Genomic DNA, 72,089 nt, shown 5'->3' with positions numbered 1-72,089 from the left:
AGTCCCAAGTGTGTCCCAATATGGCATGCCAGAGTGCTGCAGCGAAGTGGTCCGGGGATCAGACTTGCAAGGTCAATTCCAACAAATGTCAGGCTTCTAGGATCTACACCCCCTTCGGCGAGGCATTTCAATTATTAATGTGGACATGGGGCGGCCTTTTGTTAAGCACAGCGATAACAACAAAGCCGACAGCATCAACAACAACTAAAGGACCAGTGATGCTGCTTGCTTTCATTTTGTGACACGTTTGATTGTGCAACAACATCTCTCATGCGGGACCAGTATGGCAGTCTGAACTGTACATTCATCGTTTAGTTACTACTAGTTGGACAGATTTCCTTTGGCCATGGTGAGTTCAATCTACCCAGGGCTATGTGACATTACAATTGAGACACTTCAGGGGAGTCAAATCTCCTCAAGTGTCTGCAATGTTGCTCTCCGGTGATGGGGAGTTGAACCATGTTGTAGAGGCTGAGTTGACCCTTGCTAAATTGCCTGTAATCGGCCTGCTATGCTCTCTTGTGGTGCTCACACTGAGATGACTTCAAACCCTCAAACACTTTCATTTCAGATTGAAACACAAGTTAGCCTTTGACGCTTGACAGACAGCCTATAGGCTGGAGGGCAGGTTCGCCGTGGATAAAAGGCTTTCACAGTTTTTTTTCTCTCTCCACTGGTTTTCATTCACTGTCTTTTTGGTTTAGCAAGCAGGTCTAGGTTGAGTGTAAGTTAGGTTCTTTATCTTCATCTCCTGTGGGATTGGGTTGGCGGATCGCATCCAACTCAAAGGTGTATACAGCGCCACCTACTGTACTAAAGTGTGAGGCCAGTCACAGCTAACCTACAGTAAATCCTCTTCATTATTCCTGTTCCTGAAAGGGAAAAATTGCACCACCAACTAACCCTATACCTATATACCACTATTTCATTTTTAAAAAAGGACCACCCCATTAACTCTTCTGCAGTTAAATCTTGTACACCCAGGTGCTTCTCTGCAGCTGCCACATCTACACTCATTCAAATCCACTACTGCATTCCACTACTTGGACCCTATCTGCTCCTGCACCATGCCAACGGCCTGGGAGGATGAGACACCACCCCTCAACACACCCTGTAACTCTTCTGACGTCAAATCTCTTATACCCAAATACTTGTCTGCAGCTGCCACCACAACATCTATTTACGCTCCATCATTGCCATGAATGCTAAGAAGCCAAACTTACTGAAGCATAACTCACTCATTGCCCTATCGCTCTGTGCTGACACAAATCTGTTTAACAGTGTAGCATTTAATCGATACAAAGAAAACATGGTGGCGAGGGAAAGAACAGGATGATTCTTCACAACCATCACAGCAGTAAAGAACCCTTCCTATTGCCCTCACTCCTGACAACGAACCCCTCAATAACTTTTTTGTCTATACTGGTCCAGCATGACCTAGCTAGCCGGTCAAACTGATCTGCAAAATCACGCTCATCCTTATCATATTCCCAGCATGCTCTGTCATGGATGTAGCATTGATGGAAACTCCCACCTCCCTCCAGCCGATGCTTACACTCAAATCTGGGAGAAGGATAGAAAGCAACCTAGGTAATAGAGAATAGAACACGTGACTTCCTATGAAGTGACTGGATGCTGGCCATGTCGGTTTCTCTCCCTCACTGTGTTTCTTCAAAGCAGAGTGGGAGGGGCTTCAGAAGGGTTTGGAGGCAGTGGGGTTCTATTGTTAAGTGTTTCCTGAGCAGATCCCCCTAGGGGGTGGGGGAAAGGGAGGATCATGTAGTTCACTGTTCAGTGTTTGGCAGCAAGCTGCAAGCCGCACAGTAGCCTAGTTACTCGGAAACAAAAAGACCTCCCCAAGTGAGAATTTCAATGTGAAAAATGTGGAAATGAGATAAAGGAATTTGCTTTTGAAATGGAATTGACCCCAACCCTGGAGAAAATCATGCTCTAGCTAAGCATGGGAGAAGACGAAAATCATATTTTTGGGCAATCAGTATCGCCTTAACGAATGTAACACTTAACACCGATATGAAAAGTCACAATGACATAACATTCCAACAAACGCCAAGTGACTTCCTCTGACTGAATGGCCATGAGTAGGGATTGCATCAGTGTTATTGTTGTCTCTCCCTCCCAATTCCCCATAATGTCATTGCTATGGTACAGTACACTCTACCGTTGGGAAGTTACAGAACACCACTTCCTACCATTGTCAAGGCAAAGAGCAGATGTTGAAATGTGCCATCGCTTTCTTTCGTTCCTCGTTCTTCTCCTCTCTCTACATCTTTCTCTCTCTCTGTCTCTCTCTCTCTCTCTCTCTGTCTCTCTCTCTCTCTCTCTCTCTCTCTCTCTCTACATCTTTCTCTCTCTCTCTCTCTCTGTCTCTCTCTCTCTCTCTCTCTCTCTACATCTTTCTCATTTTCTCAATTCAAGTCAATCTACTCTCCCCCAGCTCCCTCTCTCTCTCATTCTCCTAGTTTTCTCCTTTGTCTAGCGTTTTTAGTGCCACGGTAGTGAAGCGATGGCAGGGCCTTATTACAGTAAGTCCATCCGAAACGTGGACTCAGCAAAAGAACAATAATGCGTCCTCGACTCTTACCATAATAGGACCACGACTGAGCCACAGCAGCAGAAAGCCATCAGGCTTCTGTTTCACTGTGCGCATCAAGTTCACACCAGCAGACCAACATTCTGCAAGATCAGCCAAGTAACTGAATCCTGTGGAGAGAAACTAACTCCTGCATATGGATAGATTGGGCACTAAATTCTCTCATCTCCGATCTCAGATGTTTCTGCGCACCTTTACTAGAGAATAGCCCACATTTCTATTACTGTAACAGGGAGCAAGAAACGCATTTGAGAAGTCATTGGAGAGGTCCACAGACCATAAGACCATCGACTCACTGGGCTTTTAAAATTGAGCAGTGTGTGTACCTTTTAAAGATGATGGCCTTTTTCTAACACCTATTAATCATATGTAAGACATATCCTGTGACCTCAGTGATCTGTGTGAACTATTCAGATATTTCCTTTCTGCAGTTGGGTTCTGCTCTTCTGTTCTGGAAAATGACTCCACTGTTTCTCAGTGTGGGTGTGTTGACTTAAAAGAGGGGTGCACTGCGTGCCCTGAGCCCTGGGCTCGGGGTGTTGGGTCTGGGGGTCCAGGTCACCCCCTCTTGCCTACTCAAGAGACAGGAAATGGCTCAAATATGAGTGTGGCTCTCTTAAAACCCCAGGGAGGGATTTAAGGCTCTTGTCAGGCTATGGAACTCTGGTTCAGCAAGCAAAAATGTGCAGTGAAAAATTGCGCTTCGCTTTTATTGAGTCATACGTACAAGCCAAACAATCGTGTCGGAGAAGAACACCTATGACCTTGTTATTATCTAATTCAAAAATAGATTGTAAACGATCATATATATTTTCGGAGATAGTTTGTTTTGGGGAAGAGATCTCAAACTGAAAATATTGTAAATATTTGAAGGGAAGTCATTCATTAGGATTATTTTAAGGGGAAATGTTGTGTCTGTCACGGTGTTCCTCCTCTTCTTCCGAAGAGGAGAGGCGAAAAGGAGAGTCGGACCACAATGCGGCGTCGTAAGTGTCCATGGTAAATCTTTAATAAAGAAAGTACTGACACTGTATACAAAACAATAAACAAATGACGACCGTGAAGTTACAACATAGACAATCACCCACAAACAAACAGTGCAACCCAGGCTACCTAAGTATGATTCTCAATCAGAGACAACACCTGCCTCTGATTGAGAACCATACTAGGCCGAAACATAGAAATGCCCCAAAACATAGAAAAACAAACATAGACTGCCCACCCAACCCACGCCCTGACCATACTAAATAAATACAAAACAAAGGAAATAAAGGTCAGAACGTGACAGTGTCACAAACTATCCATGTATCCTTTTACGCTGCTGTCCTCCTATTAAGTTAAGGTAATAGGAGGACAGGTCCATTGTATAGGAGGACAGGTTCATTGTATAGGAGGACAGGTTCATTGTATAGGAGGACAGGTTCATTGTATAGGAGGACAGGTTCATTGTATACGAGGACAGGTTCATTGTACAGGAGGACAGGTTCAATGTATAGGAGGACAGGTTCATTGTATAGGAGGACAGGTTCATTGTATAGGAGGACAGGTTCATTGTATAGAAGGACAGGTTCATTGTATAGGAGGGCAGGTTCATTGTATAGGAGGGCAGGTTCATTGTATAGGAGGACAGGTTCAATGTATAGGAGGACAGGTCCATTGTATAGGAGGACAGGTTCATTGTATAGGAGGGCAGGTTCATTGTATAGAAGGACAGGTTCATTGTATAGGAGGGCAGGTTCATTGTATAGGATGGCAGGTTCATTGTATAGGACACGTTCATTGTATAGGAGGACAGGTCTATTGTATAGTAGGACAGGTTCATTGTATAGGAGGGCAGGTTCTTTGTATAGGATGGCAGGTTCATTGTATAGGACAGGTTTATTGTATAGGAGGACAGGTTCATTGTATAGGAGGACAGGTTCATTGTATAGGAGGGCAGGTTCATTGTATAGGAGGGCAGGTTCATTGTATAGGACAGGTTATTGTATAGAAGGACAGGTTCATTGTATAGGAGGACAGGTTCATTGTATAGGAGGGCAGGTTCATTGTATAGGACCGGTTCATTGTATAGGAGGGCAGGTTCATTGTATAGGACCGGTTCATTGTATAGGAGGGCAGGTTCATTGTATAGGAGGACAGGTTCATTGTATAGGAGGACAGGTTAATTGTATAGGAGGGCAGGTTCATTGTATAGGACAGGTTCATTGTATAGGAGTACAGGTTATGGTATAGGATGACAGGTTCATTGTATAGGAGGGCAGGTTCATTGTATAGGACAGGTTCATTGTATAGAAGGACGGGTTCATTGTATAGGAGGGCAGGTTCATTGTATAGGAGGACAGGTTCATTGTATAGGAGGGCAGGTTCATTGTATAGGAGGACAGGTTCATTGTATAGGAGGACAGGTTCATTGTATAGGAGGACAGGTTCATTGTATACGAGGACAGGTTCATTGTATAGGAGGACAGGTTCATTGTATACGAGGACAGGTTCATTGTATAGGAGGACAGGTTCATTGTATAGGAGGACAGGTTCATTGTATAGGAGGACAGGTTCATTGTATAGGAGGACAGGTTCATTGTATAGGAGGGCAGGTTCATTGTATAGGACAGGTTAATTGTATAGAAGGACAGGTTCATTGTATAGGAGGACAGGCTCATTGTATACGAGGACAGGTTCATTGTATAGGAGGACAGGTTCATTGTATAGGAGGGCAGGTTCATTGTATAGGAGGACAGGTTCATTGTATAGGAGGACAGGTTCATTGTATAGGAGGGCAGGTTCATTGTATAGGACAGGTTCATTGTATAGGAGTACAGGTGCATTGTATAGGAGGACAGGTTCATTGTATAGGAGGGCAGGTTCATTGTATAGGACAGGTTCATTGTATAGGAGGACAGGTTCATTGTATAGGAGGACAGGTTCATTGTATATGAGGACAGGTTCATTGTATAGGAGGACAGGTTCATTGTATAGGAGGGCAGGTTCATTGTATAGAATGACTGGTTCATTGTATAGGAGGGCAGGTTCATTGTATAGGAGGACAGGTTCATTGTATATGAGGACAGGTTCATTGTATAGGAGGACAGGTTCATTGTATAGGAGGACAGGTTCATTGTATAGGAGGACAGGTTCATTGTATAGGAGGACAGGTTCATTGTATAGAAGGGCAGGTTCATTGTATAGAAGAGCAGGTTCATTGTATACGAGGACAGGTTCATTGTATAGGAGGACAGGTTCATTGTATAGGAGGACAGGTTCATTGTATAGGAGGACAGGTTCATTGTATAGGAGGACAGGTTCATTGTATAGGAGGACAGGTTCATTGTATAGGAGGGCAGGTTCATTGTATAGAAGGGCAGGTTCATTGTATACGAGGACAGGTTCATTGTATAGGAGGACAGGTTCATTGTATAGAAGGGAAGGTTCATTGTATAGTAGGACAGGTTCATTGTATAGGAGGGAAGGTTCATTGTATAGGACAGGTTCATTGTATAGGAGGACAGGTCCATTGTATAGGAGGACAGGTCCATTGTATAGGAGGACAGGTTCATTGTATAGGAGGACAGGTCCATTGTATAGGAGGACAGGTCCATTGTATAGGAGGACAGGTCCATTGTATAGGAGGACAGGTTCATTGTATACGAGGACAGGTTCATTGTATAGGAGGACAGGTTCATTGTATACGAGGACAGGTTCATTGTATACGAGGACAGGTTCATTGTATAGGAGGACAGGGCCATTGTATAGGAGGACAGGTTAATTGTATAGGACAGGTTCATTGTATAGGAGGACAGGTTTATTGTATAGGAGGACAGGTCCATTGTACAGGAGGACAGGTTCATTGTATAGGAGGACAGGTCCATTGTATAGGAGGACATGTCCATTGTATAGGAGGACAGGTTCATTGTATAGGACAGGTTCATTGTATAGGAGGACAGGTCCATTGTATAGGAGGACAGGTCCATTGTATAGGAGGACAGGTCCATTGTATAGGAGGGCAGGTTCATTGTATAGGACAGGTTAATTGTATAGGACAGGTCCATTGTATAGGAGGACAGGTCCATTGTATAGGAGGACAGGTTCATTGTATAGGAGGACAGGTCCATTGTATAGGAGGACAGGTCCATTGTATAGGAGGACAGGTTCATTGTATAGGAGGGCAGGTTCATTGTATAGAAGGGCAGGTTCATTGTATACGAGGACAGGTTCATTGTATAGGAGGACAGGTTCATTGTATAGAAGGGAAGGTTCATTGTATAGTAGGACAGGTTCATTGTATAGGAGGGAAGGTTCATTGTATAGGACAGGTTCATTGTATAGGAGGACAGGTCCATTGTATAGGAGGACAGGTCCATTGTATAGGAGGACAGGTTCATTGTATAGGAGGACAGGTCCATTGTATAGGAGGACAGGTCCATTGTATAGGAGGACAGGTCCATTGTATAGGAGGACAGGTTCATTGTATACGAGGACAGGTTCATTGTATAGGAGGACAGGTTCATTGTATACGAGGACAGGTTCATTGTATACGAGGACAGGTTCATTGTATAGGAGGACAGGGCCATTGTATAGGAGGACAGGTTAATTGTATAGGACAGGTTCATTGTATAGGAGGACAGGTTCATTGTATAGGAGGACAGGTCCATTGTACAGGAGGACAGGTTCATTGTATAGGAGGACAGGTCCATTGTATAGGAGGACATGTCCATTGTATAGGAGGACAGGTTCCTTGTATAGGACAGGTTCATTGTATAGGAGGACAGGTCCATTGTATAGGAGGACAGGTCCATTGTATAGGAGGACAGGTCCATTGTATAGGAGGGCAGGTTCATTGTATAGGACAGGTTAATTGTATAGGACAGGTCCATTGTATAGGAGGACAGGTCCATTGTATAGGAGGACAGGTTCATTGTATAGGAGGACAGGTCCATTGTATAGGAGGACAGGTCCATTGTATAGGAGGACAGGTTCATTGTATAGGAGGACAGGTTCATTGTATAGGACAGGTCCATTGTATAGGAGGACAGGTCCATTGTATAGGAGGACAGGTCCATTGTATAGGAGGGCAGGTTCATTGTATAGGACAGGTTAATTGTATAGGACAGGTCCATTGTATAGGAGGACAGGTCCATTGTATAGGAGGACAGGTTCATTGTATAGGAGGACAGGTCCATTGTATAGGAGGACAGGTCCATTGTATAGGAGGACAGGTTCATTGTATAGGAGGACAGGTCCATTGTATAGGAGGACAGGTCCATTGTATAGGAGGACAGGTTCATTGTATAGGAGGACAGGTCCATTGTATAGGAGGACAGGTCCATTGTATAGGAGGACAGGTTCATTGTATATGTGTTTGATACAGTTCCATTAATGCCATTCCAGCCATTACAATGAGCCTGTCCTCCTACAGCTGCTCCCATCAGCCTCCTCTGATTAATACCAGCTGCAAATATAGAAAACTGTCAACAATTTCAGTTTACAACAGTTGGCTTTTTTTGTGTGTGAAGATAAAGCTAGGAGTCAGATTCGGTGTCTGTCTCAAATGTCACCCTATTCCCTATATAGTGCACTTCTTTTGAAAATAACCCTATGGGCCTTGGTCAAAATATAGGGAATAGGCTGCCCTTTGGGACATAGACAGCTACTCTTACATATGACAGATTCTCTCCAGAGAGCATTGCTTGTGTATCTTGTCATCTTGGATAGTGTGCAAATATGTTACTTACATGGTCAGAGAGACGAGCTGCATTTCCTTGGCTGAGACTGTCTACAGGAGGAGTTTTGTCTAAACTGGACATAGTTCAATACCTTTTGGGGATCATTTCTTTGAGAGCTTCTGAGGCTTCTCTCAGCCATTGGGCCTCCCCGCTGTACAACACAGCTGAGCTCTGCTTCAGCTTTGAATCTGACTGTAGACGTGGGTGAAACAGTCTAGGAACTAAACTAAGGCGTGATGATAGGATTGTAGAAGTCGTTCCTAATGAGATTTTTTAATTAACAGAGAGATACATCTCTGCTCCCGAGTGGCACAGCATCTCAGTGCAAGAGGTGTCACTACAGCCCCTGGTTCAAATCCAGGCTGCATCACATCTGGTTGTGATTGGGAGTCCCATAGGGCGGTTCACAATTGGCCCAGTGTTGTCTGGGTTTGGCTGGGGTAGGCGGTCATTGTAAATAAGAATTTGTTCTTAACTGACTTGCCTAGTTAAAATAAACATCTGAATGTTTTAGCCAACTCTTTCTCACACAGCAAATTCCTCACGTTTAAATGAACACTGAAAATGTGGACCCGTATATAAACTGAAGTGTTGAATTAAGACTCTGCTTAGTGTAAAGCTTTATTTGCATATTTCCCAGAGTGTGTTACCTTTCAAGTGAAATGTAGAGTTACCACCCATGACTGAATTTGTTAGTGACATGGCTGTTGCATTCATCCATTTTCAGTTCTTCTTTTACACTAAACAATACTGGGTTGTTTGGATGACCCAAGGTCCCGGCGGCCCCGGCCTGACAGCGCTGTGGCGCCCAGGGCGATGCACCTAGGGGAGGGATCTCCTCTGGCCCCTGAAGGACAGGACGGTTATTGATTCGGAAGAGCAGGAGGAGGCGCGTTTGATAAGGATTCACCTCATTCCTGTACAAAGGACTGAAGACAGCTTTTTAACAAAGTCACTTGTTTTATGTTTTCATGTCTTCATTATTTTGTTTGGACTTTTGTTAAGTCATTCATACACATTTTCAATAGCATTTACAGATCGGATGTTTTACAAGAAAAAGTACTTTAATTCATGGTTGTTTCTATTGTTTTTAACAACATGTACTTTTTAACAAATGTAAATGTAATATCAAATGCCGCTTTTATGTGTATAAAATGTTGTACAAAAATATATATAAGCTGTTTTTAAAGGAAATGCAATAAAATAAATACTGCCACCACAGGTGCCGCTACAACACAGTGAGGCTGGCACTAATCCCCGATGACGAGGCTGCTGAAGACGGAGCCGCTAATCTCCGGGGAGCAGCAACAACAACCGTCAGACCTGAAACCATGACCCGCCTGGAGTTCAGCAGGGCATCTGACCTGAACTGCCTGGTGAAACCCCCAAGGCCACAGGAATCATTTGAAGCTAGCTACCCCCCCCAGTTACAGAAAGTGCAAATATACAGTCCTGTTAAACAAACTCCGAGCATACCCTCCAGAGTCCAAGATAGTTACAGTACAGTTTCACAACGAATGCATTCAGGACTACAACATACAAGTTTGGTTGAGCAGCTTCGCCACCTCAAGTCAGTGGCTAGGAGGGTCCTGGACGAAGACATCGTCTGGACTGGGGCAAGAAAATGGCTGGTACTGTTAAGACCAGATGCAACCGGAGTGGGCGGAATGAACACTTCCCCTAGCACCATCACGCTGGGAAACAGAGGCTCCATGCCCAGACTGTGCAGGAACTGCGGTCAACTGCACCTTCCGGCCGCAGCCTGCACAGCCACCATCTGCTAGATCTGTAAAGACAACCACCCTACCTCAGACTGTACCTCCACATGCCCCTGCAACCTGTGAGGGAAAGGAGGCCATTTCACCAGAACCTTCCCCAGGTCCTATGCTGGCAGAGCAAGTGCCGAAATCAACATCATCAACCCAAATCCCAAACCCACCATTCCCCAACTCCCTCCATCAGACAACAACAACGAAGACCCATCCCTTTCCACAGGCAACACCCAACCAACCACCCAAGATGTCTCAAAAACGGCCCTCATCCCTGTCACCACACTAGACGCCCCAGACACAGCCCCCACCCCTGCTGGCCCCTCCACCGTTACAGTCCCAACAAATCCCTTACTTGCCTCCTCCACCCCCCCCAAACCCCTGGTCAAAGAGGAGCTGGTTGAGAGAGAGGTCATACAACCGGAAGACCCCCTGACCACACAACTCCAGTTCTTAGATGACAACGATGACCCAAATTGGAAAAAAATTACGAAACAGAATAGACCAACAAGAGACCAGACCAGAAGACTACCCCAGAACCCAAACTGAGATGCCCTCTGATTTCTCCTCCCTATCCCTTACTGTCCTGAATCCTCACTCCCACCACCAATGGCCCCTGACCCTCCTACCATACCCCCTACTGCCCCTGACTCTTCCACCCTGCTCCTTTGCAAACCAGATCCACACTCCTTATCCCTCCCGGCCCTTTGAGCCTGCACAGCATCAGACCAGGCTGCCTCAGTCCAGACCTCTCGAACCCTCCAAACCACCTTCACCCCTCCCAGCATCCCCCATACCATCACCAAGACAGTACAGGGTTTCACCAGGCAGTCAGTGGGAAGGCATGCCAAGACCAAGGAACAGCCAAGAACCACCTAACACAAACAACCCACTAGATGCCCTCATCCAAATATGTAATGACATGGCCAACACCAACCTCCCCCCAATAATCCATCATCATGACCATGACAATACACTCCAAACAGAAGAATTTTCCCTTGACGGCTCTTCATGGTTGCCTCCCCTCAAGGGAATCCATCTATAGATGGCTCATTGTACGTATAGAGAGCTGCCCCTACAGAGGCACTCCCACTGAACACACATACCAACTATTTGTGAGTGCTCCTTGGCCAGGTGAGTCTGGTGCCTGTTTGCTCCCACTGTCTTTGAGCTTCCAGCGTCCAGCCTTGTTGCCGTATCGCTGCTGCCCCAACAACAACCAGCCCGGGCCAATGGACACACCCACCCCCATCCCCCTTCTCTCTCTCCATCCCTCTGCACTTCTGCCTCTCACAGAACCACACTAGGACCAGGAACCATTCATCACCACACCAAAAGAGGTGCGGAGGAAGGACTAAAGCTCTAGACCGATGCCTGGAGCGAGCATACCACAGGGGAGTACCACCACTGACCTCCTACATTTTGGAATGTAACATTGCAGTGTACAAATTTAACAGGATTGACATTTCCTCTCACGGGTGGCCAAAGGTAACTATATAAAAGCCAAGCCTCTAATAAGCCACGCCTCTTGAAAATAATCTATGGATTCCATTTTTTTTAAACAGCTGCTTGGTCAACCCAGCATGAAAGTGAATAAAACCTCAATTGATGGTTACATTTACCCATGTTTGGGTAACCCAAACAACCAACATTTCAGGATTATTAGACTACCTAAAGCATCTAAACTTGAACAACCATTTCAGTAAAGGGAGCAATAAGTTCAAGTAACATATTGGATTCGTTTAGAAAATGTATGTCATTTATATTTGAGAATCATAAGATTAATTAATCAATCAATGTACATGCAAAAACATAGATATTACAACAAACGATTGTTAACATTAACCAGCAATAGAGCATGATGGAAACACTGGGGTTATTTTAGACCAATGAGTGTTAATTCAACACTTACAGAGTGAATTGATATGTTTAGAGTGTAGGCTTTATGACCTTCAAACTCAACTCTGGACCTCGAAGCCAGTTCCACTGCATTTTTTCATTGTTCTCCTGGGACACCAGGTGTTAATTCATTAGGTAGAACAGAATACCAGCAGGTTCCATCCCTCGTAGGGTTAGAGTTGAATACCACTGCCTTAAGAAATGCATATTGTATTGTGTTCAACAATTACATTTTAATGATAATTTCTTTATTTTGGAAAAGTTTTATTGTTCCATTTCCTTTAAAAACAGCTCATATATATTTTTGTACATCATTTTATACACATAAAAACGGCATAAAAGCATAAAACACATCACATGAATATTACAATTAAATTTGTTAAAAAAGTACATGTTAAAAACAATAGAAACAAACCATGAATAAAAGTACTTTTCTTTGTAAAAACATAAATTCTGTAAAAGCCATTTAAAATGTGTACAAATTATTTAACAAAAGTCAAAAAAAAATTTGACATGAAGACATGTGAAAAAAGTCACTTTGTTGAGAAGCTGTCTTTGGTCCTTTGCACATGAGCGGTGTGAGTTCTTATCAAACTCGCCTCCTCTTGCTCTTCCGAATCAATTCCAGTGCCGTCCTTCGGGGCCCAGAGGAGATCCCTCCCATAGGTGTATCGCCCTAGGCGCCGCAGTGCTGTCAGGCCGTGGCCGCCGGGGCCTTGGGTGTTGTGGGGGACCCTTCGCTTGTACCACCCCAGGGCTTCCGTGGCTACCATGGCCACTGCCTGGGGGGGGGGGGTGGCCTCTACCATTTCGCTACCGGCAGGTTACGGGAGGACCACAGTGCTTCCTTCAGACACGTGAGGCCTTTGGTGGGATAGGCCTTCGGCCAACGCCATACAGCACAAGCTGGGGCGGGGAGATCAGGGGGCCTGCTTCCTTCCACAGGTCCCTGGCGGCTCTGCACTCCCAGAGAAAGTGCGTCACTGACTCCTCTAAGCCACAGCCTGGTCGGGGGCACGCGGATATCCTCGTCATGCCCCGGGAGTGCATAACGGCCCTGACCGGGAGGATCTCGTGCGCGACCATCCAGGACAGGTCCCGGTGCCGATTCAGGAGAGCAGGATGGGCCACGTTACGCCAAACCGTTATGGGCTCACACTGGTTCCCACTCCTGCACAAGAGAGAGAAGAGAGCAGTGTTTAGTTAAAACCGTGACTGCTTCTTTTTCCAGTTTAAAATGTCTTAAACATTTCCAGAGCTGGGCACAGTGTTGTTATAAGGAGCAGGAAAGAGACTGGGGCTCGCAGGTCGACTGGGATCAGCCTCAGGGTTCTGAGGTAAGATCCCAGCCAGAACCGAGGACCTGGGTCTTGTTGTTGACCGGGGAGGTGAGTGAGATGTAACGTTGTATGGGTCAGGCAAGCCTCCCCCCTTGGACCTGGGCCTCTTGACCACCTCCCTCCATTAAATCCAGCGCCTTAGACCACTCGGACACACTACCCTGCTCTTTTTAATGATGATGATATATTAGCTCGGGATTTCACTTGGTGAAGTCCCTAGGACTGAAAATAGAGTGCAATAACCATCTCTGTCACTGACAAATACAGTCATGGGTGGTAACTCTACAACTCACTCGAAAGGCAAGGCACTCTGGGAAATAGGGCTTTACACCAAGCAGTGTGTTAATTCAACACTGTTCCAACATCTATATGGGTCATCATAGTCATCATCCTCATGTCATCCTCATGTCCCTAAAACACAGTTTTCATTTCCATAAATTCTTTCTGAATCTGAATGCTGGGAATCGAGAGTGTATTTTAATACTGGGCCGAAGATTCTCCACTGTTTTCTCACAGGAGTGCTGAGGCTATCTCATTTCACTGTGAGCACGAGAGGGCAGCTTTTCTGCTCACAATGGAAATCAAGGGCCAATTATAAATGTTTTTACCTGTATTTAACTAGGCAAGTCAGTTAAGAACAAATTCTTATTTACATCGGCGGCCCTACACTGGCCAAACCCGGACGACGCTGGGCCAATTGTGCACCGCCCTATGGGACTCCCAATCACAGCCGGTTGTGATACAGCCTGAAATCGGACCAGGGTGTCTGTAGTGATGCCTCAAGATGCAGTGCCTTAGACCACTGTGCCACTCGAGGCCATGTGTCATATATGTTGCTACTTGTTGATTCCCTGAAGTTCCCAAACTGATGTGATTAAGACTAAGACTAGCACATCTCTATTTGCAGGGGAAATAAATGGGATTTATAAGGGAGAAATTTCCAGGGTTGTTTTTTTGTAATGAAAATCAAATACATGTCCTTTTTAGATTGGTATGTCAAAAGTTTAATTTCACATGTTCGTTTTTCTGGCTAGTAGAAGAAAAACCGGTGAAAAGATAAATGCTGTGACTACAACTACTAACAGCTTCTACAACAACAGTGCTACCAGTATCAGTACAGTACAGCAAGTCATTGAAAAGGTATCATCTTTTTACTTGCTTTTAGTCTGCCATCTTGTGGTATGAATGGTGTATTACACACAGATGACTCACAGCGGGCAGACTGCGTGTGTATTTCGTCCTGTTATTTCCCAAAGAAGAAAAACCTGAAGGCTCGTGTTCCCCAACAGGGAGCAATAAAGATCAATGCTGTTCCAGATTTGCAGGTAACACACACACATTGGTTGATGTCATTGGTTGATTGAGCCTGTTGTCTGATCAAAAAAGTTATGGAGTCATGTTTTGGAGCAATTATTGTGGCCTTTGTGTTTTGCCGAATGCGCAATCACGCTTCCTAGCAGCAAGTAGCTATAGTTGTCCTTGTTCAATAGAGCCATTGCAGGACATTTAGGTTGACACATTTAACCTGGATTTGTAAAGAATATAGCCTGACGGAGGACAGAAATGTTTTGGATGTTTTTTTCTTACATAGGGACATACAACCCTATTCATTTGAGCCGGGATACACTTAAGAGGAGTTGAAACAACAAGAATAAGAATTGCAAGACCAGCAAGCAGCGATGGGGAGTGTCATGACGTTGGCCTGGGGGGTAGGTTTATGACAGTCATAAATACCTCTTCCCCCCTTTTTCCTCTCTCTACCCTATGGAGGTTACATTTGCAAAACCCTTGGTTAACATAGAGATTCTGGGAACATCAGTAGGTGGGGGGAAATGAACTATATTCTGGTAATCCGAACAATTGAACATATGCGGTGGTACTTAATGAATATGATGTCAGTTCGGTTGTCATCTGAGACATTCTCATCAATGATAAGATGACATAAACTCTACAGTGGAAAGTCTACACATCGGATTCACATGGAATTGTTGTTCAATTTAAATGTTTGAATATGAAATTATTCGTGATGGGATGAAATGTGATTTTAGCTTCTAAAATGTGAGATGTGGGTTTTCATAAGATAGGGCTGCTCAATCAGTGGCCCGCCCCTGTGAAGGTACATGGGCTATAAAACTTTTCAAACACACCCTCCACTCCTTTCCTATATAAGCCCTTGACGACAATATAACCCCCTGTTCCGAGGATGTAGGACGACGGTCCGATGTCAGAATGCTTCAGATAATAACTACAGAATGAAGCCAACATCAGCGTGAGCTTTGGTTGCGAATGGTGTGAACTTTGAGTTAGCAACAGCAGATGCAAACAAGGGTTAGGAAGGAACAGACAGAGTATCCCGTCTATCACCCAACGATGTTACTACAACGTATGCAATTGACAACCAGAGACATTCTTCAAAGGACTCGGTTGGACAACACGGCCTTCCATCTACCACCAACCTACCGAAGCGCAGCTCAGAGTAAATATTTATTGCATTTTCGTTTTCCAAATGGGCGGTAATTTAGAATGTGTAAGATACTGTATTTACGATAGTACAGCTTCACCCTTTGTTCCTCAGTCTTCCCGCTCTTTCACTCAAACCCAGCCCTTTTCCTTTGTGTAACAAGCGGTCATATCTGTTCCGCCCGGCTAGGGACATTTTCCTTTATGACGTAATTTGTAATCAAGTTATGATATAATTATGTGTATGTGTAATTCTGTGTGATTAGTTAGGTATTTAGTAAATAAATGATTAAATCCAATTTTGTATTGCTGATTCAAATCGTTAGCCAGGGTTCGTGCAGATAACCAAGAATTTACAACTTTCAGATGAGACTGAATAAGGGGACGATTAATTTTGACTGCTATTGATGTAAAATATTACGAGGTCTTTAAGAGTTTATTCGGAAGATAACAGCTCTATAAATATTATTTTGTGGTGCCCCGACTCTCTAGTTAATTACATTTACATGATTAGCTCAAGCAGGTGATATTAATTACGGAGAAATTATTTTATAGAATAGCATGTCGTATCACTTAATCCGCCATAGCCAAAGACACGACAGGAGCCACGGTCAGACTCAGACAATAAAGGACTGTTATCATCAAAGCTATCTGGCGTGAACTCTTCTCTCTGCTTCATATGGTAAACAGACACATGAACAAAGACACTGATCTTTGTCTTTGAATAGAGTGGTTTGTCACAGAAGAAGTGGTTTGGGAAGAAGAAGACCATAGTTTTTTTCCCCCCATCAGTTAAAACCTTGTAAGTGAACCCATCTAAAAGGTTTAGGTCATCTAATCTACATGTTTGGGTCAATTTAATCTTACTTTAAATTGCCAATATAGGCCAGATGTGAAAGCATCATAAGAGCTGCCACGCATGGAGAAATAGCAAAGATGTATATTCGTTACGGAAACCCGTTTACCGTTTCAGAACCAAATGGAAGTCAAATTCAGGTAGGTCCCTCCCCATTTCGTTCTGTTTAAGAAACGTTTTGCAACAGAAACGGCTGAATTCATCTTGTTTACTGTGGAGGGATTATGGCAAGTCTTCTCTCATCAGACGGTGCTTCTCAATTAGACTGCATGAATGTAACTAAAAGGAGAAAGACATGAGTGAATGCATCAGTAATACATGTTTTGCCGAATGTTGAGAGCTCAGAAGACAATGGAGTTTGCATCACAACATGAAAAACAAGGACCCACTGCCTGTACAAGCAACATAATGTATTACAATCTACAATAATCTATGGATTTAAGTATGCCTACTCAACCATGTTTATGCCTTGTGTGTGTGTGAGAGAGAGAGAGAGAGAGAGAGAGAGAGAAAGAAAGAGAGGTGCATCCTCTTCTGACGTCATCACGTGTATCCATTCATCACGTGTCGCCATATTGGGTCAGGAAGTGGAAAGTAATTGAAGTGAAAATCTGTTGCAGGTTTACTGTTGTAGTTATTCGAATATTAATTCCATTTCCACCCAATTTTACGATCAACTGGGTTTTATTTATGCACCGGAAACACTAAAACCTTCAGGAGATATCAAATCATTTGTATTTACCTGTTGTTGGGACGTGCATCCAGAGTATGACTTCCCTAACACAGCGAAGTTCGGGCCTGGTGCAGAGGAGGACCGAGGCCTCTCGCAATGCAGCTGCCGATAAGGAGAGGGGGTCAGATGATGAGGACAACGAGCCACGTCAAGAGGAAGAGGATGAGAAAGGAGACTCCAAAGAAACTCGACTGACGTTGATGGAAGAAGTGTTGCTGTTGGGATTGAAAGATCGAGAGGTATGGTGTTAGTTATCGTCGTTAGCATGTTGCTATAACGTTAGCTAGCTACAGTAACTCTAGCTGTTTATTTACGTTCCAACCAGCTTACGATATGTGCTAACATAGCTAGCTAAGCTAATGCGCTTTTCCTTACGTTAGCTTTACCGTCTATTCAACGTTGCAAACAAATAGTGCTTTCAATACAACTGGGAACTTGGGGGTGGGAACGAGAAAATCATAACGTCAGTGATCTTCAGGTCGGGAAGTCGGATCTCTAGAAAAATACCCGAATTTCCGAGTTGGAAGACCGTTTTTTTTCCCATTCTAAGCTCGTTTTTCCCGAGTTCCCAGTTGTCTTGAACTCTCCGAAGTTCGAGATTTCCGAGTTCCCATTTGTTCTGAAAGGTTTTCAAACGTGTCACTTTGTGCGTGTCACCTCTGTCACCAGTAGGATGTTTGCTTAGTATAACCAGGACGTGTCATCATGTGAAGCATTCACCAAATGCTTGACTTTTTTTTTTCTCCAACAGGGCTACACTTCATTCTGGAATGACTGCATTTCTTCTGGTCTCCGAGGTTGTATGCTCATCGAACTGGCTTTGAGAGGGAGACTGCAGCTAGAGGCTTGTGGTATGAGGAGGAAAAGCCTGCTGGCCAGAAAGGTGAGGAAAACACACTGATTCACTTGGTTACCACGCTTGTGTCAAATATATATTTTAACTAACCCAAGATGGACCACAGCCTGTCATCTTCCTCCATGGTATTATGGTGATTCGCAAATAAGTATTAGATGTGCATGCCGCAACTTACTGGATAGGTTGAAAACGGAGACACTTTAAAACAGAGATAATAGGTGAAAATAAAACAACTTACTGGATAGGTTGAAAACGGAGAAACTTTTTAAAACAGAGATAATAGGTGAAAATAAAACAACTTACTGGATAGGTTGAAAACGGAGACACTTTAAAACAGAGATAATAGGTGAAAATAAAACAACTTACTGGATAGGTTGAAAACTGAGACACTTTAAAACAGAGATAATAGGTGAAAATAAAACATCGTCCAAGTATTCTAAAAGGAAACTAAATGTACTCCTTCAGTCAGACTCAAATGTGTACTCAGATCCCTACACAGGCTCGGGAGCCTGGGAGGGGGGGAACATCTTCATTCAATATTCCCTGCACCGTTTCAGTCCTGAGGTCCTGGAGATCCCAAAATATTTTTGCCACCTTAACAATGATACCTAGTTTCATATATTAGTTTGTCCAGTGCAATTTATCAATTGTGCAAAAATGCAACAGTCCACTTTCTTCACTATTAGTATTTCATGATCTCTGATGAACACCATCTCTCTACAGGCTGTTGGGCATCCACTACCATTTAATCTCCACTCGCTCCTTCAGCTATTTGTACTGCCTCCACAAAGGAGACCTGCTGGAGCAAGCCCTGATCCTAGATACTGTGACCTCCTTCACCCTTACTGGCTCTTCACCAATGACATGCATTCCTTCTGCAAACCTTTTTACAATTGTAACGCTGCAGTGGTTTTTGTACACACGGTTTCACCGCATGTCTCACATACCTAAGTTTTACTTTGAGTCAAACGACACTAAAGCCGATAGACTTTCCACCTTCTTCCGGTGTATCATTCGGGTCAAGCGTTTGTGCGTCTACCACCCCTGGCATGTTCTCCCTAAACCATGAAGCCTCTGTCCAACGAGACACCAGAGATGACACCTTTTAATCGGTGCCCTACTCAGAAAATCCTAGCTTTCCACATCATAGGACGATAGAGCTTTTGCTCTTTTGACACACACAAAATCACCATCATACCGCTTCTGGTCACTCTGACCAATTCCACTTTTCCCAATTTGTCCTTCGCCATCTTTGAGACCGCAAAACGGGTCACCCCCCAAAAAAACATGCTGGTGAATCGCACTCCAACAAACTTCTACTCCTGTCCAACTTGAGGCCTTTTTTATTCCACTCTTCACCGTCGTCCACACTCATTCTCACCAATTTTACTCGCGCCCACAGAATCACACAATGCTTCCGCCATTGCTCCCCACCACAGCCTGTTGTTTCCAATGGAAGCATGAATCATAAAAAGCAGAACAAGCAAGGAAGTGGGCATAGCAAAGCATGAGCTAGCCAGATCCTATTGGCACGTTCTACCCTGTATTTGCATATTTCTGTTAGGCAACGCCTACTCTGAAGTGCGCGAGGGCAATAACTCAATTCGCCCTTGCTCTCCTTCTAAACAACACCACGTATAAAAAAACCTTTGGCAAAGGCAGTAGTCTACAAAACTTAGTACACTCTTATGAATAGTTTCTAGTTTTGTGAACAGAGAACTGTATTGAGATGTTTCGTCCATGAGAACATTTCCAGAATGTCGCTCCATCTTCTGCCACTGGGTTTCCTCTCGTCACCATATTTGGTAATGCCAACCGGATGCTTCACATCCAGTGAAAGATCTGGCTCATTGTTCTAATTGTGCTTGCGTCTTTTCCGTACACAGGCTCAGGGTCTTGTGAGGGTGGAACAGTTGTCAGCAGGATTCCTTCGAAGGCCTCGGCTCTGAAATTACAATGTCCAAAAACATTCAGCCGCACTCACAATGATGCACATTTTCTCAGATTCCTTCTCCACTTGTGCTGTACAGTTTATGACCATTGCAATAAATTATACAAAGTCCACCTTTTTAACATGTAATACACTATATATACAAAAGTATGTGGACATCCCTTCAAATGATTGGATTCTGCTATTTCAGCCAAACCCGTTGCTGACAGGTGTATAAAATCGAGCACACGGCCATGCAATCTCCATAGACAAATATTGGCAGTAGAATGGCCCGTACTGAAGAGCTCAGTGACTTTTCAACGTGGCACTGTCATAGGATGCCACCTTTCCAACAAGTCAGTTTGTTAAATGGCTGCCCTGGTCAACTGTAAAGGCTGTGCGATAGGCCACACAAGCTCCCAGAACGGGACCGCCGAGTGCTGATCTGCAGAGGGCATAAAAATCGTCTGTCTTCAGTTGCAACACTTATTACCAAGTTCCAAACTGCTTCTGGAAGTAACGTCAGCACAATAACTGTTCATTGGTCGCTTCAAGAAATAGGTTTCCATGGCCGAGCAGCTGCACACAAGCTTAAGATCACCATGCGCAATGCCAAACGTTGGCTGGAGTGGTGTAAAGCTCGCCACCATTGGACTCTGGAGCATTGGAGACATGTTCTCTGGGGTGAGAACGCTACCTGCCCGAATGCATAGTGCCAACTGTAAAGTTTGGTGGAGGAGGAATAATGGTCTGGGGCTGTTTTTCATGGTTCGGCGAGGCCCCTTAGTTCCAGTGAAGGGAAATCTTAACACTACAGCATACAATGTCATTCTAGAATCTAGACGATTCTGTGCTTCCAACTTTGTGGAAACAGTTTGGGGAAGGCCCCTGGCTTCAATGGAGGCATGTTCATCACCACATTTCACCTTTGGCATACAATACTCTTCCCATCTGCATACACTTGCCACATGACCAAATATTTTTTATTTATCATAGTTGATGGGATTTGGCACGAAAGCTCTTACAGAATATCTCATAAAGCCGAACTTTATATGTGAAGGGAGAGACTGTTCATCAAAGAACAATAGTATGGATGGAGTAAACGTCTTCACTCCATCCACTATACTGGTCAGTCGACATCTGCATTCACTTCCAGCACCACCCCTTGAGATAATCCCCATTGATAGGCGCCTTGCATTGAAGAGCCACACACGGCACATTACATTCCGATATCTTTTTGAGGAACAAAGCACATTTCTTCGGCTCCACGTACACACAAACCCCCAAAATAAAACAAAAACAATGTTTTCACAATTATTCCCGCACAGTGACGTAATAGTAATTCATCCTACAGGATTTATTTTTATTACCCACCCACTAATACCCTCACCCAATTTTCCATCTACCCTCTCCCCCACAACCCCACCAACCCATCTCTTACCTATGGCTGGGAAAAGAGACAAAATCATCATAACAAAAACATAAATCATTATAAAAGCAACTGTAAAAAATGAGGTACAGACATTGGTATTAAATAGGTTGTTGAAGTACACTGATTGGTCTACATTGATAATGGCGTTGGAAGGGATGGCTGCCGTTTTACGGGTTCCTACCCAACTGTGCTATTTAACATATTTTTTGTTTAACATATTTTGTACATAAAGTTGCGTCAGGACAGAGCGTCTACGTCTGGTAAGACGGGGTGGAGGTGTGTGTTTATTTGTCAATAACAGCAGATGTCTAATATTAAAGAAGTCTCAACGTATTGCTCGTCTGAGGTAGAGTAGTTCATGATAAGCTGTAGACCACACCTATTGATAAGAGAATTATGTTCTCCGGGTACATAACCCAATTTAATTATATTACTCAGTCTGCAAACCAGAATTTGTAAGATCCTGGTGGAAAATACCGACGGAGGCCCAGCTAAAATAGTCAACAAGGTTTATTCACGGGAACGTTCTAAAGTCAAGAATACAAAGCAATTCATTTTATACTGACTTCTCACGCCCACACATGCACACACGCACACACATACGCACACACAACCATACGCACACAATGTTCTGCTACGCACACACTGTCTCACTACCCAGCCGACAGAGATAGTGACCTTGTCCTTGAGACGTACTCCCCGTTCTCTCCCAAATCTCTAGTCAGGTCGGCACCAAGCTCAGACAGTCTGTGTTTTAAAATACCATAAAGACATATTGTTTTACCCTAATCCTGACTAGAACTACACATTTACTGATTATGATTTTATACATTCTAATCAATTCCATACAATTATATGATTCAGGGCCGAATATTCGAATCATTCAATTAACAGAAACTCTTGGTAGATAGTTGAGAATTATCTATATTATTCATAGCCGTCTATTTACCACCACAAACCCGATGCTGGCACTAAGACCACACTCAACGAGCTGTATAAGACCATAAAGCATACAAGAAAATGCTCATCCTGAAGCAGCGCTCCTAGTGGCCGGGGACTTTAATGCATGGAAACTTAAACCCGGTTTACCTCATTTCTACCAGCATGTCACATGTGCAAACCGAAGGGGGGAAAACTGTAGACCACCTTTACTCCACACACCGAGATGTGTACAAAGATCTCCCTCGCCCCCCATTTGGCAAATTTGACCATAATTCTATCCTCCAGATTCCTGCATACAAGCAAAAACAAAAGCATGAATTACCAGTGACTCGCTCAATACGGACGTGGATGCTACGCTACAGGACTGTTTTGCTAGCACAGACTGGAATATGTTCTGGGATTCATCCAATGGCATTGTGGAGTATACCACCTCAGTCACCGGCTTCGTCAATAAGTGCATTGACGACATTGTCCTCACAGTGACCTTACGTACATATCCAAACTAGAAGCCATGGATTACAGGCAACATCCGCACCGAGGTAAAGGCTAGAGCTGCCGCTTTCAAGGAGCGGGACACTAATCCGGACTCTTATAAGGAATCCCGCTATGCCCTCAGACGAACCATCGAACAGGCAAAGCATCAATACAGGACAAAGATTGAATCCTACTACACTGGCTCTGACGTAGGATGTGGCAGTGCTTGCAAACTATTACGGACTGTAATGAGAAACCCAGCTGTGAGCTGCCCAGTGGTGCGAGCCTACCAGACAAGCTAAATGCCTTTTTTATGCTCGCTTCGAGGCAAGCAACACTGAAGCATGCATGAGATCACCATCAGCTCCGTAGCTGATGTGAGCAAGACCTTTTTAAACAGGTCAACATTCACAAGGCCGTGGGGCCAGATGTATTACCAGTGCGTGTACTCGTAGCATGCACGGACCAACTGGCGTGTCTTCACTGACATTTTCAATCTGTCCCTGACCGAGTCTGTAATACCCATGTTTCAAGAAGACCACTATGGTCCCTGTGCCCAAGAAAGCGACGGTAACCTGCCTCAATGGGCTACGCCCCGTAGCACTCGCGTCGGTAGCCATGAAGTGCTTTTGAAAGGTTGGTCATGGCTCACATTAACACCATCATCCCGGAAACCATAGACCCACTCTAATTCGCATACTGCCTCCACATATGACACAATCTCAATCGCACTCCACACTGCCCTTTCCCACCTTGACAAAAGGAACACCTATGTGAGAATGCTGTTCATAGACTACAGCTTAGCGCTGAACACCATAGTGCCCACAAAGCTCTTCACTACGCTAAGGACCCTGGGACTAAACAACTCCCTCTGCAAGTCGATGTTGGACTTCCTGACGGGGCTCCACCAGGTGGTAAGGGTAGGCAACAACACATCTGCCACGCTGATCCTCAACACCGGGGGCCCTTGGGTGTGCGCTTAGTCCCCTCCTTTACTCCCCTCACCCACGACTGCGTGGCCAAGCACGACTCCAACGCCATCATTAAGTTTGCTGACGACACAAGTGGCCTGTCACCGACAACGATGAGACAGCCCATAGGGAGGTCAGAGACCTGGCAGTGTGGTGCCAGGACAACAACATCTCCCTCAATGTGAGCAAGACAAAGGAGATTATCGTGGACAGGTAAAGGCTGAACAGGCCCCCATTAACATCAACGGGGTTGTAGTGGAGCATGTTGAGAGTTAAGCTCCTTGGTGTCCACATCACCAACAAACTATCATGGTCCAAACACACCAAGACAGTTGTGAAGAGGGCATGACAACACCTTTTCCCAATCAGGAGACTGAAAAGATTTGGCATGGGTCCCCAGATCCTCATTTCTACAGCTGTGCCATCAAGAGCATCCTGACCGGTAGCATCACCGCCTGGTATGGCAACTGCTCGGCATCCGACCGTAAGGCGCTACAGAGGGTAGTGCTTACGGCCCAGAGGAAGGCCCCAAAAATGGTCAGACTCCAGTCGCACAAGTCATAAACTGCTCTCTCTGCTACCACATGGCAAGCTGTACCGGAGTGCCAAGTCTAGATCCAAAATGCTCCTTAACAGCTTCTACCCCCAATCTAGAAGACTGCTGAACAATTAGTAAAAGGGCCACCCAGACTATTTACATTGACCCCCCCCACCCCTTGGTTTTTACACTGCGGCTACTCGCTGTTAATAGTCACTTTACCCCAACCTACATGTACAAACTACCTTGACTAACCTGTGCACCCGCACATTGACTCAGTACTGGTACCCCCTGTACATAGCCTCATTATTGTTATGTGCTTTTATTGTTACTTAAAACATTTACTCTTAGTTTATTTAGTAAATATTTCCTTAACTCTATACTCGTAAGTAAGCTTTTCACTGGAAGGTCTACACCTGTTGTATTCCGCGCATGTGACAAATAAAATTAGATTTGATTTAGTCATACTTTTCAGTTCATTTAAAAAAAAAATCACTATTCTTTCCTAAGTAGTTTCATCTGACATCATTGTCTTTATTCAATCAAATGCAGAGTTATTTAATAGTCTGTGACAGTGCCTCGCAGACCGGCCACTCCCCATACCTATCCACTCCTACACCAGCACACCAGAAAGTGTAGAGTTATTTAATAGTCTGTGACAGTGCCTCGCAGACCGGCCACTCCCCATACCTATCCACTCCTACACCAGCACACCAGAAAGTGCAGGTCAAGGGTTTGTTAGTTAAGCAGCTACAGTACATTCAGAAAGTATTCATATCCCTTGGCCCTTGACTTATTCCACATTTTTGTTGTGTTACAGCCTGAACAACTTTACAAATCTTGAATAATTTTAACAATAATGGGCAAATATTGTACAATCCAGGTGTGCAAAGCTCTTAGACTCACAGCTGTAATCACTACCCAAAAGTGCTTAATTATATATATATTTTTTAAGTAAATCTACAAACAAAATTCCAAATGAAAATGTATGGGGTATTGTGTGTAGGTAAGGTAAGTGACACAGTTAAAAATCCATTTTAAATTCAGGCTGTAACACGACAGCATGTGGAAAAAGGGGCGTGAATACTTTCTGAAGGCACTGTTTCTTCTTGTTACCCTAACTGATGTCACATTGCATCCATGATTTGTATTGATCAGATGTCCCGGGAAACTCCCATCAGTCCAAAACCCTCCCTCGGACTAAAAAAACAAGGCAAAACTATAGATTCCACCGGAACCTCTACTTCTCTTATTTCATTTTTTTCACCACTCTTAACACACTCGTATCTTGTTCCAACGTGCCGTCACCACGGCTGTCGGTTTCACACAGAACATCTTCTTCCACCTCTCTCTCAAGTGTCAACAGCCTACAAACCCACTTGCTTATACACTGAGTGTACGAAACATTAAGAACACCTGCTCTTTCCAAGACTGACCAGGTGAATCCAGGCTATGATCCATTATTGAAATCAAATGTTAAATCCCCTTCAGTCAGTGTAGATCAAGGGGAAGGAGACGGGTTAAAGAAGGATTTTTAAGCCTTGAGAAAATTGAGACATCGATTTTGTATGTGTGCCATTCAGAGGGTGAATGGGCAGGACAAAGGATTTAAGTGCCTTTTGTACGGGGTTTTGGGAGAAGGTACCAGGTTTGTGTCAAGAACTGCAATGCGGCTGGGTTTTTCATGCTCAACCGTTTCACGTGTGTATCAAGAATGGTCCACCACCCAAAGGACATCCTGACACAACTGTGGGAAGCATTGGAGTCAACATGCCCGCATCCCAGTGGAAACGCTTTCATCATCCATGGCGTTAACCGCTAGGCAACCTGCCGTGTGTGTGTGGTATTGCAACGTGGTAGACCAGCAGAGTCTGCCAACTCTAGACGTTTGTGCTTATGTGTGTATATCCCAATGTTACAGTAAGGTTTTGTTGTGTGTGTGTGAAATCAACATAAAAAAAAAAAAACTGGTATCTATTTTGTCAGGTTATCTGTAAGTCAGCCGCCCCTACAGGAGACATGTTGCTGGACGAGGCTCTGAAGCATGTCAAAGAAACCCAGCCCCCAGAAACAGTCCAGAGCTGGATAGAGCTGCTGAGCGGTGAGAAGCCATATTGAATACGCCCACCCTCCATTACTTCCCCTATTTTAAACTACTGTATTTTTTTATCTGTCTGTCTTCCGTTCTTAGTGTTTTGTTCTTTATTATCATCATGATTTTTTTTATATTACCACCTCCCCTTCCCAGTCCTGTTTGAAATGAAATGAGTTTGTCTTGATGTTTTTTTTTAAACAATAGCTAGCCTATTAGGTTTCCAAGTAAAATTGTACCCGTCATTTGTTTTGTTGTCCAGGTGAGACGTGGAACCCATTGAAGCTGCACTACCAGCTGAGGAATGTCCGTGAACGTCTGGCCAAGAACCTGGTCGAGAAAGGCGTTCTGACCACAGAGAAACAGAACTTCCTCCTCTTCGACATGACCACACACCCGCTGACCAACGACACCATCAAACAGCGGCTGGTCAAGAAGGTCCAGGAGTCCGTCCTGGACAAGTGGGTGAACGATCCGGGGCGCTTCGACAAGCGCGTGCTGGCCCTGATCTTCCTGGCCCACTCATCAGACGTGCTGGAGAACGCCTTCGCCCCGCTGCTGGACGAACAGTATGACCTGGCCATGAAGAGGGTACGTCTGCTGCTGGACCTGGAGCCAGAGGCGGAGAGCACCAAGGCCAACGCTAACGAGTTGCTGTGGGCCGTGGTGGCCGCCTTCACCAAATGAAGCCCTACCGGAAACCAACGTGAGACGGAACTTTAAAAAAACACTACAGACCTCTGGGGCTCAGAGCTCTCAGATCTCCCCTGTTCTGATATGACGACGACAAGGATGATGATGGTGTTGGCAGTGAGGAAGACAACGATGAAGATCACAAAGCACGGCTCTCCCTCTGTATTGACAGTGCTGTGACCCCTGACCTCTCGGAGTCACTGTCCTGTTATCTCCTGGCCAGTTGGTTGACATCAAGTACCCTGTGGGTTCGTCCCAAATGGCACCCTGTTTCCTAATATGAGGCACTTTTTGAGCAGGGCCTTAATGGCTCTGATCAAAAGTAGGCACTACATAGGAAATGGGGTGCCATTTGGGTTGCGGCCTTTCTGTTCACTGTGAGACCTAGTGTAACTTTAAGCACTTGCGTCAGTAGCTGGCACCCACCCAGGTCTGTGTCCTTTCTTTTAGGAGGGACTTTTAAAACCGCTAGGTTTTGCGTGACCATCATGGCCCAGACCTACCATGATGACCTGATATGATCATACAGAACATAAGTCATTGTTTTTGTCTTTTGCGTTTAGTCACTTTGAGGAGTTTTTTTTAGACATGACCTATAGATCTCACGTCTGTTTGTTGTTAATAAATGTTAACCATCTCCAAACCATTTTGCACATTCAACACGGGATATTGAAGAGTTTACTATTTGTAAAAACAAGCAGAAAAAAATCATGAAGTTGAATTCCGAAGCACCGTTTATTTTGTTCAGGGTACCAACCCAAGTGCATTATTCCTGTTAAATTTGACTTTGTGTCCCCCTCTCCATGTACTAAAGAATCGTAGCTTGTGCTTTCCATCCCTTTCAGATGGGAGACTATATTCTCTGCAACTCTATCATCCTATTCCAGACACTGCGCGTCTCCTCTTTGCAGGCAAACTGGTTTCGGGTGTACATGTGTGCAGTCATGTTTCGAAGAGGTACAGTTTTCAAGAAAGAAACTCTCAAATTGGCCAAATATCTATGTCATTTAGTTAGTGTATTGAGAGAAGAAGAAAAATATATTGTGGCATATGACTAGGTAGAAGAAACATCTAAAACGGGCTAATTGTATTATATACGTGTCCCGCTCTGGCAGTATAATCTTAACGCTTTTGATTTTATCCTTAATGTATATTTTATTTTCTACTTGAGCCAATTTCTATTGCTTTAATATAATTCACATGATTACATTCATATTTAGTTGGTCTTCATTCATGGTTTGGGCTTTTTTCTTTTTCTCTCTCTTTTATGCCTGCTAGTTGGTTGTACTATTCATCACTAGGAGTTGGCCCTAACTACTGATACAGGGTCAGATACTATTTGATCTGCCTTAAGGTTTAGGACAGGGGGAAGGGTTATCTGATCCTAGATCTGTGGTTGGGGGTTAGCATTTGACTGATCTGGAGGGTGTACAGACAAAGTATGGTGGAGGGATTGGATGGGGATGATTTATATAGTATGGATTTCCTGAGAGGAACTGATTATAATATCAAATTTGATCAATTAATGTACAGCGTAATGAAAGGGATCTTCTGTATGCTTTTTTTTTTTTTACCACAATAAAGGATGGATCTTTTTAAGTGCCTGAATTTAGCACTGTGTAGCGCTCCTGTCTTTATCAGCCGGCTTCTGTATGATAATTCCTTGAAGGAATTACCAGTACTCAAAACAAACGCCTCCAGATTGATTGCACTACAACAGCGTGTAAAAAAGGACTCGCCGTCTGACTAAAACATACGGTATATGTTGTCTGACTTTTTTTCTTTCTTTTAACAGAATCAAAAACACTAACAATGGATAACTAACTATACAAGATGCAGTTTTTTGAACACCGCTTTTAGTGGCACATGTAGTAATTAATGGAAGCAAAAAATTGCTCCTAGGCCTCTGGCCTCCACGTAACACATGATAGCGCTTTGAAGGACACTGTGTCCATGATCTCTATGTAGTTGAACATGATAGGACACTTGTCCCCAATGACAGAATGATGATCTCTATGTAGTTGAACATGATAGGACACTTGTCCCCAACGACAGATCATCATTTGTTGCATCACACTTTGTATGATTGTTTTTTTTTGGCTCTGGACACCCTTTTTGAGTCGGATGGTCCATATGACTGGCAACAGGTCTGCCAAATGCAGTGGTGTAAATATACTTGTCTTTTTGGGGGTATCTGTGCTTTACTAATGATATTTTTGACAACTTTTACCTTACTACATTAAAAAAAAGATAATGATGTTATTTTTACTCCATACTCCCAGAAGTACATTTTGCATGCTTAGCAGGACAGGAAAATGGTTAAATTCACACACTTATCAAGAGAACATCCCTGGTCATCCCTCGTGCCTCTGATCTGGTGGACTCACTAAACACAAATGCTTCATTTGTAAGTTATGTCTGAGTATTAGAGTGTAACACTGGCTATCTGTAAATGGTTTGCTTATTATAATGAATTTGAAATGATTTACACTTTTGATACTTAACTATATTTTAAAACCAAATACTTTTTGAAGTTTTACTCAAGTAGTATTTTACTGGGTGACTTTCACTTTTACTGGAGTCAATTTCTATTAAGGTATCTTTACTTTTACTCAAGTATGAAAATGTGGTACTTTTCCCACCCCTGGCCAAATGTCAAACGACACATGGTGGTGCACTGGTTTTGCCATTACAATGTCACAGGTTCACTGTTCACTCTCTCCATGACAAAGTATCCCCTTGACTTCACCTCACCCCTGAATCACTGAGGGTGAACTGGAACCCTCCATTCTGCCCACTGCATGGTTAACAAAACCGTTGCCCTCGGGCACTGAGGTAGTATTCCGTCTTCTTGTTTCGGTGATCTTCAGAGAGGGGGTTGAAGTGCCTCACTTCACATTGATTATATTCTTGTAATGTGTTGTCAATATCTCCAACCATTTGGATCTCCAGTCCAGGACGTCACTAGCGAGGCCGTCTCCAACTTTACGCAGCTGATGCGCACAATCCAGAACGGCATTTAGATCTGGAGAGAAGAGAAAGTAACCATTTAGTCGGTCAGTTTAACAGGATAATGTCTCATTTGTGGTAAAATCGTAAGCACAAAACTAAATGGCAGAAATATGAATGACCTTTTCCGGTCATATTGATTGGGCTTGCGTTGTGTTTCTTCGTTGAGCTCTTCTAGAGCTATGTTGTGCTTGTGGTACAGAGTAGATTGAGTATCTGAATGCATGCAGCTCTGTAATTCTTATCAGTCAGCAGTGAGGTCTCTGCTAAAGTCGGAAGTTAGCTTCGTTATATTGCCATGGTGACGTAGATTGTGGATCCCCTGTCCAAGTCCCGCCTCCTAATCAGCTGCTGTATGCTCTGCGGTCATGCTCAGTCCTCTTTGTTATTACAATGTTGTGTGCTGTGTTTCCTCAAAGATGACTTTGTAATCAAATAGGCAGCTGATTATCATTGTAGGCTAATTCACTTGGAAGTGTGTGGGGTGGGCCTAGAAAAAGATCATACATTACACTATCCATAAACTAATTCTGGATATTCCTTTGGCCCTCACTGACCACAGGTGCCCAATTTCCCAAGTAAAGATGAATTATAGTGGAGCATAGTGGAGTCTGCCACTAGCACAGTCAGTGTAGTCAGCTCAGCTATCACCATTGAGACCGTGTCTGTGCCTCGACCTAGGTTGGGCAAAACTAAACATGGCGGTGTTCGCCTTAGCAATCTCACTAGGATAAAGACCACCTCCATTCCTGTCATTACTGAAAGAGATCATGATACCTCACATCTCAAAATAGGGCTACTTAATGTTAGATCCCTTACTTCAAAGGCAATTATAGTCAATGAACTAATCACTAATCATAATCTTGATGTGATTGGCCTGACTGAAACATGGCTTAAGCCTGATGAATTTACTGTTTTAAATGAGGCCTCACCTCCTGGCTACACTAGTGACCATATCCCCCGTGCATCCCGCAAAGGCGGAGGTGTTGCTAACATTTACGATAGCAAATTTCAATTTACAAAAAAAAAAATGACGTTTTCGTCTTTTGAGCTTCTAGTCATGAAATCTATGCAGCCTACTCAATCACTTTTTATAGCTACTGTTTACAGGCCTCCTGGGCCATATACAGCGTTTCTCACTGAGTTCCCTGAATTCCTATCGGACCTTGTAGTCATAGCAGATAATATTCTAATCTTTGGTGACTTTAATATTCACATGGAAAAGTCCACAGACCCACTCCAAAAGTCTTTCGGAGCCATCATCGACTCAGTGGGTTTTGTCCAACATGTCTCTGGACCCACTCACTGTCAGTCATACGCTGGACCTAGTTTTGTCCCATGGAATAAATGTGGTGGATCTTAATGTTTTTCCTCATAATCCTGGACTATCGGACCACCATTTTATTACGTTTGCAATTGCAACAAATAATCTGCTCAGACCCCAACCAAGGAACATCAAAAGTCGTGCTATAAATTCACAGACATCACAAAGATTCCTTGATGCCCTTCCAGACTCCCTCTGCCTACCCAAGGACGCCAGAGGACAAAAATCAGTTAACCACCTAACTGAGGATCTCAATTTAACCTTGCGCAATACCCTAGATGCAGTTGCACCCCTAAAAACTAAAAAAAATTCTCATAAGAAACTAGCTCCCTGGTATACAGAAAATACCCGAGCTCTGAAGCAAGCTTCCAGAAAATTGGAACGGAAATGGCGCCACACCAAACTGGAAGTCTTCCGACTAGCTTGGAAGGACGGTACCGTGCAGTACCGTAGAGCCCTTACTGCTGCTCGATCATCCTATTTTTCTAACTTAATTGAGGAAAATAAGAACAATCCGAAATTCCTTTTTGATACTGTCGCAGAGCTAACTAAAAAGCAGCATTCCCCAAGAGAGGATGACTTTCACTTTAGCAGTGATAAATTCATGAACTTCTTTGAGGAAAAGATTATGATTATTAGAAAGCAAATTACGGACTCCTCTTTAAACCTGCGTATTCCTCCAAACCTCAGTTGTCCTGAGTCTGCACAACTCTGCCAGGACCTAGGATCAAGAGAGACGCTCAAGTGTTTTAGTACTATATCTCTTGACACAATGATGAAAATAATCATGGCCTCTAAACCTTCAAGCTGCATACTGGACCCTATTCCAACTAAACTACTGAAAGAGCTGCTTCCTGTGCTTGGCCCTCCTATGTTGAACATAATAAACGGCTCTCTATCCACTGGATGTGTACCAAACTCACTAAAAGTGGCAGTAATAAAGCCTCTCTTGAAAAAGCCAAACCTTGACCCAGAAAATATAAAAAACTATCGTCCTATATCGAATCTTCCACTCTCAAAAATTTTAGAGAAGGCTGTTGCGCAGCAACTCACTGCCTTCCTGAAGACAAACAATGTATACGAAATGCTTCAGTCTGGTTTTAGACCCCATCATAGCACTGAGACGGCACTTGTGAAGGTGGTAAATGACATTTTAATGGCATCGGACCGAGGCTCTGCATCTGTCCTCGTGCTCCTAGACCTTAAGTGCTGCTTTTGATACCATCGATCACCACATTCTTTTGGAGAGATTGGAAACCCAAATTGGTCTACACGGACATGTTCTGGCCTGGTTTAGATCTTATCTGTCGGAAAGATATCAGTTTGTCTCTGTGAATGGTTTGTCCTCTGACAAATCAACTGTACATTTCGGTGTTCCTCAAGGTTCCGTTTTAGGACCACTATTGTTTTCACTATATATTTTACCTCTTGGGGATGTTATTCGAAAACATAATGTAAACTTTCACTGCTATGCGGATGACACACAGCTGTACATTTCAATGAAACATGGTGAAGCCCCAAAATTGCCCTCGCTAGAAGCATGTGTTTCAGACATAAGGAAGTGGATGGCTGCAAACTTTCTACTATTAAACTCGGACAAAACAGAGATGCTTGTTCTAGGTCCCAAGAAACAAAGAGATCTTCTGTTGAATCTGACAATTAATCTTAATGGTTGTACAGTCGTCTCAAATAAAACTGTAAAGGACCTCGGCGTTACTCTGGACCCTGATCTCTCTTTTGAAGAACATATCAAGACCATTTCGAGGACAGCTTTTTTCCATCTACGTAACATTGCAAAAATCAGAAACTTTCTGTCCAAAAATGATGCAGAAAAATTAATCCATGCTTTTGTCACTTCTAGGTTAGACTACTGCAATGCTCTATTTTCCGGCTACCCGGATAAAGCACTAAATAAACTTCAGTTAGTGCTAAATACGGCTGCTAGAATCCTGACTAGAACCAAAAAATTTGATCATATTACTCCAGTGCTAGCCTCTCTACACTGGCTTCCTGTCAAAGCAAGGGCTGATTTCAAGGTTTTACTGCTAACCTACAAAGCATTACATGGGCTTGCTCCTACCTATCTCTCTGATTTGGTCCTGCCGTACATACCTACACGTACGCTACGGTCACAAGACGCAGGCCTCCTAATTGTCCCTAGAATTTCTAAGCAAACAGCTGGAGGCAGGGCTTTCTCCTATAGAGCTCCATTTTTATGGAACGGTCTGCCTACCCATGTCAGAGACGCAAACTCGGTCTCAACCTTTAAGTCTTTACTGAAGACTCATCTCTTCAGTGGGTCATATGATTGAGTGTAGTCTGGTCCAGGAGTGGGAAGGTGAACGGAAAGGCTCTGGAGCAACGAACCGCCCTTGCTGTCTCTGCCTGGCCGGTTCCCCTCTTTCCACTGGGATTCTCTGCCTCTAACCCTATTACAGGGGCTGAGTCACTGGCTTGCTGGGGCTCTCTCATGCCGTCCCTGGAGGGGGTGCGTCACCTGAGTGGGTTGATTCACTGTTGTGGTCATCCTGTCTGGGTTGGCGCCCCCCCCTTGGGTTGTGCCGTGGCGGAGATCTTTGTGGGCTATACTCAGCCTTGTCTCAGGATGGTAAGTTGGTGGTTGAAGATATCCCTCTAGTGGTGTGGGGGCTGTGCTTGGCAAAGTGGGTGGGGTTATATCCTTCCTGTTTGGCCCTGTCCGGGGGTGTCCTCGGATGGGGCCACAGTGTCTCCTGACCCCTCCTGTCTCAGCCTCCAGTATTTATGCTGCAGTAGTTTATGTGTCGGGGGGCTGGGGTCAGTTTGTTATATCTGGAGTACTTCTCCTGTCCTATTTGGTGTCCTGTGTGAATCTAAGTGTGTGTTCTCTAATTCTCTCCTTCTCTCTTTCTCTCTCTCGGAGGACCTGAGCCCTAGGACCATGCCCCAGGACTACCTGACATGATGACTCCTTGATGTCCCCAGTCCACCTGGCCATGCTGCTGTTCCAGTTTCAACTGACCTGAGCCCTAGGACCATGCCCCAGGACTACCTGACATGATGACTCCTTGCTGTCCCCAGTCCAACTGGCCATGCTGCTGCTCCAGTTTCAACTTCCACCTGACTGTGCTGCTGCTCCAGTTTCAACTGTTCTGCCTTATTATTATTCGACCATGCTGGTCATTTATGAACATTTGAACATCTTGGCCATGTTATGTTATAATCTCCACCCGGCACAGCCAGAAGAGGACTGGCCACCCCACATAGCCTGGTTCCTCTCTAGGTTTCTTCCTAGGTATTGGCCTTTCTAGGGAGTTTTTCCTAGCCACCGTGCTTCTACACCTGCATTGCTTGCTGTTTGGGGTTTTAGGCTGGGTTTCTGTACAGCACTTTGAGATATCAGCTGATGTACGAAGGGCTATATAAATACATTTGATTTGAATTAAGGACTACAGATAGTTACACTATTTTATATTATTTTGTGGAACAAAAAGACACTCGTAAATATCTGAAATATTGATTCATAAAATACTAGACAGTTAACAAATGAAAAAAATGTAAATGTAAATTAGGAATATTCTCTTGGTCTCCACTTGAAAGTTGATTGGCACAGTACACTTTCCACTGCAGCAAGCGACAGTCCATATAACCTGTCAAAAATAACCTGTCGAAAGTGATGCTGTGTATGTTAGGAACACCACACCTGCAATCAATAGCATGCTGGGTTAGGACACAACATGTTATTTGATTGATATCACCGGGAGAATGCTTGCACACTTACATAAAACAGTTGTCAAAATGAATTGGCTTGCTCAATGTACTCACTGATAGACGGAATAACAACGCAGGACTGCAGCATCTGTCCATGCCTATATATGTTTCAAAGGCCTGCACTGGCGCCAGGTTCAGAACTGATGTGGACATAATTTCCCTCCTATCATGAGTGTTCTCGTATCCCTGGTCACAGCAGTAATAGCAGTGATTAACATGTTCTGGCTTGTCCTGTATTGTGGGCGTGCCTATCAGATGTGGGGAAGTACTGTACAGTTCTACAGTGTCTGCAATGAGTGCACCTGTTGTCAGCTGACTCCTGTGTCATATTCATTTGATGCACACTGTAGCAAAACGTTTTGCAACAGAAAAGGTTCTTATTAGACATGTTCAGGTAGTCCCTCCCTGTTTCAGTCTGTTTTGATTCCATTTGGTGCCTAAAGAATATGACCCTTGGTTGTATACACACAGTATACTGTATCATATTATATACTGTACTTCACAGAACATGACAGGTAGCCTAGCCGTTAGAACTTTGGGTCACTAACCGAAAGGTCGCTAGTTCAAACCCCAGCGCTGATAAGGTGAAAAATCTGTTGATGTTCCCTTGAGCAAGGCACTTAACCCTAATTACTCCAGGGTCGCCATTGAGAATGGCTGACCCTGGCTGTGACCTCACTCTCTGAATGTGTCTTAGGAGTGAGTTGGAATACGCAAAAAAAAAAAAAACGTTTCCAATTCACACATGTATATTACACAGTGTGTGAAATTTGACAAATATAAGCACCCACCAAATAATGATTTATTATGTGCTGCTACTACAACTCTATTACAAGGTTATTGATAGAATAATTCAGGCCCTATTACTTTCAGTGATTGCCGAAATGTATGCATTTTTATTGTTTTGAACTGTTACCAAATGTAGAGCTGGGCTAGTAACCGAAAGGTTGCTAGATAGAATCCCTGAGCTGACAAGGTAAAACATCTGTCGTTCTGCCCCTGAACAAGGCAGTTAACCCACTGTTCCTAGGCCGTCATTGTAAGTAAGAATTTGTTCTTAACTGATTTGCCTAGCTAAATCAAGGTCAAATAAAAACATAGAATTGACCATGCAGCGCCTGTAACTGTAAGCAGGAGCACAATCAGAGAACACCATTTCCCACAACTCCCATTTCCCACAAATATACCGTTTACCTCCGGATGCATCGAAGCTGCAGCAAAACTTGCGCCGCTGATTTCTAGATCACATGAACGGGATGAAAGCCTTGTGCTGTTTTTACTTCGTCCAGTTCATTTGAAAGGAAGATTTGGTAAACCGCGCAGGTTCTGACAAGACAAGAAATTATTGATTTGCAGGCCTTTATCTCGCGCCTTCACAGTATCCGCGTACACGACCCTCGAGCCTGATACAGTGAAATATTGCACGTAAGTACTGTATTGTTGTTACTATGTAGATTTTCTACCTGGAGCAAACAATGGTGCAAACCCAAATGCAACATGGTAGCCGTGCTGCAAGAGCTTTACAAACTCGATTGATCGTGATACATTGTTGGATTCTTGGTTAATTCAGGCCTTCCTATCCAGAGTATGCGCGTGCTATTTTGTACAGTAACTCGACGAGCTGTGCAATAATTCGAGCGAATCAGTCCTAGATTGCAAATGGAAATAATAACCATAACATTTACTTGAATGTACACATTCGGTGGTCACGTGGACTACATCTGGGTCAGCGTGAGGGAACCCGTGTAGCATTTCTTCTTTTTTTTTAGGTTGGAAAATGTCCAGTGGAAATGTGGTTGATTTCTGTATATATCGACATCAGTTGTTCTTCTCTAGGTTCTTTGCGGAGGGATATGGTTCTACCAATAACAATTGTTGATCAGAACCCCTTTTGGAAGACAAGGATCCTTTTGTTAGGCAAAGTGTTCTATCTGAAACATTTAACATCCTAAGAACCGTTTTTGGAAGAAAGGGTTCTTGGACGTTTTTTGGAAGGCATGGAGGGTGCTGCATAGAACCATCTATAATGTTTCCCGGCATGTAGGGAGATTTTCAAAATTGTTTGTTTTACTGTAAAATCTGTTTTTGCATGTACATTGATTGGCTAATACATTTTATGCTACACAAAGATAAAGAACATACTGTTTTCTAAACTGATCCAATCTGTTGGTTTTATGGCACCTGTTACTGAGATGGTTGTTCCAGTTTAGATGACCGAGGAAGTCTCAGTATTCAGACTTCCCTAACCTGGCAGTCATTCTGAATGCAGGTTGGGGCTGATTAATAATTCCACTTGTTGGCTATCCTAACTCTGGCTGGATTCCAATAGGAATTACACATCACTTTGCAAACCAGCACAATGTGACTTGAAGGCCTGTGGTGGCCTGTAAACCAGGAGATTCCTAACACCACTGTGTTAAGAGTATAACTAGGCCACGGATAGAACAATGAGACAGATATTTCACTGGATGTATAGATGTGAAGCACCCGGTTGGCGTTTCCACTCACTATCAAATATGGTAGCAAGAGAAAGTCGGGGGCCGGCAGTGATGGAAAGAGATGGATTTAGGCCGACAATCTGTTAATTTTACCCATCAATTAAGCATTTGATCTCAATACAGTTTTATTTTCCCAAAACTACAATATGTTACGAACAGAGTGGACAAAGTTTTGTAGACTTTATCCTTTGCCAATGTTGGGATGTTTAGAAGGAGTTCAAAGGCAAATTGAGTTATTGCACACATGCACGTTACAGAGTAGGCGTTCCCCAACGGAAATATGGAAATGCATGCTAGAATGCGCCACTAGGATTTCGCTAGCTCGTGCTTGACTCTGCCAACCTCCTTGCTTGTTCTGCCCACTATGGCTCATTTGTTCCCATTTGAAACGACAGGCTGTGGTTTATCTTGGTTTATTTAAACAAATCTTTGACTAGTTCCTCAATGAAAGGCCTGATGATAAATGTAATGTTTTGTCCTAAATAATACAATTTTAAAGGCTAGTAAAGCTGGAACCGTTCATAGAGGGTTCTAGGAAGAACCTTTAGATGACAAAATGGTTATTGTTCTAGGTAGAACCATATACAGGGGGCTCTTTGAGGAACCGCACATAGAGGGTTCTACCCAGAACTAAAAAGGGTTCCCTTATGGGGACAAACCGAAGAACCCTGTATGGTTCTACTTAGCACCTTTTTTCTAAGAGTGCATTATAGACTAGGTCACTGATTATCATTAATCTGCTAACTACGGTATAGTGTTACTGCACACAGCGGATTATCAGAGGTTACGCTGCAATAGAACAAAATCATGCACTTTGGAATGTAGGTTTATTTTTGATAACATTGTGCATTGACGTCTTACGAAAGGATGGTATTTATTCAGCCATTGCATCATCTTTTTTTCCAGGATGCCCAAGTCAAAGGAAGTTCTATCATCTACTTCTGGCAGTGCCAGTGCCAGTGACTCAGACAGTGAGGCTGAGACCAAGGTAAAATCGAATCGAATTTTATTTGTCACATACACGTGGTTAGCAGATGTTAATGCGAGTGTAGCGAAATGCTTGTGCTTCTAGTTCCGACAGTGCAGTAAAATCCAACAAGTAATCTAATCTAACAACAACTACCTTATACACACAAGTGTAAAGGAATGACTAAGAATATGTACATACAAATATATGAATGAGTGATGGCTGAACGGCATAGGCAAGATGCAGTAGATGATATAGAGTACAGTATATACATATGAGATGAGTAATGTAGGGTATGTAAACATTATATGAAGTGGCATTGTTTAAACAGACAGCCCCTGCTCCTGTGTTGTATCCAAAGCCACAAAGTAAAGACATTGTGTTTCCGTCAAAAGAACTGAAAAGGACACAAATATTTCAAAATGATCAGATCTACACTACCGTTCAAAAGTTTGGGGTCACTTAGAAATGCCCTTTTTTTTTAAGAAAAGCAAAAAAAGTCAATTAAAATAGCATGAAATTGATCAGAAATACGGTGTAGACATTGTTAATGTTGTAAATGACTATTGTAGCTGGAAACGGCTGTTTTTTAATGGAATATCTACATAGGCGTACAGAGGCCCATGTATCAGCAACCATCACTCCTATGTTCCAATGGCACATTGTGTTAGCTAATCCTTTTTAAAAGGCTAATTGATCATTAGAAAACCCTTTTGCAATTATGTTAGCACAGCTGAAAACTGTTGACTCATTAAAGAAGAAATACAACTGGCCTTCTTTAGACTAGTTGAGTATCTGGAGCACAAACATTTGTGGGTTCGATTACAGGCTCAAAATGGCCAGAAACAAAGACCTTTCTTCTGGAACTCGTCAGTCTATTCTTTTTCTGAGAAATGAAGGCTATTCCACGTGAAAAATTGCCAAGAAACTGAAGCTCTGGTACAACGCTGTGTACTACTCTCTTCACAGAACAGAGCAAACTGGTACATTAGTGTCTGGTTTGAGAAACAGACACCTCATAGGTCCTCAACTGGCAGCTTCATTAAATAGTACCCGCAAAACACTAGTCTCAATGTAAACAGTGAAGAGGCGACTCCGGGATGCTGGCCTTCTAGGCAGAGTTGCAAAGTAAAATATATATCTCAGACTGGACAATAAAAATAAAAGAATAAGATGGGCAAAAGAACACAGACACTGGACAGAGGATGTTGACTGGTGTTTTGCGGGTACTATTTAATGAAGCTGTTAGTTGAGGACTTGTGAGGCGTCTGTTTCTCAAACTAGACAATCTAATATACTTGTCCTCTTGCTCAGTTGTGCACCGGTGCCCCTTGTAATCCTCTCTTCTGGTTAGGGCCAGTTTGTGCTGTTTAGTGAAGGGAGTAGTACACAGCATTGTACGAGATCTTCAGTTTTGTGGCAATTTCTCACATGGAATAGCCTTCATTTCTCAGAACAAGAATAGACTGAAGAGTTTCAGAAGAAAGGTCTTTGTTTCTGGCCATTTTGAGCCTGTAATCGAACCCACAAATGTCGATACTCAACTAGTCTAAAGAATGCCAGTTGTATTTCTTCTTTAATGAGAACAACAGTTTTCAGCTGTGCTAACATAATAGCAAAAATGTTTTCTAATGATCAATTAGCTTCTTAAAATGATAAACTTGGATTAGCTAACACAACGTGCCATTGGAACACAGGAGTGATGGTGGTCGATAATAGGCCTCTGTACACCTATTTAATGGAATATCTACATATCAGCCGTTCCCAGCTACAATAGTCACTTACAACACTAATACAACATGTATTTTTTATCAACTTGATGTTATTTTAATAGCCGAAAATGTGCTTTTCTTTCAAGAACAAGGACATTTCTAAGTCACCCCAAACTTTCAAACGGTAGTGTACCTAGATTCAGAGCCGGGTTTTTATATAGCTGCCTATATTAGATTTTTAAATTTAACTAGACAAGTCAGTTAAGAACATTCTTATTTACAATGTCAGCCAAACACGGACGACGCTGGGCCAGTTGTACGCCGCCCTATGCAACTCCCAATCACAGCCTGTTATAGCCTGGATTTGAACTAGGGTATCTGTAAATACGCCTCTCATACTGAGATGCAGTGCCTTAGCCTGCTGCGCCACTCGGGAGTCCAGAGCAGGTTGACGTTTATTGGGATGAGTCATGTCCTTGAGGCAGATGGACCTAGATGGACCTTCTGCAAAGTAAAAAGGGGGCTATATTGTAAAAAATTCATGAAAACAAAAATGTGCTTTTTGGTCATAATTTTAAGGTTATGGTTAGGTGTTAGGGTTAGCAGTGTGGTTAGGGTTAAGGCTAGGGTCAAGTTTAAATTCAGATTTTATGACTTTGTGGCCTTGCCAGCTAGTGACCACTGTAGAGCTGCCTCCAGAACAAGATTCATGGCGAAAAACGCTAACCTGCTACAGTTCATATTATAATCAGAGGTTGCCTTTTGTACTTTCAGAAGAGAAAGTCCATTTTTATATGTGTGGAAATGAACCCCTGTTGTAGGCCAAGAAGAGAAAGCAAGCAGCGCCAGAGAAACCAGCAGCTAAGAAACCGAAAGGAGGGGAGAGTTCCAAGCCTGGTGGAACCTCCAAGGGAAGCGGCAACAAGGACAAGGATGACAACAAGTTCCAGGTAAGGAGATCCGAGCTCTGTGTTGCTGCTCGACAAGACTCCAGCACAGAGGAACACGGTGTCAGTCCATCCTCAGTACAAAAGATGCAACGTTCGTTGCATGTCGATATCAGACCTTTTGCCCGCCATGGATGACATTGGAGGACAAAGCATGCTGGTATGAAAAACTACCCTCAAAATACGCAAAAATAGGCTTCTAGTTTGCACGTTGTAGTTTTTGACTCAACTGTCTGCAGTTGGAGCTGAGACATTTGGAGGACGGGCAAGGAGAGAAATCTCTAGCTCTCCGCTCCGTCCGCCCCGTAGTCGCAGTACTATTTGTTAACTTCATGTTTGAAGTATCCCTATATTTCTGTTATTACGAGGCTTTCACTCTGTCAAGAGTGAGCCTGCGCGGGAAGGCTTGCTGTTGATGGACATAGCCTGGTGTGCAATGGCTACCTTGTAGTGTGTTCATACGCCATAGTAAACTTTGTTGAACTGGAACCTTGTCCTTGTGTCATTTCGAGTTAACATTGGTAGCAGGGGATGGTTAATAACTACAATGTGCCACCTCGCTTCGACAAGAAGAGGTTGTACGACAGTTGGAAAAATGAACTTGGAATCTGGACGCGAAAAAGCAAGTACTTGCGGTGGTGTTATCACTCGATGGAAGAGCGAGAGACACAGCACTGGAAATATCCGTTGAGGATTTGAACAAGGATGACAAAATTTATTTCAAACACAGGTACAATAGAAATGCGCAAGTACGACATGGTTCAGTTGGCTTCGACTGCTTGTACTTTGCTGACTTTTGCATCAATGAGGTCGGCACTAAATAATGTTATTGACGTCTGTCGCGCCAATAACAGATGGAATGCAAGTGAGTGACACAGCATATTACACTGAGCAGCAGAGTAAAGGCGCAAACAAGTCACATACTCAAGACAACCAGAAGGGGGCGCCATTGCCCGGCACAAATCATCTGGGCAAATATGAAAGGAGATCAAAATGTGTTATTTGTCGAAAAACTTACCATTGGGTTAAAGACTGTCCTCATAAAAATTTACACGTTAAGCTAACAGGAAAATGTGAAAACATAGAGCAGTGTAACATTACACTGTTTTCAAACTAATCTGCTTCTGATACTGAGATTTTTATAGTTGAATCCTTAGGCTCTGCTGTGATTGATACTGCATGTACACGGACAGTGTGTGGCGCAAAATGGCTTGATAGCTATGTCCGTGAACTAAAAATGAAAGGGGTACAAAATATGATTTGAGACACCAAGCAACAGAGCTTTCAAATTTGGAGATGGGAGAATCGTCCATTCTACCAAGGGAGTTAAGATACCAGCAAAAATTGATCAGACTAAGTGTCACATTGAAACAGAGGTGGTCCCCCCTTACAATTAAGCAAAGCTTCCCTCAAGAAGGGACTAGACATAAAAAATGACACGGCAGTGATGTTTAAACAACCAGGGACTCTTGAACTTACTACCTCAGGCCACTATTGTGTCAACATTTTAAACAAAGACATCACACAGAGTCCATGCAAAAAATGAGATTCTAATGGACACAGAGCACATGGAGATTCTGACAGTCACAGAGAAGAAACACAGTATTGTTCAAGCTTCACAAACAGTTTGGACATGCTACAGTTGACACACTTCAGAAAGTACTTCACAAACAGTTTGGACATGCTACAGTTGACACACTTCAGAAAGTACTTCACAAACAGTTTGGACATGCTACAGTTGACACACTTCAGAAAGTACTTCACAAACAGTTTGGACATGCTACAGTTGACACACTTCAGAAAGTACTTCACAAACAGTTTGGACATGCTACAGTTGACACACTTCAGAAAGTACTTCACAAACAGTTTGGACATGCTACAGTTGACACACTTCAGAAAGTACTTCACAAACAGTTTGGACATGCTACAGTTGACACACTTCAGAAAGTACTCAGCAGGTCAGGGAATAATGATGATGAGAAGTATTTCTGTTCAACAGCAGATATTTAACAGCTGTGAGACATGTCAAAAAGCCCAGACCAGCTGTTGGTTTGCCACTGGCTTCCAAGTACAATGAAACAGTGGCTGTAGATCTACATGAGCGAGGACCAAGTGTGTGGTACCTTCACATAATCCACCACTTCACACGCTTCAGTGCTGGAAGCATTGTGAATAAAAGAAACACAGTGAAATGGTCAAGCACTTCATTCATTCCTGGATAAGTGTGCTTGCTTGGCCCGCCCCAGAAATTATACAGTGACAATGGAAGAGAATTCAATAATAATGAAATGAGAGAAATGGCAGAGAACTTCAACATGGAAGTAAAGACAACTGCTGCATACAGTCCATGGAGCAATGGACTTATGGAGAGACACAATCAAACACTCACCGAGATCATGCTATAAGTGAAGCAAGGCAATGGATGTGACTGTAAAAGCCCTAGATTGGGCTTTGAATGCAAAAAACTCACTGCACAATGTTCATGGTTACAGCCCATCGCAACTAGTGTTCGGGCAGAACCCTAATCTTCCCTCTGTACTGGTTGACAAGACACCAGCACTAGAGGGGACCAGTGTGGGTGCATGGGGGTGGGACAGCACCTTTTAGCACTACATGCAGCGAGAAATGCGTCAACCGAAGCAGAGTTCTCAGAGGGAATTCGCAGGGCTTTGCGGAAACGGCTACGACCCACCGATGAGAAGTACGAGACTGGAAACAAAGTGTACTACAAACGAGTTGACTGTCAAGAGTGAAATGGACCGGGAGTAGTCATTGGCCAAGATGGTGTGGTGATATTTGTGAGGCACGGAGGCACCATAGTCAGGGTGCATCACTCAAGATTGCGGAAAGTACATTATCAAGATTGATTCTCAGCAACAGCCCCTCTGTCTCCTAATGAAAAATGACAAAAAGGACACAGTAACAAACACAAACCTACCAGATGTCTCATCCAATGATATGGACACTAAAACTGACACAGGAAATGGAGAAGAGACCTTCAACCACAGATAATACTGTTGAGCGTTCAAATGAGGAAAACATTCAACAACAGTCACACGTGTTAAGAGAACATGGTTGTTCCAATCTGAAAACTGGACAGAGAAAGTGGTTTTCCACATACAGCAACCGTCATTGGACGAGCAGGAAAAGCAAAAGGAAAACACCAGAACGACTTGCAGTACCAGCTACACTTTCTGCTATAACAGGGTCAGCTGACCTGTTACTTGTAGATCATCTCAGAATTGAACTAATGGAAAATTGAGAAAAACAGAATGACATTCAAAATGATGATGTACTTGAAACACAGGACGTGTCATTTGACTCAGCTAAGCTAGATGAGGTCAGTAATTGGAGGAAAAATTGAGTATTTGAGGAAGTCAAAGACATTAGCCAAAAGTGTCTCAACAAGGTGGGTGTATACCCTTTAAAGAATCCTGAACTGGAATAGTGCTCTAGAAGAAATGGAAACTGAATTCCATAGACATCAAATCTGCATTTTTGCAGGGAACAGAGCTGTCAAGGGACATTCACATCTGGCCTCCGCCTGAAGCTGAGAGTGAAGGAACACTGTGGAAACTAAAAAAGTGTGTGTGGACTGGCAGATGCATCACTCTACCGGTACAACAAAGTCAAGGTTACAATGCTGAATACAGGTGGAAAAATGTCACAAGTGGATCCTGTCTTCTATTGGCTTGATCAAGACTGCAATGTGACTGGAGTACTTGCCTGTCATGTTGATGACTTTATCTGGGATGGCTCACAGACCTTTGCTACAACTGTGATTCCACACCTCAATGCTGTTTTCCAGGTCGGCCGTGAGGAGCATGATAATGTTTATGTTGGCATAGAGTTTATTACAGTTGATGGAACAATACTGATGCAACAGGAGAGCATCAAGACTCTTCAACCCATCCACATGGATTCTTCAAGAGCCCCTCTGTGGAATCAATTGAGGTCAAAGAGGACGAATTCTATGGGTTGCTAGACAGAGTAGACCTGATGTAATGTTTGATGGTTGGCATCTAACCACAAAACACGCCACTGTACAAACCATTCATGAGAAAGTTGTTCGCCAACTGAAATCACAAGTGTCTTTTTAAAAGTTTCAGCATGTTGGAAAAGATGACTTTTTAAAAGTTTCAGCATGTTGGAAAAGATGACTTTTTGAAACTAGTTGTCTTCAGGGATGCTTCGCTAGGGAACCTTACAGATGGAGCCACACAAGTTGGACATCTAATCGTGTTAATGGGTGAAGGAGGAAGATTCTCACCTATCTGTTGGCGGTCAAAAAGGATCAGAAGGGTCCATCCGAGGCACACTGGCTGGAGAAACACTTGCTCTTGCGGATGGAATTGACAATGCGATCTTTCTTGCAACTCTGTTCTCAGAGCTCACCACTTACCACATTCTACCTGTAGTTTGTGTCACTGACAACTACTCATTAGTTGATGCTGTGACGTCAACCAAGTCTGTCACAGAGAATAGACTTTGTCTTGAGATTAGCAGCATCAAGGAACTCAGAGAATCCAGTGGATTCTGTGGTCGGCCACAAAGGAACAGCTTGCTGACTGTCTGACTAAAAAAAGGAGGTTTTGTGCTCCTATAGGCACTCAGTAAATGGAAAGTGGCAGTAATACAAATAACTTTTTCACACAATCCATTTGTAATGGGGAACTAACTGTTTGTCAAATAAATGTTCGTAAATTTGTATGTGCTAGTTAAGCACATAACCACGATTGTTTAGTCTTTAGCTCCTTAGCTAAGGCGTCATTACAACAAAGGTAGTTAGCTACAGCGTTTAGTCAAGGGTTAAGGATCTCCGCAATGGTAGTAGGCGCGAGTGCATTGACGAGCAAGGAAATGTGCGGTGTTGCAGTAGTTCAGTCACAGACATGGCAGAGGGAGCTCTTCTGCTAATACCGTCCTTCACAGAAAGTTACAGTTGAAGGCGGAAGTTTACAGACACTTAGGTTGGAGTCATTAAAACTCGATTTTCAACCACTCCACAAATGTCTTGTTAACAAACTATAGTTTTGGCAAGTCAGTTGTGTCATGCACAAAGTAGATGTCCTAAGTAATTTTTACAACAATTGTTTACAGACAGATTATTTCACTTAAAATTCACTGTATCACAATTCCAGTGGGTCAGAAGTTTACATACACTAAGTTGACTGTGCCTTTAAACAGCTTGGAAAATTCCAGAAACTTGCTTTAGAAGCTTCTGATAGGCTAATTGATGTCAATTGGAGGTGTACTTGTGGATGTATTTCAAGGCCTACCTTCAAACTCAGTGCCTCTTTGCTTGACATCATGGAAATCAGCCAAGACCTCAGAAAAAATTATAAACCTCCACAAGTCTGGTTCATCCTTGGGAGCAATTTCCAAACGCCTGAAGGTACCACGTTCATCTGTACAAACAATAGTACGCAAGTATAAACACCATGGGACCACGCAGCCGCCATACCGCTCAGGAAGGAGACTCGTTCTGTCTCCTCGAGATGAACGTATTTGATACAAAAAGTGCAAATCAATCCCAGAACAACCGCAAAGGACCTTGTGAAGATGCTGGAGGAAACCAGTACAAAAGTATCGATATCCACAGTAAAATGAGACCTATATCGACATAACCCGAACGGCCACTCAGCAAGGAAGAAGACACTGTTCCAAAACCGTCATCAATAAGCCAGACTACGGTTTGCAACTGCAGATGGGGACAAAGATCATACCTTTTGGAGAAATATCCTCTGGTCTGATTAAACAAAAATAGAACTGTTTGGCGATAATGACCATCGTTATGTTTGGAGGAAAAGGGGGAGGCTTGCAAGCCGAAGAACACCATCCCAGCCGTGAAGCACGGGGGTGGCAGCATCATGTTGTGGGGGTGCTTTGCTGCAGGAGGGACTGGTGCACTTCACAAAATAGATGGCTTCATGAGGAAGGAAAATGATGTGGATATATTGAAGCAACATCTCAAGACATCAGTCAGGAAGTTAAAGCTTGGTTGCAAATGGGTTTTCCAAATGGACAATGATCCCAAGCATACTTCCAAAGTTGTGGCAAAATGGCTTAAGGGCAACAAAGTCAAGGTACTGGAGCGGCCCTCACAAAAGCCCTGACCTCAATCCTATAGAACATTTGTGGTCGGAACTGAAATGGCGTGTGTGTGCAAGGAGGCCAACAAACCTGACTCAGTTACACCAGCTCTGTCAGGAGGAATGGGCCAAGATTCACCCAACTTATTGTGGGAAGCTTGTGGAAGGCTACCTGAAACGTTTGACCCAAGTTAAACAATTTAAAGGAAATGCTACCAAATACTAATTGGGAGTATGTAAACTTCATACCCACTGGGAATGTGATGAAAGAAATACAAGCTGAAATAAATCATTCTCTTTATTATTATTCTGACATTTCACATTCTTAAAATAAAGTGGTGGTCCTTACTGACATAAGACAAGACATTTTGACTAGGATTAAATGTCAGCAATTGTGATAAACTCAGTGTAAAAGTGTATGTAAACTTCCGACTTCGACTGTATGTTGCTGTTAAACGTTAGTAGTATGTTATTTCATCAGTTCTTGATCTGGTGTCGTCGTTATATACTGTAGCTGCACGTCAACAGTAGTAATAATGATGTGATCCTATTCAGTTCACCGATGACAATAAGATAACTTGATGGATTAGGTCCGGGATGGAGATCCTGAAACAATAAAGTAGGTCTAGTTCAGTTGTTTCATATTCCAAATAGCCTACAGTAAGTTAGACTACTGCATTGTATCCAGTAATTGAATTATTCAGATTTTCTCCCCAAACAAAATTAGGATGACCGTTTCCGTTGTCACTTCACTGTCCACATAAAGGCAGCTATTCATTTGAAATGATTACGATTTGACATAGAAAAGTGTAATTGAGACCAACTCAGTTTCTTTTAGGATCATACACAAGACTTAAGTGCTGTCTGCATTGTTGGATATATTTTTAGATTCTAGGTTTCAGGAAGTGTCAGTTAATGGTTTGACGGACACCCTCCGGACCTTCCCCCCCCCCCCCCCCCCCCCTAACTAACTGTAGTCCTAAATCAGAGGGAGAACCCTGATTTGTACATTTTTAAACATGTTTCTAGTTAGCTACTGAAGGTCAACCAATTACCAAGTACCCATGAGTCTATATACATTCTTAGAAAAAAAGGTTCTTCAGCTGTCCCCATTGGAGAAAGCTTTTTTTCTTCCAGGTGGAACCCTTCTGGTTCCAGGTACATGGAACCAAAAAGCTTTCTCCTTATGGGGACAGCTGAAGAAACTTTTGGAACCTTTTTTTCTAAGAGTGTAGCCCAGGTCTGTGGCGGTCATGACATTTTGTCAACCAGTGACCAGTGTCTTTCAAATAACTGCCGGTCTCACGGTAATTGACCGTTAACTAACATACACATGTTTAGCTTCCACGCATAGCCTACGAGCCACTGAAGAGGACCTCTGGAACCTCAAGCCTACATCAATTAAAAAAATAAGTAGTCTTCCGTTTTAATATAGCCTACACCATCACAGTAAATCCAATATTTATTTTAGGCAGGGATAAAGAAACTTTATGATATGACAAAATGTAGCCTATTTCAGAAGAACAGAACAGCATATTCTGAGTTGTCATTATGTTAAGAACTGTCATTGTGTCATTGTTAGGCACTGGCTATGCCATATGGCTGTGGACTACACTAGTTCATTTTAGCAGACACCATTAATAAGAAAACTACAATGAACATAGCTGAATAAAATAGAACGGATATTTCCCCCCCCCAAATGATTTCTGAGGGAGTGAACACGCACGTGGCTATTATGTGTTGAGCGGTTAACAAACAGGTCCTCCTATATGCTTAATTTATTTATTTTTAAGCTTTTGTTATGATACCGACGTTAGGCAAAATGTTTTGATTTCTAATACATTCTAAGGCTGCATGATGCGACAAATGATGATAAAAAAAAATTTTTTTTACGTTTAATGAAAGGGAACTGCTCTGTTTTTGTGCAGGCTGCACACACTTCATCAGTCCCATTCACAATTTGACAAGCACTTGATCATATTCACACGCAATATTCTCAGTTGAATCTGGTCTTTACGAGTTGCTCCCGAGTTGCGCAGAGTTGCACTGCATCTCAGTGCTTGGGATGTCACTACAGACACCCTGGTTCAAATCCAGGCTGTATAACAACTGGCTGTGATTGGGAGTCCCATAGGTCGGTGCACAATTGGCCCAGCTTCGTCCGGGTCTGGCCGGTATTGTAAATAAGAATTTGTTCTTAACTAACTTGCCTAGTTAAATAAAGGTTAAATAAAAAATTTGCATATATAATAATATATGGAACAAATTTGTGCCGCTCTATGGGATTCCCAATCACGGCCGGATGTGATGCAGCCTGGATTCGAACCAGGTACGGCAGTGACACCTCTTGTACTGAGATGCAGTGTCTTAGATCACTGCGACACTCGGGAGCCCAATACAAAGCGAAATGTAGGTTACATGCAGTAACTTTTTTTTATATGCCTAATAGGCTACACTGTTTGTAGCCTGAAGTGGTACTCATAAAAAAATATTCAAAGTTGGAAGGTCTGCGATATGGTTATCTTCACGTGCATCTTTTTTTTTTTCATTTTTTTTTTGCAGATTGGGAAGATGAGGTATGTGAGTGTTCGTGAATTCAAAGGAAAGTGTCTGATTGACATCCGTGAGTACTGGATGGACCAGGAGGGAGAGATGAAGCCGGGCAGGAAAGGTAAGATTTGTCACAGCAGAACCCTGGCCCCTGAGCCCACTGTCATGCCGTCACTCTACAAACACGCACACGGATTTGGAATGATGAATCATCGGTTGAAATAGTTTAATCGTCGTTTCGGTGCTTCAAACGGTTTATTGATGATTTATCAAATCCATATGCCCTTTACAAACATTTTAAAAGGATAACAAATGTTAAATGCCATGACAATTTCTGTGTATTTTTCCACCTCTGTTCCTAGATACAGTGGTACCCAGATGTCATATTTCTGTGTATTTTTCCACCTCTGTTCCGAGATACAGTGGTACCCAGATGTCATATTTCTGTGTATTTTTCCACCTCTGTTCCGAGATACAGTGGTACCCAGATGTCATATTTCTGTGTATTTTTCCACCTCTGTTCCGAGATACAGTGGTACCCAGATGTCATATTTGACATCAAGCCCAGTGATGCTACTTTTCTGGATTCATTAACTGAACCTAGATCAGTTTACTTTCCTCTGTCTAACGTTCCTCTGTTCCGTGCCCAGGTATCTCACTAAACCCAGAGCAGTGGAACCAGCTGAAGGATCAAATCTCTGAGATCGACGACGCTGTGAAGGCGATATAAGATGGAGGCCTCTGGCTGCCTGGGATTTACCATCCACAACCATACATTCTGTTTTTGTTCTTAACTTTGCCACCATTTTTTATATTGTTATTGAAACATTTTTAAAGGAAGAGACCCACATTTTTGAAGTGACCGACCAAGACGACATTGTGTATATTTTAACCTTTAACTTTGTGTTTACTTCTTGTGCTGTGTTTGAAAACCCAATGTATGTTATGCTTGTTGAGTGCTTCAGATGTAGCTGTATGTGTGTTTGTGTCTTATTGGGTTTGCTATAATAAGTAATCAATAAAAGCCATTTAAAGGGATTTTGTTGAAATGTTTTTATTTTATTTAACCAGGTAGGCTAGTTGAGAACACCTTTATTTAACCAGGTAGGCTAGTTGAGAACACCTTTATTTAACCAGGTAGGCTAGTTGAGAACACCTTTATTTAACCAGGTAGGCTAGTTGAGAACACCTTTATTTAACCAGGTAGGCTAGTTGAGAACACCTTTATTTAACCAGGTAGGCTAGTTGAGAACACCTTTATTTAACCAGGTAGGCTAGTTGAGAACACCTTTATTTAACCAGGTAGGTCAGTTGAGAACACCTTTATTTAACCAGGTAGGCTAGTTGAGAACACCTTTATTTAACCAGGTAGGCTAGTTGAGAACACCTTTATTTAACCAGGTGGGCTAGTTGAGAACACCTTTATTTAACCAGGTAGGCTAGTTGAGAACACCTTTATTTAACCAGGTAGGCTAGTTGAGAACACCTTTATTTAACCAGGTAGGCTAGTTGAGAACACCTTTATTTAACCAGGTAGGCTAGTTGAGAACACCTTTATTTAACCAGGTAGGCTAGTTGAGAACACCTTTATTTAACCAGGTAGGCTAGTTGAGAACACCTTTATTTAACCAGGTAGGCTAGTTGAGAACACCTTTATTTAACCAGGTGGGCTAGTTGAGAACACCTTTATTTAACCAGGTAGGCTAGTTGAGAACAAGTTCTCATTTGCAACTGCGACCTGGCCAAGATAAAGCATAGCAGTTCGACACATACAACAACACAGAGTTACACATGGAATAAACAAAACATAGTCAATAATACAGTAGAAAAAAAGAAAACAAAAAGTCTATATACAGTGAGTGCAAATGAGGTAAGTTAAGGAAATAAATAGGCCATGGTGGCAAAGTAATTAGAATATAGCAATTAACATAAATATAAATAAATACAGTATGGGGATGAGGTAGATAGATGGGCTGTTTACAGATGGGCTATGTACAGGTGCAGTGAGCTGCTCTGACAGCTGGTGCTTAAAGCTAGTGAAGGAGATATGAGTCTCAAGCTTCAGTGATTTTTTTTTGCAGTTCGTTCCAGTCATTGGCAGCAGAGAACTGGAAGGTATGGCGACCAAAGGAGGAACTGGCTTTGGGGGTGGTGGCCAGTGAGCTAAACCAACTGGAGTGCGTGCTATGAGTGGGTGCTGCTATGGTGCTATTATTACAGTAGTTTGTATCACTTCTGTATGTCAGCTTGTAAATGAGGATGTTTAACTGTTCTCCAGATATATCCCAACATCCCTTCATCATATCTATTAAAAGCATATTTACAAGAGAATGGTATAAATACAGATAAAAGAGGAACCAAGAGGCAATATAATATATGAATTGGCAGACTCAGAGGTCCTTCCTTCTCCTGCTCATCTGCTCGTGACCACCAAGTGGCACCAAATCCAACAGAATCTATCTTGCTCGTAGGTCGGTGGGAGTCTCTCCTCGGTCGTTAGGACCCAGAGAAGGAGTTTAGTGCTCCGTTGCGGTATGAGTGTAGTCGTGAACGTACCCTCCATTGAGAAGTTCGTCAGTCACTCACACGGTAGCAAGCTGCGGAATTTGAAGAGTTCTACTGCCGTTATTCTTGTCTACAATGAGAGAACTTCACTTTAAGGATTGCTTTTGGGTGAGTACAAATGTGATTGCAGAGCTATTTGTTTTTAGAGATCTAAATATGATTTTCAAGTTATGCAAATGTGTTCTTTCATTTATAAGGGTGTAAACACAACATAATCATACACAATAATAGAACAGGTCTAGCTATGTCTATTTATTAAGTCATTTGACTTTTTTAGAATATTACATACCGCATGGATTTGGTTCTGGTCCTTTTGAAAACCTTGTAATGTCTAGATGCAAATCAGAATGGCAGGGTTTAGGAGTATACCCCATACAGTGTAGGTTATATCAATGCAGGAAATGTAAAACGTGTAATGTATTTGAGGTTTAAAAAGTCTTCTGTAGTTGATCATTTCATCTCATTTGATTTTACCATATGTAAACTGACAAAAAACGTCCATTAATTGCAATCCACATAATAATTCACATTTGCTGTTGCTACAGAATTATTTTCCTGCTGTAGCGAACTGGCTCAAATTGAATCATTCTACATCTGTAGGCCTACTGTACCTCTCAAATCACATGTGGATAAAATGATTATGCCAGTCTCTCATGCAGACATACATTACAGGTAACTTCAACTGCAGTTTAGCACACAGAAAAACACACATTTCTTCACGCTCTATTGCTTCATCAGTGTTTTCTTTATTGGTTCCATTGTTTAATGTATCGTGTGCTGTATGTTGCCCATTGGCAATCTTTTACATTATGGTTCATTTTGGTTGGAGCACTTGGGGGTCTTCTCTCTGAATATTTGGAATGGAGTCGTTTCCTTTTTGATAGACTGTTAAATGGCAATGCAGTGAGGTGTATAGGGGTTCGAATGACCACTACTGGGAGGGTGTGAGAGGCACTCCATGGTGTGCCGTGATTACGTATTGCTTTTCCACGTTCCCAAAATGGCCAGAACAGGGATTTCACCGACACTGGGGGTTATGACAGTATCATCCAGCACCTCAACGATGGCAAGAAGACATGCAAGGAGATAGAAGACTTCATGAAAGCCAGGTGAGAAGCCATGTAAGGTATCATCCAATAGAAACCATGTATTGAATCCTCAGATTACACTGTTAAAAATGAAGTGCTTTGCAACACTAACTAGTGCCCAACTGAACTGGCACCACCTTAAAGAAAATCTTAACTTTGCTGCTATTGAAACATGGTTGTGAGGGAAACATTCATCCTGAGGGGTTATGGAATATGACGTGTTGTAGCACCACATAATCAAGAGTTGTGCAACACCTTGCCATAGCCTGGGAGCACTAACCTGGAAAAGGTTGAAATTATGGCATTTCGAGTCCTATGTGGTGAAGAATTAGATTACTTCTCTTTTGGTGTCGTTTCCTCTCTCTAAATCTACTAAAACACTGTTGTGGTGTTTCAAATCCTGTCTAGTAGGGTTGTGCGGTATCCAGATATTCGTAACGTTATACAGTCCTTCGCTCATACTGGGATTTAGGGTATTACTGGCTTAGTAAATGGAGTCGGCAGGGTAGCCTAGTGGTTAGAGCGTTGGACTAGTAACCGGAAGGTTGCGAGTTCAAACCCCCGAGCCTACAAGGTACAAATCTGTCGTTCTGCCCCTGAACAGGCAGTTAACCCACTGTATTACTGGCTTAGTAAGTGGAGTCAAAAATGCCAAAACAGCTCATTGAGTGTCTAGTACCAGAATGCTAACAAAATTTGCACAAGTAATTGCGATTTTCCTTGGAGGCTGATAGCTAAATATGCTAACAAGCACAAACAAAAATAATTAAATTGCAAAGATAGTCAATCCAACTCACTGTACTCTGCTCGGAGCAGCCAGACAGAACGGAGAGGAGAAAAAACGCAAGGAAATCGAGCAGTGGCAGCTGTACAGGTAACTCACCCAAAGGGCTTTGACTTCTCAAACAAGGAAGAAAGCGAATTAGGGGTCGCGTTAATGCAGAATTCTGCATATTTCACGCAGGATTTGTTTTGGTTACTCATAAGAAATATCTTGCTGCGTTTTATAAACGAAGATCTAGAATGCTTCTTGTCATTTCTGCTCGCTCGGCATCAGACTAATTTTGTTCTTCAGTTGCACTTTCCACTCGGATGAGAATTCACAAACGGGCTTTCTGTCAGCAGACAGCGCTCTGACTAGGGTGACCACATTTAAAATACCCTAATGCGGGACAACGGGATAATTTAGTGGGACATTTGCAGTATAGTGTAGCCTACACCTGAATATGTTTTTCACACAAATCTCCCTCCCGCTGCAACGAGCAAGCAACAAAATGTTGTGATCCAGAAATGAGAGACTGTGGCTGTTTTATGACCATCTGGGAATATGTGGCCAAGGAAACATTTCTGGTTGGTCTTAGTTAGGGAGACTTTTAAAACGGGCTTGAGTAAAGTAGCAGCAAATATGTTGAATGAGCATTGAGAGTTTGACGAAATTATAATACGGCTATTTACTTACTTTTGTAGCTTTTCGTTAGACGCACACTTTTTGTAAGTACCGGTAGTTAACTGTCCTCTCCAAGTTTAGCTGGAATTTAGCCTAAAAGGATTTGACAAATGTGATTGTGTTGACGATAAAACACTGGCCTATTTAAATATCAGATCTCATCAATGATTGGAGAAGTATTTGTCACCAGCACCACATCCTCATGATGTAATATCATGTCATAAGCGCAAAGTGACCACAAAAGAGAGGTTGGAATGTAAATTCTCATCGAATTAGTAGGAAGTCTGAATGAAATACAGAACAAATCTATCTCATTTAGATTAGTGGTATTGTCATTTGTTGATCAAATGTGGCACATAATTGTTTGGTTGCGGGACAAAGGAACCACATGCAGGACTGTCCCGCACAATCCGGGACATGTGGTCACCCTAACTCTGACTGATGTGTAGCTACTTTTCTCCAATAGTTTTCTCGGTGTAGCTAGCCTACTTTTCTGCGGTAAAAACTTTCAAATATACAAATGTATTGAAAAACTTCAAGTAAATAGTTTCAACGTTATTGAAAAACAATCCAATGGCAATTTCCAAATACCTCAGTATACGGGTTATACGATATACCGCCTAAGCATACTGTCTAGTGCAGAAATAGTTTCCAAATGCTGTACATGGGTATCCCTTTTCTTAGTGTATATTCACTGCTCATTTTGACAAATGCACATTACGCTTTAACATAGGACACAAGATTGTTTTGTGAAAGAACAAAGGAATACCTTTGTCCAGAAGGAATCATTCATTTGTACAAAATTGCTTTTTCAACACATGATTCTGAAGCTTCAAATGCGTTCTTTTTCTTTGCAAATGATCAAATGACAACTTGAACAGGTCTTTCATATTTTTTATATTCATAAAGAAAGTTCAAAGATCTCTAAGCTATTTATCATATTAATGTTCTTCAAAAGTAACAGAAATGTAGAATTATATTGTACATCAATGGGGGGAAAAGACATGCAAGGACTGCTTATGTGAGCATTAGCACTTAAACAAACCTTGTGCAAAACTTCAGGCCAGGGCTCAAGTCATCCATTACCTTAATGTCTCAGACCTGAGTCTTTATGTTCAGTGGATTGAATGACAGTAGAGTTAAGATGATGATATGATTGACAGCTGACAATTCAGTTGGCATGAGTTTGTGAGTCTTGTCTTCGCTGGCTTTGGTAAGGATCGTCAATAGGCGCTAAAGCAGTTAGCATCCATGAATGGGGTAGGCCAATGCTAGAGCAGGCTACATTTGCAGTGGCTATTTACTGTAGCGTATAACATGTGGGTCATACATCACATAACAGATAAAGCTCGTAAAGTTACCAGGCAAACAAGCCAGCAGTATTAACTGAAAAGCCTGAGGTAATTTAAAACAAGTGCACGAAAGGTACAAAACTGCAAACAATGACATGTGGCATCATGAAAACTCATCAAAATTGCTGTTCGACTTTGACTATTAAGCATTAGTGGCTGATATTCTACACAAAATCCATGTTCTCATTGAGTGAATTCCTTTTATGTTTCCTTCCTTAACGTGAAAACATTTTGTACTCACATTTTCATTGGCACATACTTCCTTGGATTGTTTTGGAGAGTTTAATCTGAGCGTCTGGTGTGCTTTCACCTGAGTTCGTGAAGGACCAACAAACGTGGCAGTTTTTTTACTCGACCATAGAGTTTGCTGGAGGGCACACCTTCCACGAATGCCCCCTCTCCACCTCCATGCCTCAGACTTGGGGGATTTCCGACCAGTACGGCAGCACTATGTTTGTATCAGGACTCAGGACAAGACCCAGATGCAGAGAGTTCGAATCACAGATGTTTAATAACAAAACAGGGGGCAAACTACAGGTCAAGGGCAGGCTGAGGTCAGTAATCCAGGGCAGAGTCAGTAAGGTACAGAACAGCAGGCAGGCTGAGGTCAGTAATCCAGGGCAGAGTCAGTAAGGTACAGAACAGCAGGCAGGCTGAGGTCAGGCTGAGGTCAGTAATCCAGGGCAGAGTCAGTAAGGTACAGAACAGCAGGCAGGCTGAGGTCAGGCTGAGGTCAGTAATCCAGGGCAGAGTCAGTAAGGTACAGAACAGCAGGCAGGCTGAGGTCAGGCTGAGGTCAGTAATCCAGGGCAGAGTCAGTAAGGTACAGAACAGCAGGCAGGCTCAGGGTAGGCAGAGGTCAGTAAACCAGGGCAGAGTCAGTAAGGTACAGAACAGCAGGCAGGCTCAGTGCAGGCTGAGGTCAGTAATCCAGGGCAGAGGCAGTAAGGTACAGAACAGCAGGCAGGCTCAGGGTAGGCAGAGGTCAGTAAACCAGGGCAGAGTCAGTAAGGTACAGAACAGCAGGCAGGCTCAGGGCAGGCTGAGGTCAGTAATCCAGGGCAGAGTCAGTAAGGTACAGAACAGCAGGCAGGCTGAGGTCAGTAATCCAGGGCAGAGTCAGTAAGGTACAGAACAGCAGGCAGGCTGAGGTCAGTAATCCAGGGCAGAGCCAGTAAGGTACAGAACAGCAGGCAGGCTGAGGTCAGGCTGAGGTCAGTAATCCAGGGCAGAGTCAGTAAGGTACAGAACAGCAGGCAGGCTGAGGGCAGGCTGAGGTCAGTAATCCAGGGCAGAGTCAGTAAGGTACAGAACAGCAGGCAGGCTGAGGGCAGGCTGAGGTCAGTAATCCAGGGCAGAGTCAGTAAGGTACAGAACAGCAGGCAGGCTCAGGGTAGGCAGAGGTCAGTAAACCAGGGCAGAGTCAGTAAGGTACAGAACAGCAGGCAGGCTCAGGGCAGGCTGAGGTCAGTAATCCAGGGCAGAGTCAGTAAGGTACAGAACAGCAGGCAGGCTGAGGTCAGTAATCCAGGGCAGAGTCAGTAAGGTACAGAACAGCAGGCAGGCTGAGGTCAGGCTGAGGTCAGTAATCCAGGGCAGAGCCAGTAAGGTACAGAACAGCAGGCAGGCTGAGGTCAGGCTGAGGTCAGTAATCCAGGGCAGAGTCAGTAAGGTACAGAACAGCAGGCAGGCTGAGGGCAGGCTGAGGTCAGTAATCCAGGGCAGAGTCAGTAAGGTACAGAACAGCAGGCAGGCTCAGGGTAGGCAGAGGTCAGTAAACCAGGGCAGAGTCAGTAAGGTACAGAACAGCAGGCAGGCTCAGGGCAGGCTGAGGTCAGTAATCCAGGGCAGAGTCAGTAAGGTACAGAACAGCAGGCAGGCTCAGGGTAGGCAGAGGTCAGTAAACCAGGGCAGAGTCAGTAAGGTACAGAACAGCAGGCAGGCTCAGGGCAGGCTGAGGTCAGTAATCCAGGGCAGAGTCAGTAAGGTACAGAACAGCAGGCAGGCTGAGGTCAGTAATCCAGGGCAGAGTCAGTAAGGTACAGAACAGCAGGCAGGCTCAGGGTAGGCAGAGGTCAGTAAACCAGGGCAGAGTCAGTAAGGTACAGAACAGCAGGCAGGCTCAGGGCAGGCTGAGGTCAGTAATCCAGGGCAGAGTCAGTAAGGTACAGAACAGCAGGCAGGCTCAGGGTAGGCAGAGGTCAGTAAACCAGGGCAGAGTCAGTAAGGTACAGAACAGCAGGCAGGCTCAGGGTAGGCAGAGGTCAGTAAACCAGGGCAGAGTCAGTAAGGTACAGAAAGGCAGGCAGGCTCAGGGTAGGCAGAATGATCAAAACCGGAAGAACTAGAAAACAGGGACTAGAGAGAACAGGAGTACGTGAAAAAACACGCTGGTAGGCTGGACGAGACAAGACGAACTGGCAACAGACAAACAGAAAGCACAAGGGGAAATGGGCGACACCCGGTGGGGGGGTGAAGACAAGCACACGACAGGTGAAACAGATCATGTGACAGTTTGATGTTCACATTTAGCCTTTAATCTAAACCTTTGCCTTTAAATAGGGGGCCAAAATTCATCATACGGTACGTGACTGTGTGGTTGAGTGGGTAAAATTCCAAAGAAATTGGAGGTTCGGGGGTTCAATTCCTTCCAACTATGCACTCACTCCATAATAACGATGGAATTTCGCCTCCCCAAAAATCTCCCGAGGCCCTATTCAGACTTGAGATAAGTTGATTTAACATTACTTGAATCCATGTTTTATTGAGTCCATGCTAGGTCTACTTATCTCAAGTCTGAATCGGGCCACATGTGCTCAGTATAACAAGGGTGGTTCAGCACAACCGTTTAGTCCTGAAGATTGGCTGAGAGCATTAAGGCAGTGTTTTGACAAGCAGGACCCGGGTTCACATCCACCTCACATGAATACCAGTGATGAAGGACCATTTTACACATTACCTCATGGTACCTCTGCTATAACTTAGATTGCCCTAAACATTTAGATTGTAGCAATATTTATCATCATCTTACAATGGGTCCTGGCAAATGTAGCCCATAATTAGTGCCACGGTCTATCCTAGAATAGGTATTCAATTCCCAGTGTCTTCTTTAAACTGTTGATTCAAATATTGACTGAGCATCATCATCAATCAAATATTGACTGAAAATCATCATCAATCAATATTTATGCTATAAACCATTTGCAATTTAAAACCATCAGATTGGATGCGAGACAGTCTGCCAAAACATACTTTTTATGTGTTGATGCTGCCTTTTACATGCACTGAAACATCAACAAGTGTTTTTTCAACACTCACTTAAAGCACAATTACTCAGATTAAAGAACCACTTCAGAGTACTTCCGTTGTTAAATACAATCAGTGTATCATAACTCTTGGGTCTACGTTCAAACACCCTCCGAACACCAGATATCAGCATAGGTGCACTACTTTTCATGGTTTTTTTAAATATATTTTTTAATTGTGTTTTTGAGTCTCTCTATTTTGTTAACAGTGTACTACAGAGAATATGCTCTGGAAAAGAGACTGTGAATGCTATGGTTCTGTTATAGGTGACAGCGCCCACAGGCTGTGCTGCCATGTCGTTCTTGTTGTTGTCTGTTTATTTTCACCGAATATCAGCAATGTGATGTTGTGAGCTGACCTTTTCAAAGGGCATTGAGGATTCGTTCCACGACACAGAAGTAAGATAAGGAAGTCCTTTAAGGGATGATGCCCGAGAAGCCGGCGTTTGGAGGATATAATGGCACGGGTGTTGTTAGGCCCGAGACGAAGTGGTTCCAAGTAGAACTATTTGGGGTTCCAGGTGGAACCCTCCGTAGAGAAGGGTTCTACCTGCAACCACAAAGGGTTCTTCAAGGGATTCTCCTATGGGGATAACCAAAGAACCCTTTAAGGTTCCAGATAGCACCTAGTTACTGTGTAATACACCACACGATTTGAAGGGGGAGAATTTAAATAGCCACCTTTCCTGACCAACTGATACAGCATAGTTCACCAAAGTTCATATTATGAATAATTTATATGTTTGATTTTATTGTCTCTGTAACGAGAGAGTCGGGAAGCAAGTACAGGGAGTGAGTGTTTTAATAAATAAACAAACAAAACAATTAACACGAAACACAAACAACACATGAAACAGAGTCAATAACACCCGAGGAAATAACCAAAGGATTGTGACAGATATAGGGAAGATAATCAAAGAGGTGATGGAGTCTAGGCGAGTGTCACGCTGGTGTGCTTGACAATGTTGACAGGTGTGCGGGATAATAATAATAATAATCAGCAGCCTGACGACCTAGAGGCCGGAGAGGGAGTATAGTTGAGCCGGCTGGGGCGCGGGAACCTGCCAGACCGGCTGAGGCAGCGGAGCCTGGCGACCCGGCTGAGGCATGAAAGCCCGAGGAGACCCGCCGTCATTTACACTGACATAAAACAATATATTTATATCATATTGAAAGATAGAAAGTGTGGTTTTGCAAATATATTGCAGTCATATGTAGAAAAAATAAAATAAAAAAGTGAAAGTAGTTATGGTGAAAGTTGCCTATATTTGAATTTTCTTTATCTCATGGACACTAGGACCCCTCGGTGGTGCAAATCTTCACACTATAGCCAAATGTTCTCTCATGCACATGTTGTAGATAACATTTGTGAACTGTTTACCTTGTTGAATGCACCTCTGAAGAGATGTGTTTGGTCATCTTTCAGAGCATCCATAGAGGAGAAGTATGCCAAAGAGCTACTGGGTCTCTCCAAGAAGGTGTGTGGGTGCAATGAGATGAAGTAAGTCCGTCTGTTGTTGCCGATGTTATCCATGCTGTAGTCGATATTGCTTGCCAGCAGTCAGACACTGTGAAAATGTATACAGAAATCATTTGAAAGGCCTGTTATTGAAGGTAGAGATGCCCTTGTAATGGGCTTTGTTGAAAGCCCTTAAAGGCCATCACATAACATGTTAAATAGCCTTCTTATTACCCTGGTGCCAATCTGTCTCAAACAAGACAAGTAAATGCAAACTTGCAGTGAATTCAGAAAGGTTGTCAGACGCCTTTTTCCACATTAAAGCCTTATTCTAAAAATGGATGAAATAGTTTTTTTCCTCGTTAGTCTATAGACCCGATAATGACGACGCAAAAACTTGTTTTGTTTTGCTGTTGTTATATTTGGGTTGTTGATATTGCCTGGCATGCAGCCTTCAGATGGCACACTAGAAGGCTGTGGATCTGCCCATTGATAGCACTGTCTGAAGTTGACCAAACCCATTTTGTTTTGCACATTGTATGATGGTTTGCACGCTTCAACGGCTCATTGACCACGCAGCACTACACGCATGAGCGTTATTAGTGCATTTGTGTTACACGATTGAATTACTGCTGGGGCCTTTTTCTGTCGAGAAGGATTCTGTCAGCGGTTTGAGTGTCCATCCTGTTTTAGCTTGGTCACATGCTTCAAATGGTTTTGTGGTTAAGGCCTTTTCCGGTAAGGTGGGGGGGGGGGGTGTTAATTATTCTTTGTTATGTGAGGTCAGGTTGTTTTGCATAAATTCCATTTCATCATTTTACATCATTTGTGTGTTTGTTTAGCACACTGAAGAGATCGCTGGATGTGTTCAAACTGCGTAAGTGTTGCAGTCACAACAACATGATATATGATGATGACTGTGCTATGAGTTGGTATTTCCATGTGTTGTGTCATCCACATAATTTACTCATTCACTCAAACCCTCTTTTACAACATAGAGACTGAACATGTGAGTTTGTCACACCTACAACTGGCACAAACAATGAGGGATGAGGCAAAAAAACTCGAGGACTTCAGGGAGAGACAGAAAGAGGCAAGGAAAAAGGTACCATTGCATTCTATCAACTACTTAAACCCCTGAAATACATGTAGGAAATTTAAAACATCTTTAGTTACTTATAGACCTAATAATGCATTGCTATTACAGTGCACCCTGCTTAATAGTGAATGCGTTTATAGTGATCAACCACTTATAACTGCTTATATCAAATCGTCCTGCATGGATGTGACAATGCGCACTGTAATTGCAAATCAGGGATTTATCGTCTTAGGTACAATATAATATCTTTGACACTTCTTCGCAGGTTGAACAACAGATGGATGCCCTACACAAACAGAGGGCCACTCAGTTCAAGAAAACCATGGAGGTAAGCTGGAGAACTTTCCTATATTATTAGTCAAGCCACCAGTTATCATCCATTCTGTCATCTAAAGTCATGTCTAGTTTCAGTCACCGTGTTACCAAAATGTGAAACAGACTATTGTAATATAAGTCATCCTTCCTCAACAGCCATGAGAAAAGGGGGGGAACCTCTCAAATAAATAGGAAGTTACATTATATGTACTGAGGCACCTCGAATGAAGGGGAAGTTATTATAAGTTAGTACATTTTGGCCTCCCGGGTGGCGCAGTGGTTAAGGGCGCTGTACTGCAGCGCCAGCTGTGCCACCAGAGACTCTGGGTTCGCGCCCAGGCTCTGTCGTAACCGGCCGCGACCGGGAGGTCCATCGGGCGACGCACAATTGGCCTAGCGTTGTCTGGGTTAGGGAGGGTTTTGCCGGTAGGGAAATCCTTGTCTCATCGTGCACCAGCGACTCCTGTGGCGGGCCGGGCACAGTGCGCGCTAACCAAGGTTGCCAGGTGCACGGTGTTTCCTCCGACACATTGGTGCGGCTGGCTTCCGGGTTGGATGACGCTGTGTTAAGAAGCAGTGCGGCTTGGTTGGGTTGTGTATCGGAGGACGCATGACTTTCAACCTTCGTCTCTCCCGAGCCCGTACAGGAGTTGTAGCGATGAGACAAGATAGTAGCTACTAAAACAATTGGATACCACGAAATTGGGGAGAAAAAAGGGGTCAAATCAAAAAGTTTGTACATTTTATTATTACATACAGTGCCTTCAGAAAGTATTCACACCCCTCGACTTGTTCCACATGTTGTTGTGTTACAGTCTGAATTTAAAATGGATTAAACAGAGATTTTTTTGGTCACTGGCCTACACACGATACCCCATAGTGTCTTGCGATGGAGGATACCACGCTCATCCAAGTTGAGCTTGTCTCGCTCTTGAAGAAGACATCTGCTTTTCGTCTTGAATGTTTCCGGTTCTTGCCCTTTTTGTTTTGAACTTGACAGTTTGTGTTCCATCACTGGGCCGATGCTCTCACCTTCTCTTTGTGCCTGTCGCCATCTCTGCTTTTGAGAGATGATGGATCTGGTTTCTGTTGTGGCTGCATACACAGCGGAGACTGCCATTGACCAGGATATGTTTGAGTCTTGTTGTGCATCGATTTCAACTCCTCTGAACATTCTGTCATCAGTGTTTCGATGTCTATTTGGCATTCTGGACAAACGATCAGCGTCAATGTTCTCTTTGCCTGGACGATATCTGATAGTGAAATGGAAATTGGCGAGTTCTGCAACCCATCCGCACTCCGTTGCGTTCCAGCTTGGCGGTCGACAAGACGTAGGTAAGGGGATTGTTGTCACTGTAGGCTGTGAAGGTCGGTGCACAGTAATCGCGGAACTTTACTGTAATTGACCAGTACAGGGCTAGAAACTCACATTTTCCTGAGTGGAAATGGTAGTTATTCTCAGTTGCAGTCAAGGTCCGAGATGCATAGGCTATCATACTCAGTTTTTTTGTGTCTTGTTTCTGATACAACACAGCTCCTAAACCTTTGTCTGATGCGTCTGTGTGAATGATAAACGGCTTTGAGAAGTCTGGGAAACCGAGCACAGGAGGCTGTACTAAGCGGTCTATCAGCCGCTCCATTATCTGTTGATGCGTATCAGTCCACGTCATTGATTTGTGAGCCTCTTGTTTCCCCCTTTGTCTGCCATCTCTTTGCTTTGTTGTGTGTAACTGTGACTTCTTCAGGAGACATTGTGAGCAGGTTGTAGAGGGGGCTAGCAATGCGTGAGAAGTCTTTGATGCATTGCCTATAGTAGCTCAGCAGCCCCATGGTTCCTCTGAGCTCTTCTCGTGTACTTGGTGTTTTGTCCTTTAGAGCTCTGACTGCTGCAGTATCAGCTGGATCGATTTTGCTTCCCTCGGGCAGACACTGTTCTCCCTAAAGAGCGATCCCTCCGCTGTGAATATCTCACACTTTCTGGGCTTCAGCTTTATCCCATGAACTCTTAGTCTCTGTAGTACTTTTCTAAGGATGTCGATATGGTTCTCAAAGGTCTTGCTGAAGACGAGGTTGTCGTCCAGATACAGGATACAGATCTCATCTGTGAAGCCATCCAAATATTCCTCCATACAGCGCTGGAAGGCTGCGGTGCATTCATGAGTCCAAACGGAATCCGAACCCACTCATACAGTCCCCAGGGGCTCACAAAGGCTGTCATGGGCTTGCTTTCCTTTGCAATGAACCCTTGGTGCTATGCTTTTCCCTGATCCAAGAGTGAAAATCAGGAATGTCCTCCAAGGCTGTCCATGATATCCTGTACTATTGGCTGGCGGTCAGGGTGAGTCTTCCTGTTCAGCTCCCTGTAGTCTATGCACAGTTGTAAGCTACCGTCCTTTTCCCTTACACATATGACTGGGGAAGAGTAAGGAGAGTTGGACTTCTTCACCCACCCCTGTGCTATCAGGTCATGCACGTAGTCTTTCACCATTCGTCTCTGTGTGCAGTATTTCCAGTGTTCAGCCCAGAGTTCATTTTGCCGTTCTCTCGAACAGTAGAGGGTGGTTCTCTTCCAGGATGGGCACTGTTGCAGTGCATGGCCCTTTTCTCTCATGCCACAGGTTGTACAGTGTTGGGACGTGTCTGTGTGACTGATTACTCCCTGTTCCACAGGGGCAACCTGTCTTCGTTTTAAAGGAACCTCTTTGGTTGGCCTTGTTTCTTCTAAACCGACAGCCTGCCAGGAAGTGGTCGCTGCTCCCACATCTGTAGCAGTGCTGACAGTACTCCTCTGATCTGCTCTGATGGCAGTGGAAGCAGCTTCTCATACGGGCACGGTTTGGGGTTGCATAGTATCGCTGTGGTGCATATCTCTGCTGGAACTGTGCTGTTTCTATCACCCTTGGTCTGTGTCTTGGCTGGATACTTTACCTGTGGTTCATATCGCTGTTGATGTAACTGGACAGTTTCTCCCATCCGTCCTAGACCACGAGCTGGCCAGTGCTGCTGCGGGGGGGCCTTGTGCTTTATAATGCGCTGTCATGTTATCCTGTTCTCTGCTTGGTGGTGGGGGTATGAACACAGGTTGTTAAATGGGTTCTAGGGTTTGTGAGACTTCAGCACTCAAGGTCTTTAACACCATCATACCAGACCTCAGTTATTTTGTTGTCCTATGGTAGCAGCAATTGACAGAACCAACACTGTGGTAGTTGACTTCAAACAAATGACAATGTTTTACAGACTTTTCTGTTGTCAGTCATTCAGTGAAGAATAGCATAGTCAGTAAAGCGTTTTCACACGTGTAACCCCACTTCCCCTGCTATTTCATGTCGTTAACCAAAGTCAAAGAAGACATATGAGCAAAAGTGTCGAGACAAAGAGGAAGCAGAACAGAACATGAACCGAAATGCAAGCACCAGTAACGCCAAGCAGCAGGAAAAGGTAAGCTTCAGAGAAAAAGTTTCAAAGTTTCAAACCCTGACTGCACCACTTTCCATTCTATGTCCTTCTCATCTATCTCCCCCATCTCCATAACTTATTCACTGTATAAAAATAAATTCAAAAACATGATCGTGACAGTGCAGTCAAAATGGTGGTTTTCCTGTTTTTTTTTAAACAATATTTCAACACAATGGGGTCGAAACACTCTGAATTTGTGAAAATAATGATAATGCTCTTTAGTGCTTTTTGAAAGAAAATAAAAAAAACGTAGAAATGTCAGCCTGTTCAACTGGGATGGTATTTTTGTCCCACAGCATGTCATCCCAATCTGATTGGATTATTCTGACCAATGAGCAGTCATCTTTCATTTGCATTTACACCAATGCATTGTTGAATACTCGTTTGTGATTGGCTTGAAGGGCATTCTAGACCGTGCTCTAGTCTAGAGTCCTCCAAACAGGGCTGTGTATGTCAATATACTGTGTTCACATTTGTATCAACACGCCCACACAATCAGACTGAGCATTTCAAAGGCAAACGGAGGCTCAGGGAAATAAATGATTAAAAAAAAGCATATTTTGTGTTTATTTTCGTGAAATAAACACACACAGTGATTTATTAGACATACAGTGATGATTTAAACATGTCATTAAAAAGACTGCTTGGGGGCTTTAAAAAGAAACAAAAATGCTGGCGACACTAAATGAGCTGAGTGAGCCATGAGAATCTGTTGAGCTAAGGAAACAGCAGGCCTATTTTGACCACAGGAATTAGACCGCAAGAATTAGGCCTACACTGACCACAGGAAGAACACGGCTATCTAGCTTGTACACCGTTTATGAAGTGGACATGTTCCAATATGACGACATACTTTTACTGTATACTTAAAACAAAAAAAATAACTAAAGTAACGACCTGAACACAAGGAAGGGTTACATAAAGTACCGAATATGTCCTCAGTGTTTTTCTTTGTCATCTTTCAGCTATTTGCAAGAACAAATCAAGCAAAAATGAATGCAGAGGTAGCTGGTAAGAATGACAACCTATTATCCCTTTTGACTCTTGTCCACCATAAACAGGGGAAACCACAAATCATCATCTAGGTTATGTGCTGATAGTATGGTCTCCAAAGATGTATGTTCTCTGATTGGAATCCCAGACAGGCTATACATGCAGAATGTGACTGTGCTGGGAAAAATCAGGGAGGACTGGCAGAAGGAGCATGTCAAAGCATGCGAGGTAAGGGCCAGAAAGCATCAGAGTATTTTTGTTGGTTTGTTAGTTGAATACTGTATTACTTGTACTGTGTCGGACAAGAAGGAAATCGCTCAGGGATTTCGCCATGAGGCCAATGGCGACCGTTACAGAGTTTATTGACTGTGATAGGAAAAACAACATTGTAGTTACTCCACAATACTAACCTAATTGACTGAGGGAAAAGAAGGAAGCCTGTACAGCAGTGTTTCCTAACCTCGGTCCTCGGGACCCCAAGGGGTGCACATTTAGTTTTTTTGCCCTAACTCTACACAGCTGATTCAAATTATCAACGCTTAATGATTAGTTGATTATTTGAATCAGCTGTATAGTGCTAGGGAAAAAATCAAAACGTACAACCCCTTGGAGTCCCGACGACCGAGTTTAGGAAACCCTGCTGTACAGAACCCCTTGGAGTCCCGACGACCGAGTTTAGGAAACCCTGCTGTACAGAACCCCTTGGAGTCCCGACGACCGAGTTTAGGAAACCCTGCTGTACAGAACCCCTTGGAGTCCCGACGACCGAGTTTAGGAAACCCTGCTGTACAGAACCCCTTGGAGTCCCGACGACCGAGGTTAGGAAACCCTGCTGTACAGAACCCCTTGGAGTCCCGACGACCGAGGTTAGGAAACCCTGCTGTACAGAACCCCTTGGAGTCCCGACGACCGCGTTTAGGAAACCCTGCTGTACAGAACCCCTTGGAGTCCCGACGACCGAGTTTAGGAAACCCTGCTGTACAGAACCCCTTGGAGTCCCGACGACCGAGGTTAGGAAACCCTGCTGTACAGAACCCCTTGGAGTCCCGACGACCGAGGTTAGGAAACCCTGCTGTACAGAACCCCTTGGAGTCCCGACGACCGAGGTTAGGAAACCCTGCTGTACAGAACCCCTTGGAGTCCCGACGACCGCGTTTAGGAAACCCTGCTGTACAGAACCCCTTGGAGTCCCGACGACCGAGTTTAGGAAACCCTGCTGTACAGAACCCCTTGGAGTCCCGACGACCGAGTTTAGGAAACCCTGCTGTACAGAACCCCTTGGAGTCCCGACGACCGAGTTTAGGAAACCCTGATGTACAGAACCCCTTGGAGTCCCGACGACCGAGTTTAGGAAACCCTGCTGTACAGAACCCCTTGGAGTCCCGACGACCGAGTTTAGGAAACCCTGCTGTACAGAACCCCTTGGAGTCCCGACGACCGAGTTTAGGAAACCCTGCTGTACAGAATAAAACGTTTCCAAAACAAGTATCCTCTTTATAACGGGGCACTAAAGTAATACTGACAAAAAAAATGTGGCAATGCAATTCACTTTTTGGGCAAATGTCGAACAATCCAGGTGTGGAAAGCTCTTAGAGACTCACACTGCTGTAATCACTGCCAAAGGTGCTTCTACCAAGTATTGTCTCAGGATTGTAAATACTGATGTAAGCGTGTTTTTTATGTTTTTTATTTTCACTAAATTTAAATAAAATTTAAAAATAGATATTTAATCCATCTTGAATTCAAGCTTTACCAACAAAACAACAAAAAGGAATACTTTTTGAAGGCACCGTATACCATTTAGTGCTCTGTTACATCCAGGGATTTGAGAAGCAGGAAGTTGAGAGGATCAACACTCTAAGGAACATGGTGTGGACTCATCTCAACCAGCTCTCCCAGCAGTGTGTCACCAGCGATGAGGTAAAGTCACAATTCAAATGCTTTATTTCCTAGGGACTCATCAAGGTGAAATCTGCAGTAGTTTCTTACTGGTAGTCAATGTTCATTTTTTGTTGTTGTAAATGATACGCAAAGAATAGCGTGAAGGATTGTGGCTGTAAGGGACCTTCCATATTGCTTGTTTCTAACTTGTTTGTCTATGTGTTCAGCTATATGAGGAAGTGAGGAAGTCTCTTGAACATTGCGACATACAGGAGGACATTGAACACTTTGTGAACCTCAGACGGACTGGGGATAAACCACCAGGTACAGTTCCTCACTCTTCACGGGTCCGCTTTGTCATCCAAAGAAAACAACAGGCACATTACAGTACATTATAGGTCATCTTAAGGGCTACAATGAAAATCAGACTCTTTTTGTGTGTGTCATCCTTGATACTTTTATGTAGTTGTACTCACTACTCACCCCCTGACCTGCTCTGTCCTCACTTCTCAGCTCCTATTCTGTATGATAACTTCTACAGCAGTCAGAGGGTCCCCGTAGCACCATCAGTCACCCAAATGGCTCCATCTATCACCAGGTGAGTGTGATTTTATCAATAAATGTTTTGGGGGGGGGGGGGGGGCAAACCAATAATATATTGAAAGGGGAACAACACGCACAACAGATGATGATTTTCCCCTTACCAAAAAAATATGATTCTATTTTGTCTGTTTTGTGAACATCAGGAGACCATTGCCTAATCCAACCAACACCAGAGGTGAGGTATATGTTAATAAACGACTGAGATATTTCCATATTATGACAAAGTTGTCAGATGTAATCCATCATTGAAAATATGAATAAACAGTTCTTTGTTTTCCATTGAATGACCTGCCACTGTCTGTTTGTTTATTTATTTGTGTTTTGACTTGCTCTGCTGTAGGTGATTTGATCAACTCAACTGCATTAGATCCAGATCGAGCCTACAGTGTTATACAATACTAGCACACGGGTAAGTCGTGTATTCTTCAGTATTACAGCTTCAGTCAAATGACCATTGTCATCACAATAAGTTTGAGCCCACCTAAAACCATGTGTTTTTGTTTTGCACTACTCGTTTCCAGTTGTCTATGGGTATTGATATCGACTGCCTGGTGGAACGCTGAGTGTGGATCCCTTCAGTGATGGATGTAAAGAGTGGACTTTGTGCTTTGTGCATTCAACAGTGACACCTTGACAAACTAATTCAGAAACACCACCAACGCTGACGTTAGTACAGCATGTTTTGATTATGTCATCATTGTGGTTTTATAGCTGTGTTATAAACAGTAAGGTTAAGTGTCATAGCTCATATACAATATATGTCTATTGGTAATATATTTTGTTTTTGTACAGTCTAAACCAGGAAATATTGTTAAAGCAAAAATAAAAGTAATCACTACAACCATTTGTTATTATTATTATTTATTTTTTATTGGCCCATCCACCACCTCCCCTATTCGGAGGACCAAAATAATTGGACCAGAATAAAGCTTAAAGGTACATCTACTATACACACATCTTTCATACATGGCACATCTCTCTTTCTTTTCTTTACAGTAGTTACATAGTTGACATACATCACATTCAGATAGAAGGTACCCAAACGCATACGCTATACATTATGCATTGTGTTTTTAGTCAGCTATTATAGAGCATGAGCTTTTATACATGAGCTTTTAAACCCACCCCTCAGCTACTCTCAGTCCATCTCACCTATTTCCTTAAATTGCCCTCTTATGTTTTCCATGTGCCGTATATTTTTCCACTGTGCTGTGATGTTTCACATAAATTCTGAACCTTTCTAATCGCATAGTATCTACAGATTGTAAATGAAAGATTCATATTTTAACAAGAAGTATTATGTTGTTGATAGATTTACTATTGCTTTCCAAATCTCCCAACAGTGCTATTTGTAGGGTTCATTTGAGGTAAATGTTGAGATTTTTCTGCCATTTCTGAACCGGTGACCAGAAACAAGCTACACAGGGGTAATACTAGAATAAGTGATCTAATGAGTCTGTCTCTTCGCAGCAAACTCTGCAGAGCTGAGATGGTTGTATGCCCCATAGACATAACGTTGAATCAAGCGTTGATCTTTGTATCCGTTTATAAACAATGTGCCATGGAATTGGAAATCTCTTCTCATCTATTTTGTAACCTGTATGGGGCTGCAGTCAACATTTTGGACCTCAAATGAAACAGGATTTTTTTAAATATTTATGACGATTGTTTTGGCCAATTTCGGTCTTTAATAAAGGGTAGACAAAACAAATTCACAAATGTATGTGTAGGAATCTTGAATGATGATCATACTCTTGTTTGAATAACCTGCTACTACTATTATACTGACAGTATTGACATGTTTGATTGACATGATGAGCGGGACACTCCCCTACGAGGGCATATAGAGTAGGTGCCTCCCACACATTTCCTGCTCAAGGCTCTGAAGAAGGCGATTCATGCCGAAATGTAAGCCTATTGTTTGTTTCATGGTCACCCGTTGAAGTATACTGGGGTAAGGAATGCTTTTTGTAAGTTCCCTACCCACTCCTTCATTTTTTTGCGGTATTGCTGCAATCAGTTGGTTGTAAATCATTTAAATTTTTATCAATTAGTATATTTGAGTTGAACCGTGATATTTGATGTAACATTTGTCCTGTGTTTTCTGAAGGATGAAACTGGAATTGCAACCAGCTTTGTATGGCTTGTTTTAGAAAGGGAGGTTAGGTAAGTGAGCATTGAGGGTGTGGGAATGTCCATAGGGGGAGTGGCAGGGGGAGGGGGAGGAGGCAGCTGTCTAGTGGTGGCTATTCAGCAGCCTGATGGTCTGAGGGTATAAACTATTGGCCAGTCTTTCAGTTATTGCCATGGTGCTCCTGTCCTGGCTGTGTCTGTGATTGAAGCGGGGAGAACAGGGCATCG

The 72,089-nt window shown here is 43.2% G+C and overlaps 3 protein-coding genes across 4 annotated transcripts; all 3 read left to right on the top strand.

The window, feature by feature from the left end:
* The first annotated feature begins 17,139 nt into the window (after nt 1-17,139).
* Nucleotides 17,140-28,837, top strand: golph3b (golgi phosphoprotein 3b). Its single transcript, XM_020457581.2, has 4 exons — nt 17,140-17,627; nt 18,140-18,271; nt 26,518-26,632; nt 26,886-28,837. The coding sequence occupies exons 1-4, from the start codon at nt 17,424-17,426 to the stop codon at nt 27,308-27,310; spliced, it is 876 nt and encodes a 291-aa protein (XP_020313170.1). The 5' UTR covers nt 17,140-17,423; the 3' UTR covers nt 27,311-28,837.
* Nucleotides 28,838-36,587: 7,750 nt separating this feature from the next.
* On the top strand, nt 36,588-51,203 carry LOC109868467 (activated RNA polymerase II transcriptional coactivator p15). Its single transcript, XM_020458053.2, has 5 exons — nt 36,588-36,824; nt 38,804-38,885; nt 41,398-41,526; nt 50,178-50,286; nt 50,816-51,203. Exons 2-5 carry the CDS (start codon nt 38,805-38,807, stop codon nt 50,893-50,895), a joined length of 399 nt encoding a protein of 132 aa, XP_020313642.1. The 5' UTR covers nt 36,588-36,824; nt 38,804; the 3' UTR covers nt 50,896-51,203.
* A 1,493-nt stretch (nt 51,204-52,696) lies between these two features.
* LOC109868617 (proline-serine-threonine phosphatase-interacting protein 2) lies at nt 52,697-70,569 on the top strand. 2 transcript variants are annotated; one of them, XM_020458301.2, is made up of 15 exons: nt 52,697-52,838; nt 53,739-53,839; nt 61,349-61,423; nt 62,224-62,258; nt 62,380-62,486; nt 62,746-62,808; nt 66,135-66,233; nt 67,217-67,262; nt 67,393-67,472; nt 69,066-69,164; nt 69,353-69,449; nt 69,639-69,723; nt 69,872-69,903; nt 70,069-70,137; nt 70,250-70,569. In XM_020458301.2, exons 1-14 carry the CDS (start codon nt 52,806-52,808, stop codon nt 70,128-70,130), a joined length of 1,014 nt encoding a protein of 337 aa, XP_020313890.1. In that variant the 5' UTR covers nt 52,697-52,805; the 3' UTR covers nt 70,131-70,137; nt 70,250-70,569. The 2 variants fall into 2 exon arrangements, with proteins under 2 accessions (XP_020313890.1, XP_020313891.1); XM_020458302.2 differs by having other exon boundaries at nt 52,708-52,838; nt 53,744-53,839.
* Nucleotides 70,570-72,089: the final 1,520 nt, after the last annotated feature.

Source organism: Oncorhynchus kisutch, linkage group LG23 (genome assembly GCF_002021735.2).
Source record: "Oncorhynchus kisutch isolate 150728-3 linkage group LG23, Okis_V2, whole genome shotgun sequence".
In the NCBI taxonomy this organism is placed as follows: Eukaryota; Metazoa; Chordata; class Actinopteri; order Salmoniformes; family Salmonidae; genus Oncorhynchus; species Oncorhynchus kisutch.
The sequence above is the reverse complement of the archived record's forward strand: the minus strand, read 5'-3'. Positions and strand labels throughout refer to the sequence as shown.

Excerpts from the sequence above, each read along its gene's own strand:
- golph3b (XM_020457581.2), top strand. The coding sequence starts at position 17,424 with ATGACTTCCCTAACACAGCGAAGTTCGGGCCTGGTGCAGAGGAGGACC. Across the intron at positions 18,272-26,517 it reads AAAGCCTGCTGGCCAGAAAG|GTTATCTGTAAGTCAGCCGC; the intron begins GTGAGGAAAACA and ends CTATTTTGTCAG. Across the intron at positions 26,633-26,885 it reads CTGGATAGAGCTGCTGAGCG|GTGAGACGTGGAACCCATTG; the intron begins GTGAGAAGCCAT and ends TTTGTTGTCCAG.
- LOC109868467 (XM_020458053.2), top strand. The coding sequence starts at position 38,805 with ATGCCCAAGTCAAAGGAAGTTCTATCATCTACTTCTGGCAGTGCCAGT. Across the intron at positions 38,886-41,397 it reads ACAGTGAGGCTGAGACCAAG|GCCAAGAAGAGAAAGCAAGC; the intron begins GTAAAATCGAAT and ends CCCCTGTTGTAG. Across the intron at positions 41,527-50,177 it reads AGGATGACAACAAGTTCCAG|ATTGGGAAGATGAGGTATGT; the intron begins GTAAGGAGATCC and ends TTTTTTTTGCAG.
- LOC109868617 (XM_020458301.2), top strand. The coding sequence starts at position 52,806 with ATGAGAGAACTTCACTTTAAGGATTGCTTTTGG. Across the intron at positions 62,259-62,379 it reads GCTGGATGTGTTCAAACTGC|AGACTGAACATGTGAGTTTG; the intron begins GTAAGTGTTGCA and ends TTTACAACATAG. Across the intron at positions 66,234-67,216 it reads ACGCCAAGCAGCAGGAAAAG|CTATTTGCAAGAACAAATCA; the intron begins GTAAGCTTCAGA and ends GTCATCTTTCAG.